Source organism: Ziziphus jujuba, chromosome 6 (genome assembly GCF_031755915.1).
Source record: "Ziziphus jujuba cultivar Dongzao chromosome 6, ASM3175591v1".
Taxonomy (NCBI): Eukaryota; Viridiplantae; Streptophyta; class Magnoliopsida; order Rosales; family Rhamnaceae; genus Ziziphus; species Ziziphus jujuba.
The window spans coordinates 452,217-524,305 of NC_083384.1; the positions used below are offsets into that span (position 1 = coordinate 452,217).

At 34.0% G+C, this 72,089-nt stretch overlaps 6 pseudogenes; 1 reads left to right on the forward strand and 5 right to left on the reverse strand.

The window, feature by feature from the left end:
* Positions 1-24,942: 24,942 nt before the first annotated feature.
* Positions 24,943-26,295, reverse strand: LOC132804308 (ATP synthase subunit alpha, chloroplastic-like; annotated as a pseudogene).
* Positions 26,296-30,163: 3,868 nt separating this feature from the next.
* Positions 30,164-30,873, reverse strand: LOC132804355 (small ribosomal subunit protein uS2c-like; annotated as a pseudogene).
* Positions 30,874-38,177: 7,304 nt separating this feature from the next.
* On the reverse strand, positions 38,178-41,469 carry LOC125419331 (photosystem I P700 chlorophyll a apoprotein A2-like; annotated as a pseudogene).
* Positions 41,470-41,494: 25 nt separating this feature from the next.
* LOC132804184 (photosystem I P700 chlorophyll a apoprotein A1-like) lies at positions 41,495-44,376 on the reverse strand (annotated as a pseudogene).
* Positions 44,377-66,866: 22,490 nt separating this feature from the next.
* LOC132804185 (photosystem II CP47 reaction center protein-like) lies at positions 66,867-68,274 on the reverse strand (annotated as a pseudogene).
* A 1-nt stretch (position 68,275) lies between these two features.
* LOC132804186 (protein Ycf2-like) lies at positions 68,276-70,965 on the forward strand (annotated as a pseudogene).
* The last annotated feature ends 1,124 nt before the right edge of the window (positions 70,966-72,089 follow it).

Genomic DNA, 72,089 nt, shown 5'->3' on the forward strand with positions numbered 1-72,089 from the left:
CTCATAGCAACAATGATAACAAAATTAAACATAATCACAACAAAATGAATAAAAATATTAGTAATTAGACATATATATTAATGCTAGATATAAATTTCAAATTTTTTTTTTTAATAATACCTCTAAAGATGTCATAATTGATGGATAAATAGGAGGAGCATCAAGCCTAACAGTAGACGAGGGTCCTAGATCGGCAACATCTTTGTCATGTACTGCACGATCTCCATGTGGTAACCAAGTATGTGTACAAGAATGCAGTGCCTCTCCATGCGAAGATTGTTGTCCAATTGTATGAGGTTAAGACTGTAGGTTAATGCCATATGCAGATACTAACTCAGTAATCTTTTCAATGTTGCCTTTCTTTTGAATGATCCCCAAAAGACCGCTAACAACAAGTTTTAGCTTGGTAATTCCCTCACTCTCCTCGGACTTAGTCTTTTTTTGTGAACTTTGCTTAGGTGTGTGAAAAAAATTAGTCACTGTATAGTCTTTGCCTCTATCTCTAAGCTAATGTTCATACTAATCGATCCCCAAAGCCTGTATAAGTATATCATCTAAAGTGAAGATTCAACTTCTTCTTCCTTTGCCTTCTTCCTTAAGACATTCTACAATATATATTAAATGATTAAATAATTAGAAAATTACAATATTTAACTAAATATTAATATATTGTGCATGGCAACAATAATAACAAATTTAAGCATAATTAAGTGAATGAATAAAAATATAAAATTGAAAACTAAACAAAAATATCTATATTTCAATCATAACAATGTATAGTGGTAAAAAATAATTAATTATGCTTAGATTGCATGAATATTTAATTACAATATTTAACTAAAAATTAATATATTTTTCATGGCAACAATAATAATAAAATAAATCATAATTATGTAAATGAATAAAAATATCAATTTAAAAACTAAACAAAAATATCCATAGTTCAAAATATATAAACTATAAAATTAATCATATTTGATAAAAGGTAATAGTTAAACATTACAATTATACATTTTTATGTAAATAAAAATACTCACAATTTTTTTTCCCACCAAAAATTATGTTTCTTCATTTGCATATTTTCCATATTTCCCCATTCATGTCCAAGTCCATAGATCCTTACATTCTATGTATTCTCGGGTGCCTACTTCAATTTGCTGCAAAAGTTATATGTAAATATTAATAATACCATGTGATTAAAATAAAAAAAATGCATATATAGTTAAATGGAAGTAAAAATATAGTTAAATCAACCAACAAACTAGGAAACAAAAATACGATAAAACTAGGAAATCCTAATTCAACTAGGAATGAATATATATTTTTTTTAACAGATGCAAAACGTGTATGAGATAGATGCAACCTTAACCTAATGCTAAAATTGTAGAATAACACAAAAACAAATAAAGCAAATAAAGATATATCAAACCTGAACAAAATTTAGCTCTGATACCAAATGATACGAACCTAGGACGACCTGCTCCTAAACCTATATTATATTAGCCCGGATCTCAATTAAGTTCAAGTTCTAATGGAATGGACCTCAACCCCTAACCAACTTGTGGTTAGGAACCTTGGTATAATGTAGACGCCACAATAGGGGATTGAAAACCTATTGATAAGTCAAGCTAAAACAACCAATTCTCTAATGGTGTTTTACGTGTTCTCAAAGAACAAAGAGATAATTAATCTCACAAGTATTTTCTTAATCAAATCAAAGTTGCATTCTTATTGAAAAATAAGCCTTTAAATAGGCTTTGAATGAAACAAAATAAACCCTAAAAACCCTAGGAAAAACCGGCCACACAATGAAGAGTTCTATGGTGGCCGAAATTCTCACTCCTTTCCTAATCTAATTTGGAGATTTTATCTCACCTCTAAGTGCCTGGGCAGATTCGGTCTTGACCTCCCTTCTTGGCCGGTTGGTAGTTTCTTCTCCTAATTTCGGCTTCAACTTGTTTTCATAAGTGGAATTGTTTTTCCAGCCACTTGAACTTGTCCTTCCACTGCTAGAAACTCCTCCAAACCATGTACTAACACCCCTCCTCTTGAATTGGTTCTCAAGCTTAATTGCTACATGCGACATCTCTTCCAATTCCAAGTATTGTTGTAATTCAAGTTGGTTGGCAATGTCACGGTTTAACCCTCCAAGAAATCTTGCCATTGTTGCCTCCCTATCCTCATTCATATTTAGCCTCATCATTAACATCTCCATCTCTTTGTAATAATCCTCCACAGACCTACTTCCTTGAGACAAAGATTGAAGCCTTTGATGCAACAACCTATGGTAATGGGATGGCACAAACCGTTTCCTCATGGCTCCTTTTCTTTGATGCCATGTCGAGATTAAATCATCGCCAACTCTTCTTCTGGTATTTTGCTCATTGGTCCACCATTAAAGTGCATAATGTCCAAACTCCATTGCTGCCAACTTCACCTTCTTACCTTCCGAATGGTTGTGGCAATCAAAAATCATCTCCATTTTTTCTTCCCACTCCAAATAAGCTTTGGGATCACTTTTACCCATAAAAGGTGGGATGTTAACCTTGATATTTCCCAAATCATCATCTGTATCTTCCTTCCTATATCTCCCACGGCCAGCTCTATCTTGGACAGCAAAAGTTTCGTCCATACCTTCCTCAAAGTCTCCATCGAATGGCTCCTCATCAAATTCCTCTCTCGGTCTCTCGTGACCTCTTCGTCCTCGGCCTCTCCCTCCATGGAATTCTTGCCTATTTCTTGAATTCGGCATTCCTTGTGAGGCTTCTAGTCTTCCCACTCTTTGATTCACATGATCAACTTGAGCACTAACCCGCTGTATTGATTCCAAAACGGCTCTCATGTCCACTTGGTCTCCACTCCCGGTAGCTCGGGCATCGCCATGGAATGCTACGGACTCTTCCTCATTGATCCTCAAGGTTGGATCTCCTCTTCTTATTCTAGAATCTGCCATGTTAGTAAAATACTGTAAAAATAAAATAAATCCTCACAATATTCACTCCCTCATCATGTGTTTCACTCAAACAAGGTCTCGACACTCGTGCTTGCACACTAGTTTCGGCTTTTACCCTCTTTTAAGCTCACACACTCTTGCCTTTTTCCACTCAATGAATTATCTCAAAGTTCTAATTAAAACACCCACAAAATAGCAATTAGATCACTAGTATGTTTTAATTAAACTTATCAACAAAACAGTAAGCAAAAATAAACAAATACCGAACGGAATGAAAAAAAAACTATTTTCGATTTTTCTAGACAAAATAAAGCAAATTGATGAGAAAACTTTGGAATTTTGAAGAACTGGACCAGATGGTAATAGATTATGAGTTCAAGAATAAAATTCTAGAAAAAGAAATTCAAATACGAACAAGAATCAAATTGAACAAAAATACAGAATAGTGTTGGTTGTTGTTCTTGTAATTCAAGTTTTGTATCAATTCCTTTATCTAATTTTAATCAAAATAAGTTGCACACCCAAAATCCAAATATCCAGCAGCAAAACAATAATTTCCCAGCAACTCAAATATTGAATAAATAATCAAAAAACCAGCAGCTCCAACAAATTTCCAGCAAACAAATCAAACTCCAACAAACCGAAATATTTTTCTTTTTTTTTTTTTTCGGCTTTACCTCTTCTTTTTTTTTTCTTTTTTTTTTTTCACTCACAGAACATAAACAACTGCAGTAGCAAGAAAATTACCAAAATTACAATTCCAACTCCAAAACAAACACCAAACCCGTGACCTCCAAATAAACACAAATGTGCAGTTTTATTTGTTTTTTAAATGTTGCCGTAAACTCTTTTTTTTTTTTTAATATATGAATGCAAATATTTAAGACTAAAACAGCAAAGAAATATCAACAAAAACCAAAATCAACAAGAACAATGATGAAAAACAACCAACAAACTAGGAAACAAAAATACGATAAAACTAGGAAATCCTAATTCAACTAGGAATGAATTTTTTATTTTATTTTTTTGAATGCTGAACGTTTATAGGATGGATGCAACCTTAACCTAATGCTAAAATTGCAGAATAACACAAAAAAAAAAAAAATAAAGCAAATAAAGATAGATCAAACCTGAACAAAATTTAGCTCTGATACCAAATGATACGAACCTAGGACGACCTGCTCCTAAACCCGTATTATATTAGCCCGGATCTCAATTAAGTTCAAGTTCTAATGGAATGGACCTCAACCCCTAACCAACCTGTGGTTAGAAACCTTGGTATAATGTAGACGCCACAATAGGGGATGGAAAACCTATTGATAAGTCAAGCTAAAACAACCAATTCTCTAATGGTGTTTTAGGTGTTCTCAAATAACAAAGAGATAATTAATCTCACAAGTATTTTTTTAATCAAATCAAAGTTAGTTCTTATTGATAACTAAGCCTTTAAATAGGCTTTGAAAGAAACAAAATAAACCCTAAAAACCCTAGGTAAAACCGGCCACTCACATAAAGAATCCTAGTTGGCCGAAACTATACTTCCTTTCCTAATATAAATTTGATTAATTGATTCCTTTATATTAAATTAGGAATTAATTAATTTACAATGGAAAGAATAAAATAAAAACCTTCCTAAAGTTATTTGTCCAGAAAATAAATAAATAAAAACCTAAAAGTAATGGTAGTTTCCTAAAACAAAAAGTAAGAACAAATTAGGAAACTAAAAATGGTAAATTTCGGCTATGTTGGTAATGACCCTTCTTTGATCCAATTGGACTCCAAATCAGCTTGACAAAAAGTAACACGTAACCTGCTGTGTTAATTTTTGGTATTTTAATTAATTTTTTGTTTTAATAGTATGTATATAAATATTAAGTATATTAAATAACAACATGAAGCAAAATAATTAATTTATTCATTTAATTTATTTGTATTTTGATTTTAAATGAATTTTTTTAAAATTAATAAAAATTCCCACAAAATTAATTATTTTATAATTTAAAAGGATTAGCCGACGTTTTTAACATTAAAACGCCACCTATTATCTTAATTTTTGGAATTCTATTTAATTTTTTGTTTTATTTGTACGTATATAAATATTAAATATATAATAATTAGTAATATGAAGCGAAAAAATTAATCTATTCGTCTAATTGGTTTGTGCTTCATGTTTAAATTAATTATTTTTTTAAATTAGTAAGAGTTTGACAAAATTAAATATTTTATAATTTAAAATCATTAAGCCACACTTCTAACACTAAAAGCATTGCCAATTTTCTTAATTCTTGGAATTTTATTTAATTTTAAGTTTTATCCATATGCATATAAATATTAAATATATTAATCAGCAATATGATGAAAAATAAAGAATCTATGCATTTAATTTATTTGTATTCAATTTTAAATTAATGATTTTTTAAATTAATAAAATGTTTAATAAATTTAACTATTTTAAAATTGAAAACAACCATAAATGTTGCCTATTGTCTTAATTTTTGGAATTCTATTTAATTTTTTGTTTTATTCATATGTATAAAACTATTCAATATATTAATTAGTAATATGAAGCAAAATAATTAATCTATATGTGTAATTTATCCATACTTCAAGTTTAAATTAATTATTTTTAAATTAATAAGAGTTTGACAAAATTAAATATATAATTTAAAAACATTAGAGATCGCTGTTAGCAAAAATAATATTGCCTATTGTCTTAATTTTTGGAATTGTATTTAATTTTATGTTATATTCATATGAATTTAAATATTAAATATATTAATTTATTTGTGTTTCAATTTTAAATTAATGATTTTTTAAATTAATAAAATATTTGAGAAATTTAATTATTTTAAAATTGAAAACAATCAGGCATAAAAAATGTCAGTGTTAAGTTAATTTTTTGTATTTTAATTATTTTTATTTTTATTTTATATATATAAATATTAAATATATTAATTAGCAAATTGCAGTAAAATAATTAATATATCTTTTTTACTTTTTTGTGCTTCATTTTTTAATTAATTATTTTTTAAACTAATAAAATTTTGGCAAAATTAATTATTCTATAATTTAATAGCGCTAGGTGATGCTTTTAACTTCAAACGCATTGCCTATTATCTTTATTTTTTAAAAATTATTTAATTTTATATTTTATTCATATGCATATATATTAAATATATTAATTAACAATATGAAGCAAAATAAATAATCTATACTTTCAATTAATTCGTGTTTCAATTTTTAATTAATGATTTTTTAAATTAATTAAAAGTTTAATAAATTTAATTATTTTAAAATTGAAAAGCATCATGCAATAAAATTAATCTATTCGTCTAATTTGTTTGTGCTGCAATTTTAAATTAATAAGAGTTTGATAAAATTAAATATTTTATAATTTAAAATCATTAGACGACGCTTTTAATATCAAAAGCATTTCCTATTGTCTTAATTCTTGACATTTTATGATGCAACATAATTAATCTATGCATTTAATTTATTTGTGTGTCATTTTTAAATTAATGATTTTTTAATTTAACAAAATGTTTGATAAATTTAGTTATTTTAAAATTGAAAACAATCAAGCATCGCTTTCAACATCAAAATGTCGATGTTAAGTTATTATTTTGTGTTTTAATTAATTTTATTTTTTATTTTATGTATATAAATACTAAATATATTAATTAGCAATATGAAGCAAAATAATTAATATATTTATTTAATTTTTTTGTGTTTCACTTTTTAATTAGTTATTTTTTGAACTAATAAAAGTTTGGCAAAATTAATTATTTTTTAATTTAAAAGAGCTAGACGATGCTTTTAACATCAAAAGCATCGCCTATTCTCTTAATTTTTGAAATTTTATTTAATTTTATGTTTTATTTATATGTATATATATATTTATTAAATATATTAATTAGCAATATGAAATAAAATAAGGAGAGTTGAATGGTTGGGTTAGTTGCGTTTCTGGGTTTCTACTTTCTTTCACCTTTGTCACCCTCAACGAGCACATATCATTGATATTTCTTCCGTTTTTTATCATCAGCCGTACTGGGTTCACTAATGATGAGAACCCGTTTGTACCTATACAATCAACTACTCGCTGGGGTACTGATCCTATGCAATTGAAGACCGAGCCAATTAATAGGGCTCAAGCTAAAAGCTTTAAGGGAAATCTTGTTAGCTTCATACAAAATGTAATTAAATCTTAAGAGGGCGTATTAATATCATAAGATTCTAAACCCGTGTTAAGCATCCAAGTTATGAATGCAGAAATGGACCCAGGAAGCTGTTTGGTGCATTTGAGGACTTCTGACAGTAAGGGGTGAGTTTGTTTGCCTATGAATGTGTTTGACCTCATCAAGAAGCCATGAAATCATGCCAGGGTAGAAGCAAGGGTACCCAATTATGTCATTAGCATCCAAGCTTCTACATTGGCTGGATTTAGCTAGTTTGGCGCTGACAAGGAGCTTACTTGCATTCCAAGCAAGTTTTGATAATTTCAATCAATGGCAACGTGTGGGAACTAGTTCTAATCCTACTAGGCATCCTACATTGCATGTTGAATCAGATTTGGAGCCTAAGTTAGCTAGAGACTAGACAAGTACAGCTTATTTGGAAAATTAGTCAATTACTTTCCAAATATGAAATTTAACTTTTATTTTAGGAAATAGTTTTAAATTTTAAATTTTTATTTAATTATTTACTGGACAAATTAATTTAGGAAGGTTGAATTTTAATATTTGTGATTGTAAATTAATTAATTCTTCTTTAAAAGTTAAGGAATCAATTAATACAAATTAGATTAGGAAAGACATATAACATTTGGCCACACCTTTTGTTTAGTTTTATTGGTCGGTTTTTGCCTATTGTGTTAGGGTTTTGATTTTGTCACTTTAGCCTATTTAAAGGCTTATTTCTCAATAAATGACATTAAATTATTCATTCAGAAAAATTACTATGAAAAAGATTTCTCTTTGTTTTCTTAGAACACCTAAAACATTGAATAGAGAGCGAGTGTTTTAGTTTGACTTATCAATAGGACAATCCATAACCTATTGTGACGTCTTCGACATATACCAAAGTTTCTAATCAGAGGATGATTAGGAATCAAAGTGGCCATTAGAATCTGAACTTAATTTTGATTCGAACTAATATAATACGGATTTAGGAGTGGGTCGACCCAGGTTCGTATCATTTGGTATCAGAGTTGAATTCTGTTTAGGTTTGATTTATCATATTGCTTTGTTTTAATTTTGTGTTATTTTACAATTTTAACATTAGGTTAAGATTGTTTCTACCCATACATGTGCTACATATTTAAAAAAAAAAGAAAAAAAATCTTCATAGCCTAATTAGGGTTTCTTTTTGTTTAGTCAAATTTTTGTTTGCTTCCTAGTTTTTTTTTTTTTTTTTTTGGTTTCGCATGATAGTTCTTAGTAATTTGGTATATTGTTGATTTTCCTTCACTGTTTTTAATTGTAATTAGTTGCACTTATATGTTAAAGAAAAAAAGGAATTTCAGAAAACATATTGCAAAACCCTAAAGTTTTTCAATTTGTTTTGTTTGGAAGGTGAATTCGAATTTGAGAAATTGTTAGGCATTGGAGTTACATTTTTATGGTGATTGTGCTGCTAGATGTTGTGTGATATTATTCGGTTTGTGATAAAAAAAAGCCGAAGTTAAAAAAAAAAAATTGCGCAAAAGGCCGATTTTGAGAATTGCAAATTTTAGTTTGTTCGAATTTGGGAAAAATTCAGTTGTGATAGTTGGAGTTCCTGTTTATTCAATATTGGTTGCTGGATATTCGAATATTGGTGCTAATTGATTGGATTAAAATTGGTTTAAGGATTTGAAACAAAAACCTAAATTATGAGAACTACAACCAACATCTATCTCATATTTTGTTCGAATTGTGTTCTTGTTAATTTTTTGAACCCTTTTCTAAATTTTATGCTTGAATTATGGTCTTTTAATATTCTGGTTTATTCCTTATTGAATATGAAAATTACTTTAATATTTTTTCTTGTTTTTGGATAGTAAAGCTGAAAATTAGGTTTTCTAATTTACTCGGAATTTGCTCGCTTCTTGCTTTTTTTTTATTGATAGGTTTCATTAGGACATACTTGTGATTTAGTTGCTGGTTTTAAGTGTGTTTTATTAGAACTTTGAGATAATCTTTGGAGTGAAAAAAGGCAAGAGAGTGTGAGCTTATAACAGGGTTAAAAGCCAAAACTAGTGTGAAACACGAGTGAACGAGACCATATTTGAGTGATACACTTGAACGAATGAACTTGGTGAGATTTCTTACATTATTTCACTAACATGACATATTCATGATTACAAAGAGGAGGTGATTCTTTAAGAGAACTTGGAGAGGATTCTATGGGGTTCAAGGGAGAGTCTAGAGCATCAGGGAGTTACGCAGAACCTACTGACATACAGGCAGTGTTGGAGCAATTGCAAAGGATGAATGCTCTGTTTGATCAATTTGATCAAAGGATGTACAGGTTTGAGAACCAATAGGGAAGGCCGAACCCTAGGATGGAACCACAAGGAGGACATGGTCGAGGAAGAGGAGACCGTGGACGTTATCGGGAGGAAATTGAAGAAGGAGACTTTAGAGACAATTTTGAGGAGGATTTCAAAGACATATTTGCATTCCAAGGAAGGCAAATGTGTGGTAGGCACAACAAGGAGGAAGATGATGATTTAGGTAATATCAAGGTCAGCATACCACCAGTTTTGGGAAAAAGTGATCCGGAGACTTACTTGGAATGGAAAGAATGCAAGGAGATAATTTTTTATTGCCATAACTATTCAGAGGCAAAAAAGGTTAGGTTGACAGCCTTAGAATTGGGACATTATGCTTTACAGTGGTGGAACAATGAGCAAAATATGCCAAAAGAGAGTTGGTGATGAGTTAGTAGCAACTTAGAAACAAATGAAAGGAGCAATAAGGAAAAGATTCATACCAAGCCATTATAATAGGATGTTGCATTAGAGATTACAATCTTTATCTGAAGGAAGCAAGTCGATAGAGGATTATTACAAGGAGATGGAAATGCTCATGATGAGGTTGGGTTTGAATAAAAACCGAGAGGCAACAATGGCTAGGTTTCTTGGAAGGCTTAATCGAGAGATTGCAAACTAAGTGAATCTACAATAATATGTGGCATTGGAAGAGATGCTGCAAGTAGTGATCAAAATTAAGCACCAACTCAAGAGGAGGGGTAGTAACACACGGCATGGAGGAGCTTCAAGTAGTTAGAGGACTGGTCTAACTAGTTGAAGAAGCAATCCCGCATTCGAGGTAAGACCAAAGCCGAAGCAAGAGGAAAGAAGTGCCATTTGGCCAAGGAGACACAACCAGGTTGAACCTGTACAAGCACCAAAACCAAAGGGTAAGGATGATCCTAAACCATCTAGAGCTCATGATATTGTGTGTTTTAAATGTCAGGGCGATGGACATATTGCCAACTAATGTCCAAATAGAAGAATTGTGGTGTTGACGGATAATGGAGAGCTGAAATCAGACAGTGAGGAGTCAGAAGTTGAGATTGAGCATGATGAGGAAAAATCTAAAGAAGAAGAGCATGACGAACCCATGACTCAGAAGGCTTCAAGGGTTAAGTTAAGGTTTTTGGCATGTAGAGTCTTGACCGTGTATAAGGATGAGGAGCAAGTGCAAAGGGAAAATATTTTCTACACGCTGTTGTGGTGGAGAAATTAGGGTTAACAACAATCAAACATCCAGAACTATATAAACTTCAATGGCTTAATGATAGTGGAGAGATGGTAAATAAACAAGCCAAGATTAAGTTTAGTAGTGATAACTATGTGGATGTGGCTTTATGTGATGTTGTACCTATGCATGTAGGACATATTTTATTAGGAAGACAGTGGCAATTTGACAAGAATACCATACACTATAATCTGGAAAATTCCATTGTGTTCCTATTTAAAAGTAAGAAATTTAAGCTTAAGCCGTTGACACCAAGGGAGGTGTTTAGAAATCAAGTGCAAATGCAAAAAAGAAGGGAGGCCGAATAGCAAAGGGAGAAAACCATCATGCCACCCACGACTTCAATACGCAAATAAGAGGGAAAGGCTGAGCTGCATCACTTAGGTAAGCTCTCTAAACTCGAGAGTGAGGAGCAAAAGGAAGAGAAGAAAAAGATCAACTTTTATCTTTATCAAGGTGAGGTTAAAAAGGAATTTTTAAATAAGAAACCTATGCTGGTCATGATATATAAAGATGCATTTTTAAATCATCTAGCTAACCCTGAAGAGCCTGCATTGCCAAGCTCTATTTCTTTTCTTTTGCAGGAGTTTGATGACATTTTCTTAGAGGAGATTCCTAGTGGTTTACTACCTATTCAAGGAATTGAACACCAAATAGATTTCATCCCTGAAGCCACAATTCCTAATAAGCCTGCATACAAAAGTAATCCTGATGAGACAAAGGAGCTTCAATGCTAGGTAAGTGAATTGCTAAACAAAGGTTACATTAGAGAAAGCATGAGTCAATCTACTATATCTTGATTGTTAATGCCTAAGAAAGATTGATCTTGAAGAATGTGTGTAGATTGTAGGGCCATTAATAACGTAACTATAAAGTATAGGCATCCTATTCCTAGATTAGATGATATGCTTGATGAATTATATGGTGCATGCATGTTTTCGAAGATTGACCTTAGGAATGGGTATCATTAAATAAGAATGAACGTGGGAGATGAATGGAAGATTGAATTTAAGATAAAACATGGTTTGTATAAGTGGTTAGTAATACCTTTTGGATTAACTAATGCACCTAATACCTTCATGAGATTAATGAACCATGTTATGCACCAATTCATTAGAAGATTTATGGTTGTTTATTTTTAATGATATTCTTGTATATAGTAGGAATTTAGATAACATGTAGAACACCTTAGATTAGTTTTAGAAGTACTTAGGAAAGAGGGATTTTTTGCTAATCTCAAAAGTGTGATTTTTCTCAAGATGAGCTTGTGTTTCTAAGATTTGTTATGAGTGCTGCAGGAATTAAGGTTGGCCAATCCAAGATCAAAGCAATCCAAGATTGGTCGAAACCTATTACTATTACCCAATAAGAAGTTTTCATGGTTTGGCTAGTTTTTACAAGAGATTTGTCAAGGACTTTAGTATTATTGTAGCACCATTGATCGAAATAATCAAGAATAGTGTGGGATTCCAATGGGGAGAAAAAAAATGAGAAAATAATTTATAGTTTAATCTTTTTTTTTATTGTATCAACAAATCCCTTTTTTTTTTTAAGAACGATAAGTGACCTTATCTTATAATGAAAATGTCTTTTATTTATATATAACTTTAAATTGAGATTGAACTTATTAGAATCAGTAGTAGGTTCATTCACATAATCTCTCGAATGAAAAGAAAAAAAGTCATGTATGATTAGATCACTCAAAATGGGGTTTTACATTTTTTCTTTCCATATTACACAGACCCATCCTTGTAATTAGATCAAGAACGACCCCTTTATTTGGTCTAATACAACACCAATGCGTATATCGTGAGTATTTGTTTTTATTTTTTCTTTGTTCTTTCATTGAATACCATCTACTATTGTTACTTATTACTGGACAACTAACGAATTCCTTAAAATGAAAAAAAAAATTCCAACAAAAAACATTTTCTTCAACCAAAAAGGTACTTTTTAAAATGGAGCATCTAATTGAATCTTGAGAATATGATAATCTCCTTCATAAATTATTAAAAACCAAGAAACCGTCAGATTCACATTTTACCTGATCCTCAGTTTCGAGCCCAAAGCCAATAATAGAGAAAACCCTTATATTACAAGTACTACTATGGTACTACAGGAATTTGAGGTATTTTATATTGAATAGTACATAATTCTACATGGATAAGCAACAATAAAAGAAGAAATAAATTATCTAACACCTCATTTCGATACAGATTGTGAAATTTCGTTGCTGTGTCGGAAGAAGGATAGCTATACTGATTCGGTATACTCTAAAGACACCCTTGGTACAATATTGATGATCTCACAAAGAATAGATTCGATTTTAGTAAATGGAAATTTATTGATTTTAACTTTTAAGGAATCGATCCTCTTTTGACTATACAAGAATATGCAGAGCTTAACATGTCTGGGTGTAGGAGAGCGTTCTTTTGCTGATATTATTACCAGTATTCGATACTGGGTCATTCATAGCATTAATACACCTTCCCTAGTCATTGCAGGTTGGCAATTCGTTAGCACCAGTTTAGCTTATGATGTATTTGGAAGCCCTCATCCAAACGAGTATTTTACAGAGGGCCGACAAGCAATTCCATTAATAACTGGCCACTTTGATCCTTTAGAACAACTTGATGAATTTAGTAAATCTTTGACTATAGATAGAACCTATCCAATTTTTACAGTGCGATGGTTAGCTGTTCACGGACTAGCTGTACCTACCATTTATTTTTTGGGGTCAATATCAGCAATGCAGTTCAGCTAACGATAAATATAATCTGAATCATAGAGCTACGACACAATAAAACCCAAACAAACAAACTGTAGAATTGAATCGTACACGTCTGATGCGAATCCGCTCAAGACCGTTCAACCGACAACCCGCTGGGGTGCTGATCCAATACAGATGAAGGTGGGGCCGATCACTAGAGCCCAAGCCAAGACGTTCAAGGATAATCATGCTGTGCTTATTCAAAGTATAAATCATAATCAAGAAGGAATAATCATGACCAAAGAACCAATACCTATTTTGCTGATACAAGTGCTGGAGACTGGTATGGACCCGGGTGACGGTTTTGGTACATTTTTGGAGTCCAGGAAGCAGGAAATGGTTCCAATGCTTTATGGGTTCAATACATATGCCTAAGAGGTCATGGAATCAAGTTAAATCAGCCTCAAATGCAATCAAAAAGGGCTTGTACGGACAGCATCAACAATTTGGCCGAATTTGCTGTATTGCTTGCTGGCTTTACTGTATTTTACTGTATTAGCCTTTTCTTATTTTTCCAAGCAAGGGCAATGTGTGGAACTTCAAAATAATCTTATTTGGCATCCCAAAAAGACTATTGAAGCTGATTTGGGGTCTAATTGGATCAAAGAAGGGTCATTACCAACATAGCCAAAAATTACCATTTTTAGTTTCCTAATTTGTTTTTACTTTTTGTTTTTTGAAACTACCATTACTTTTAGATTTTTATTTATTTATTTTCTGGAAAAATAACTTTAGAAAGGTTTTTATTTTATTCTTTCCATTGTAAATTAATTAATTCCTAATTTAATATAAAGGAATTAATTAATCAAACTTAGATTAGAAAATGAAGTATAGTTTCGGCCAACTAGGATTCTTTATGTGTGTGGCCGGTTTTTTTCCTAGGATTTTTAGGGTTTATTTTGTTTCTTTCAAAGCCTATTTAAAGGCTTATTTTTCAATAAGAATAAAATTTTGATTTGATTAAGAAAATACTTGTGAGATTAAATATCTCTTTGTTCTTTGAGAACACCTAAAACACCATTAGAGAATTGGTTGTTTTAGCTTGACTTATCAATAGGTTTTCCATCCTCTATTGTGGCATCTACTAACCGCAGGTTGGTTAGGGGTTCAGGTCCATTCCATTAGAACTTGAACTTAATTGAGATCCGGGCTAATATAATACGGGTTTAGGAGCAGGTTGTCCTAGGTTCGTATCATTTGGTATCAGAGCTCAATTTTGTTCAGGTTTTATCTTTATTTGCTTTATTTGTTTTTGTGTTATTCTGCAATTTTAGCATTAGGTTAAGGTTGCATCCATCCCATACACGTTCTGCATCTCAAAAAAAAAAATTTTTAAAAAAAATTCATTCCTAGTGAATTAGGATTTCCTAGTTTTATCGTATTTTTGTTTCCTAGTTTGTTGGTTGTTTTTTTTTTCATCATTGTTCTTGTTAATTTTGGTTTTTGTTTATTTTTCTTTGCTGTTCTAGTCTTAAATATTTGCATTCATTTATTCACAAAAAAAAAAGAGTTTGCGGCAAAATTAAAAAAAAAAAAAAATAACTGCACATTTGTGTTTATTGGGAGGTTACAGGTTTGGTGCCTGTTTTGGAATTAGAATTGCAATTTTGGTAATTATTCTTGCTACTGCAGTTGTTTATGTTCTGTGAGTAAAAAAAAAAAAGAAGAGGTAAAGCTGAATATAAAAAAGAAAAAAAAAATGTTTCGGTTTGTTGGAGTTTGATTTGTTTGCTGGAAATTTGTTGGAGCTGCTGTGTTGATTATTTATTCCATATTTGGAGTTTCTGGAGAGTTATTTTTGCTGCTGGATATTTGAGTTTGAGTGCTAAATTATTTGGATTAAAATTAGTTAAAGGATTTGATACAAAACTTGAATTACAAGAACAACAACCAACACTTTTCTATATTTTTGTTCTCTTTGATTCTTGTTCGTATTTGAATTTCTTTTTCTAGAATTTTATTCTTGAACTCATAATCTATTACCATCTGGTCCAGTTCTTCAAAATTCCAAAGTTTTCTCATTAATTTGCTTTATTTTGTCTAGAAAAACCAAAAATAAGTATTTCATTCCATTCGGTATTTGTTTATTTTTGCTTACTGTTTTGTTGATAAGTTTAATTAAAACATACTAGTGATCTAATTGCTGTTTTGTGGGTGTTTTAATTAGAACTTTGAGATAACTCATTGAGTGGAAAAAGGCAAGAATGTGTGAGCTTAAAAGAGGGTAAAAGCTGAAACAAGTGTGCAAACACGAGTGTCGAGTCCTCATTTGAGTGAAACACGTAAGGGAGTGATATTGTAAGGTCCTATTTTATTTCTATTGCATTATTATACTAACATGATAGAATCAAGAATGAGGACAGGAGAGCCACCCTTGAGGATCAATGAGGAAGAGTCCATAGCATTCCATGGCGATGCCCGAGCTACCGGGAGTGGAGACCAAGTGGACATGAGAGCTATTTTGGAGTCAATACAGCGGGTTAGTGCTCAAGTTAAGCATGTGAATCAAAGAATGGGAAGGCTAGAAGCTTCACAAGGAATGCCGAATACAAGAAGTAGGCAAGAATTCCATGGAGGGCGAGGCTGAGGACAAGGAGGTCGCGAGAGACCGAGAGAGGAATTTGAGGAGGAGAATTTCGGTGGAGACTTTGAGGAAGGTATGGACGAAACTTTTGCTGTCCACGATAGAGTTGGCCATGGAAGATATAGGAGGGAAGATACAGATGATGATTTGGGAAATATCAAGGTTAACATCCCACCTTTTATGGGTAAAAGTGATCCCGAAGCTTATTTGGAGTGGGAAGAAAAAATGGAGATGATTTTTGACTGCCATAACTATTCGAAAGGTAAGAAGGTGAAGTTGGCAGCAATGGAGTTTGGCCATTATGCACTCCAAGGGTGGACAAATGAGCAAAGCACCCGAAGGAGAGTTGGTGATGACTTGATTACAACATGGCGACAAATGAAAGGAGCTATGAGAAAGCGGTTTGTGCCATCCCATTACCATAGGTTGCTGCATCAAAGGCTTCAATCTTTGTCTCAAGGAAGTAGGTCCGTGGAGGATTATTACAAAGAGATGGAGATGTTAATGATGAGGCTGAATATGAATGAGGATAGGGAGGAAACAATGGCAAGATTTCTTGGAGGGTTAAACCGTGACATTGCCAACCAACTTGAGTTACAACAATACTTGGAATTGGAGGAGATGTTGCATGTAGCAATTAAGCTTGAGAACCAATTCAAGAGGAGGGGTGTTAGTACACAGTTTGGAGGAGTTTCTAGCATTGGAAGGACAAGTTCAAGTGGCTGGAAAAACAATTCCACTTATGAAAACAAGTTGAAGGCGAAACTGGGTGAAGAAACTACTAACCAGCCAAAAAAAGAATTAAATCCGAATCTGCCCAAGCCATTAAAGGTGAGGTAAAATCTGAACCTAAACCTCAAAAGTCAAGAGAAATTATTTGTTTCAAGTGTGAAGGAAGAGGAGATATAGCCAGCCAATGCCCGAATAGAAGAATAATGGTAATTAAGGGTAATGGAGAGGTGGAATCCGAGAGTGAGGCTAGTGGGGCTGAAACCGAGCAAGAGGAGGATTGCAATGAAGACGAAGCCGAACCTGTAGATACATCTAATGCCAAGTTGAGCTTGGTTTCAAGGAGAGTACTTTCTGTCTACAAAGATGAAGAGCAGATACAAAGAGAAAACATCTTCCATACTATTTGTGAAATACAAGGTAAAATTTGTAGCATGATTGTAGATAGTGGGAGTTGTACTAATGTAATAAGTAACCTTGTTGTTGATAAATTGGGCTTAAAAACAATAAAACATCCTGAACCATATAGATTACAATGGCTTACTGATAGTGGTGAGATGTAAGTAAACAAACAAGCCAAACTAAAATTTAATATAGGTAGATATGAGGATGTAGTTTTATGTGATGTTGTACCCATGATTGCTGGACATATACAATTAGGTAGACCATGGCAATTTGATAAAGATGCTACTCATTTTGGTTGAGAAAATAGTATTGTTTTCAGGTTTAAAGGGAAGAAGATCAAGCTGGAACCATTATCTCCTAAAGAGGTTTACAAAGACCAATTACAAATGCAACAAAGAAGAGAAGACGAAAAGCTCAAGGAAAAAGCAAGTATGGCACCAACAGCTTCACCATCCTTTGAAGAAGGTAAGAATGAGGTTGCTGATCAAGGTAAGGTTTCTAAGACTCATATTGAGTGGAAGGATCAAGGAAAAACCAAAAGAGAGGGGAAAGAAAGTGGCAAACCCGAGAGCTTGGAGAAGGAAGGGAAATCCGAAGGTTTGCGCCAATCCAAGGGGGAAAAAGAAAAAGAGAGAAAAGAAAGGTCAAGTAGCAACTTTTATTTGAGTTTAGGGGATATTAGTAAGGTTATTGAGTGTAAGAAACCTTTTCTGGTCATGATTTATAAAGAAAATTATTTTAATGATCAAACTAACTTTGAAGAACTTGAATTGCCAAGTTCAATGATTTCTCTTTTGAAGGAATTTGGAGATGTCTTCCCAAATGAAATTGGACTACCACCTATTCGAGGGATAGAACATCAAATTGACTTTGTTCCTGGGGCTGCCATACCAAATAGACCAGCTTATAGGAGCAATCCTGAAGAAACAAAGCAGCTGCAAAAACAGGTAAGTGATTTACTTGACAAAGGTTATATTCGTGAGAGTTTAAGTCCATGTGCTGTGCCTGTTTTGTTAGTGCAAAAACAAGATGGTACATGGAGAATGTGTGTTGATTGTAGGGCTATAAATAACATTACCATCAAATATAGACATCCCATTCCTAGATTAGATGATATGCTTGATGAGTTGCATGCTGCTTGCATGTGTACAAAAATTTGGGAGATATTATTTGCTAATATTAAGAAGTTTGATGAACTTGTATTTCAATTATTTGTTGTGATAGTATTTGACCCAGGAGGTTGGTTTTGGTTTCAACCAAGGAAGGAGAGGATTCCCGAACAAAGGAAACCAAAACTCATGCCGAGGGGTGATGGACCTTTTCAAGTTTTGGAGAGAATAAACGACAATGCCTACAAACTTGATCTACCGGGTGAGTATAATGTTAGTGCTACCTTCAATGTTGCTGATTTGTCTCCTTTTTCTGCAGGTGATGACTTTGATTTGAGGGCAAATCCTTTTCAAGAGGAGGGGAATGATGCAAATCCGCCCGAGACCTTTCAACCTACAACCCGCTAGGGTGCTGATCCAATACAGATGAAGGTGGGGCCGATCACTAGAGCCCAAGCTAAGATGATCAAGGATAATATTGCTGTGCTTATTCAAAGTATAAATTATAATCAAGAAGGAATGATCATGACCAAAGAACCAAGACCTGTGTTGCTGATACAAGCGCTGGAGATTGGTACGGACCCGGGTGACGGTTTTGGTACATTTTTTGAGTCCGAGAAGCATGAAATGGTTCCAATGCTTTATGGGTTCAATACATATGCCTAAGAGGTCATGGAATCAAGTTAAATCAGCCTCAAATGCAATCAAAAAGGGCTTGTACGGTCAGCATCAACAATTTGGCCAAATTTGCTGTATTGCTCGATGGCTTTACTGTATTTTACTGTATGAGCCCTTTCTTATTTTTCCAAGCAAGGGCAACGTGAGGAACTTCACAATAATCTTATTTGGCATCCCACAAGGACTAATTTGATGGTCATTACCAACATAGCCAAAAATTACCATTTTTAGTTTCCTAATTTGTTTTTACTTTTTGTTTTAGGAAAATACCATTATTTTTAGGTTTTTATTTATTTATTTTCTGGAAAAATAACTTTAGGAAGGTTTTTATTTTATTCTTTGCATTGTAAATTAATTAATTCCTAATTTAATATAAAGGAATTATTTAATCAAACTTAGATTAGGAAAGGAAGTATAGTTTCGGCCAACTAGGATTCTTTATGTGTGTGGCTGGTTTTTTCCTAGGGTTTTTAGGGTTTATTTTGTTTCTTTCAAAGCCTATTTAAAGGCTTATTTTTCAGTAAGAATAAAACTTTGATTTGATTAAGAAAATACTTGTGAGATTAATTATCTCTTTGTTCTTTGAGAACACCTAATACACCATTAGAGAATTGGTTGTTTTAGCTTGACTTCTCAATAGGTTTTCCATCCCCTATTGTGGCGTCTACATTATACTAAGGTTTCTAACCACAGGTTGGTTAGGGGTTGAGGTCCATTCCATTAGAACTTGAACTTAATTGAGATCCGGGCTAATATAATACGGGTTTAGGAGCAGGTGATCCTAGGTTCGTATCAACGTCTCTACTGGGGGTTATTACTCATTTTTGTACTTGCTATTTTATTTTCCAATTAAGGCTTCAATTAAAAGAAAAAATAGAATAGTAAAAATATAGTAGGAATTCTCATACCTCATTCAGAAGGATATAATCTTATAATTATCTATGGCTGTTTATGTCTCTAGCATACCCCATGATGAAATGTGGAGGAAAGTAGGAAAAATGGCCAATACTGCCGGAAGGATTCCTCTTTGGCTAATAGGTATTGTAACAGGTATTCTTGTGATCGGTTTAATCGGTATTTTCTTTTATGGTTCATATTCTGGATTAGGTTCATCCCTTTAGTAATTGGATGAACCGAGTTGTAGACATGACGTAAAAGTGTAAGAACTCAACGGTGCCCCCTCAAATCAGACAAAGAAAGAGGGGGTAGGCCTGTTGAGTTCTGAATAATCATAATAGTTTATTCGTGTAAATGGTAAAAAAAAAAATGGATCACTTTTTCCGATGTTTCAAAAAACTTTGTTTCAATTTTTTTTTGATGTTTTTGGAAAACTCACTTCATTACTTGTTCAAAACATCCGTTCCACGATAGTATCCAATGATACTTTCAAAAATCACAAAGGAATCACTCTATTTCCCCTTTTTAGACGACACAACCACAATTATATCTATTTTTTTTTAATAAGTTTTGTAAGTTCATTGAAGAAGTTCTATTTGCTCACTAACGTTTCCTATATTTTTTGTTTGTCCACTATCACTACTTATGTTCCTCTCATTTCTTTTATACTTTGGTTTCTATTCTATGCTTATTTATCTCTTAACTTTTAGTATCCAATCGAATAGAATACTATTGTTTCATTCTATGACATTGAAATCTGACAATATTGACATAATCATACCGTTTCAATTTGGATTAAAAAACAAAGAAATAAAATACAAAGAAATAAAGAAGAGGGGAGTAAACTTAAATAGTCTTCTTCACAGTATACATACTAGGAGTGCGGTCCAAGTAATTCAATTCCTGAACTCGGGTAGAAGAAATATAAAAAAACAAGAAACTTTTCAAAAGATGCCAAGAAGAGCAAAAGTCCTTGGACATGTAATGGATCTTGAAGTACTATTTCCCCATCCCCCTGACCAAATCCACCCACATTAGGATTGCTCGTTACTGGTTGATCAAGTTTGATGGATTTTCCCTCTGAAGCAAGAATTTCTGGTCCTGGAGGGATAATATCAACCACTTGACATCCATTCGATGTATCCACTATGGTGATTTCGTATCCCCCTTTTTCTTTTCATATTATTTTACTTACTATACCCGACACTGTAGCATTATAAACATTATTATTACTCTTTCTTCCATTGGGATAAATCTGACCCCATCCCCTGTTGCCGCCTACATATATGGGATATTTTAAGAAGTGCACATCTTTCTTAGTATCGGGGTCAAGAGAAATAATAGGAAAGGTGATTTCATTATATTTCTTACCAGGAACAAGACCTATCACAATAATTTTTTTTTTTAGTGGAACAATAGCTCTGAAAAGACAGATTGCCTATCTTTTCTTTAATCTCGGGTGAAATACAATCGGGAGGGGCTAATTCAAACCCCTCAGGTAAAAATAAGAACAGTCCTTATGTTCAAAGCTCCTTTTTTACCATTAGCAAGAACTTTTTTCAGTTGCAGATCATAAGGAATTCGAACAACTACTTCAAATACAGTATCAGGAAGTACCGTTTGTGGAACCTCGATATCCACGGGCTTATTGGCTAAATGGCAATTAGCACATACAATATGGCCGGTCGCTTCTTGTGGATTTTCATAAACCTACTGTATAAAAATGGGATATGCATTTGAAATGGGTACCTAAGTTATTATATATATAATGAGCAAGACAGAAATAGATCGAGTCATCTCTTCCTTTATCAAAGAAAAGGTATTTCTAGTTTGCATGGTCCAATCATTGATCCTGAAAATTTCTACAATAAAATTAGATAAGTCGCTAGTATAGTTCCCTATCTATGATTCTGCTATTTACTGAAATAATTTTACTAAAACATTAAAGGAAGCCCCCATATGGGTAGAAAGAATAAGTACAATTTTGAATGGGTTGCTTATGTACAACGTAACAAGCATTATAATTGAATCGATCTATCATTTTTCGGTCATTCATTGAATGAAAAACGACTACAAGTGACGGAGATACACGATTTAAATAACGAAAGATCTAATATTTAAAAATGGCATCTAAAATGACTGGAAAAGTAGAAACAAAACCTGATATAATTTGATGATTATGAGCAAATCCAAAATCTTTGTAGATAGAGCCAATCATTAGTTCCTAACCGTTTGGTGAATGGAATCCTATACATAAATCAATTAATAAAAGAATAGAAAACCCATTTATTGTGTAGCTTAAGTTATATGGGAATTCTTGAACCCAAGAGTTAAGAATAACAAGTTCATTATTACCTAGAATGGAATAACCGCTTAGAATAATGAAAGAGATTATATTTTTCGAGAAATTAAAAAACATATCCGTATGATTCTCATTGTCCATTTTGATCAATTGGATCGTTTCTTTGTAGTTCCCGCGGTGAGGCTTTGGTAAATGTGTTTCCGGGTATTCCTTTATCATTTCATCCAAGAGGGAGAGTTCTTTTAATTCTATGAATTTTTTAGAATACTTTTTTCTTGAATATCATTCAAACAAATTTCGGAGTGTCTAGTATGCCACCAACTAGTAACCCAAGATTCCATACTTTTATTAAATGAGAGAAAGATCCACCAAGGCAAAAATACTATAAATGAAAGATATATAAGGGAAATGAATGCTTTCTTTTTTGCCCTTTTTTCATCTTGGAATTTTTAAATGAACTCACCTCATTTGTCGACTCAATACTACTATTTCTATTTCCATCAAGCATCAGCTCTATTACATTAGAAGTTTAGAGCCCATGAATCTATTTCCTATCTTTTATTTGTGATTCAGTAAAGTGGTTAGTCCTTGAATTTAGAAAGAATACAGAAAAACAATACGAAAATACAATAAGAAAGAGTGCACTTCAAATTCAAAAAAAAAAAGCAATTTCATTTTATGACTGTTCCTTGTTCGTTTGCATTTAGCTCGAATGAGCATTATGAAGAAACTTCAGTTAAGTTGTGCTATATTAAAAAGAGGATTCTTGAGTTTTCATTTTTTCCCTCTTGCCAAGAAAGTTGTCATTTTTCAGTTCTTGTTTCAAAATACTTCAATTGATACACACAAGAAATAGGCCAATTTGGCAGCTTTTTGCTCAATTTCTCGTAGAGTCAAATTCTCATTAGTACGACTTAAGGGAATGGACCCTTGGCCTCCGATTTCCATATAAAGGGCATGAAGAGCATAAATACCCTCTTTAACTTCTATTATAATGGACTGAATGTCTTTCATAAGGAATCAGAGGAAGATGCTATAATTTTTTCAAAGAAATCCCTAACGAAAAAAACAAACTATTCCTTCTTTTATATTGAATCGATCATAACCACTACCTACATTCCACGAAATTGAGCACCACAAATAGGAACTAATAAAAAGACTTGCAACTCCATATAAAGACATCACCATCCCTTTCAGAAAAAAATTATTTGCTGAGAGGGATATAAAGATATAAAATTCCTACCAAAATAACTAGAAGTTCCAACCAATAAAAATCCTAATGAACCTAAAAAAAGGATAAAGGCCCAGTAGAAATTACTCATTTTTGGAGACCCAGTTATAAGTTCTATTCATATACGGTCTGATCGCTAACTCATACTATACTAGATCTAGTTGCATTTTATTGGAATTGGGGAATAACCGAAAAAAAAAATTTACTTTCATTTTTTTGTTTTTGAAGTAACTTTCATCCACTAGCATTGTTATGATGTGAACTTTTAGGAGTAATTCATCGAATTGCCTAGATCTAAACTAAAATACAAACATCCCTTTCATATGATATCTTATAGATATCCACATACATATATCGAATTTACATTTCAGAAATTCATCCCGATATCAATCCATTTGAAAATAGCTCTAATTCAATTACTCATATATCATGTTTACACATTCATATGAGCTTATGCTCAGAAGAAGCCACACGTTATACTATATTATAATAAATAGATAACCATGCTATGATTCACATAAGTCTTGAAAAAAAAAATTGATAAGATTTTGCCCCATCATATTTAAAAATTTTTGTTTTTTTGAACATGAAGGAATAAAGAAACCATTGCAATTGCTGGAAAAGCTAAGCCCACTAAAAGCACAAAAATAGAGGGTAAGGTGGTAAGAATTGTCATAGAATGGGTACCTCGATTTAATATTTGATTTGTACCTGTTATTTATTGTTATGTTAATCTTTTAACCTGTTATAAAGATATCTTATAATTCATGTAATAATTATATTATTATACTGAGTATACCTAAGTGAGTATATGCACTAATTAATATTATTATTAATAAATGGTATATAATGTATATATACTAAGATATAATAAAATAAGATAATAAAATAAAGATATAATAAGGAGTCTATAGACTGATATATATATTTTTAATATATTTAATCTATATTAAAAAAAAATATTTAATATATATTAAATAAAAAAGTATATTATAAGTCTGTAAAGTATATAATAGACTAGAATATACTAAGTGCGTGTATAATATAATTAATGTAAATCAAAAGTGCAAATAAATAAATAAAATAAGTAAATAAATGGGGTTATTCATCTTTCTACATGCAATATACGTATGATAATTCGCTTTTTTATTATGGTCATTATTTATTTTTATTATTCTTCATTTTTGTTTTTCCCTTCGCAAAAAAAATCGTTATAATACGATCAAATGAAAGAGATCCTTAGTAAAATTGGGGATTCTTGAGGGATACAGAAAGATGCACCCTTGCCTAATTTTATGGATGAAAGAGATAGAATTCGCTCTTTATTTTGTCTGATAGAGATTTCCTGACGGGCTATCGATAAAAAAAAGTATCTGCATGATTCTTTTTCCAATTTAATCTTATGTTACCAAAGAAAAATCCATTCTTGGAATTTTGACTTTGCTTCCTATAAACTAAATAACTACTTGGTTACCACAAAACAAGTGATAAATTTAAAACAAGTAATAAATTTTTGAATTTATTAAATCTAATAATTTATTAAAGGGCTTTTGCTTCCTCAGTAAATGTCTCGGTAGAAGCTATGATTTGTTGGAATTGAGTTTTATTCATTTTTAAGTAAGTATGTAACTCAACGAGAAATTTCCTTACCTGGCCAATTTCTAAGGAATCAACATAACCATTGGTTCCAGTATAAATAGTCATTATCTATTCTTCCACCGCAAGAGGCGCTGATTGAGATTGTTTGAGCAACTCACGTAATCGTTGACCTCTTGCCAATTGATTCTGAGTAGCTTTATCGAGATCATAAACAAATTGTGCAAAGGCTTCTAATTCTGCGAATTGCACCAATTCCAATTTTGATTTTCCAAATACTTGTTTCATGGCTTTAATTTGAGCTGCAGACCCTACTTTGTATACAAATATACCCACATTAATAGTACGTTTGATTCTGACATTGAATAGATCGGCGCTATTGGTAAAGCAGTCATTCTTCCTTCACCTAAATGAGAACTTGATTTAGTAGCTCTTTCCAAAAGGCATGAATGCAAATAAAAAACATCTCCCAAATAAGCTTCTTGGCTCGGTGGTCTCCGTAATAAAAGATACATTTGGCGAAAAGCCTGTGCTTGTTTTGAGATCATCATAATTAATTGAAGTGTGTTATTCACGATACATAAAAATATTTCGCCAGAGCAGCTCCTATATCAGGAGCAAGGTATTGTAATGTAGCCAGAGAATCGGCCTTTCTTGTAAAGTAGTCACCACCTGAGTCACAGAAGATGCTTTTTGACCAATAGATACATAAACGCAAATTACATTTTGCCCTTGTTGATTGAGAATTGTATCTGTGGCTACTGCTATTTTATCGGTTTTCCTATCCCCAATAATTAATTCTCGCTGACCACGTCCTATAGGAATCATCGAATCAATAGCAATAAGTCCTGTTTGAAGAGGCTCACAAACCGAACATCCCAAAATAATACCCGGGGTGGGAGATTCAATTAACCGGGATTCAGAAGCTGAAATTTCAACTTTACCATCAATAGGTTTAGCCAGAGCATTTATAACACAGCCCAAAAAAGCCCCACTTACCGGGATCTGAGCAGTTTTTGTTGTTGCTTTTACGGAACTTCCCTCTTGTGTCATCAAACCATCACCCATTAACACAACACCGACATTATTTGATTCCAAATTTAGAGCAATGCCTATCGTACCTTCTTCAAATTCTACTAATTCCCCCACCATTACTTTATCAAGATCATAAATATGAGCAATGTCGTCGCGTACTTGGAGTATAATACTAGTATTTAAAATCTTTACTTCTCCATTATATTGTTCAATACGTTCATGAATAATGTTACTAATTTCATCTGCTCAAATAGTTACCATGAGTATATCTTAATTCTTTATTTTTGTTTGAAAGAAAAGTAATGACTGCAGTAGAAAGACTAACCCTTTATTTATTTCATCGTTCCAATCATGCCAGTATTAGTATTGATGGTACGTAAATGTAACTCTGTGTTCAAATAACTATTCAGAGTTCCTAGAGCTCTTTGTAAGGCTTGTTGGAAAACCCATTGTCGAACTTGATTAATAGATTTTTGTTGTTCAAAATGAATGGTTTCATTTTTGTAATTTTCTAATTGTTCCTAGGTTTTCTAAGTTGAATTCATCAAATTCAATTTTTCTCATTCTATTTTAGAGTGTCCATTCGCTCGAAACTACTCCACTTCCATTTCTACTTTCACCAAGCGGGATTGGGCTTTTTCCAGCCGTTCCATGGCCCCTTCTGTGTAGTTCTTTTCAATTTTGAATAGTCTTCAGGATCTACAGCTTTTGATTATCTAATAAAGCACTTAATGAAGTAGATTACCTTTCCATTCATTTCAAAACTTCCATGATACCTTCCCGAACCAAACATGAATCTTTCGATTCATTTGGCTCTCATGCCCAATTACTTATGTATGGGGGAAGCTCCCTAGGTTTTTTTAATGTAATGAGCCTATCCTTTTATCTCTATTCATATTTGTGAATGTATAAAAATTGATCACTAATCCAAGAACACAGTATTCAGAGGACTCTTCTGACCAAAGAAATAATTGTCAGCAAAGTAGTTTTTTTTTTTTTTTTTTCAAATCCAAAGAATTCTTTTTACTGTATACACAGGTCATCAATTCAACATTGGATAAAAAAGATAAAAAAAAAGGGGTGACATATCTATTTTTCTAATATTTATAAATCAAATACAAATAACTGGCTCAAATCATTCTTTTATCGACATGAGTGTTTTATATCAAAAAAAAAAATTCCAACTCTTTGAAATCATTTATGGATTAACAAATTCTATATTAACATAGTAGTAGAAAGAGTACCACGCTGCATCTGGACTTCAAATGGTTTAGCTTTAACCTTGTTAACAATCCCACATTATTGGTTATTTACCAATGAATCACGAAATGCTATGGTTCTTAAATATGATTTCTTAATTTATTCAGAAGTAACTCGCAAAATCGTGCACCTTTTCAAGTTATAACGAAAAAAAGTGCAATTGGTTGGATCTAGCCTATTTTTTAAATAAATAACTCGTACACACTACCTTTCCAAAAAAAACCAATACACTAAAGAGTACACTTAGATTTATTGGATTTGTTGCTAAAATATCGGTGTTAAACTTGAAACTCCCAGCGAATGGCTAATAACCCAAGGAAAGGAAAGAATCGGTTACATTTTTCATATGATCTCCTCTTCCTTTTTCCTATAGATAGACTAATTATCTATATTTTTTTATTATATTATTTTTCTAAATTAAATAGGAATAATGTAAAAGTCTAAACAAAGGGATTCGCAAATAAAAGCGCTAATGCCATAACCAGTCCATAAATTGTCAAAGCTTCCATAAAAGCCAGACTAAGCAATAAAGTATCGTGGCAGTACCTTGCCCAACCCGAGGTCCAATAGAAGCAAGCCCAACAGCCAATCCAGCAGCAATAACAAAACTGTAGAAATCAGTGGATTCATGATAAATTCCTCATAAAAAACAAAGAAAATAAAGAAATAGTTAATGATACAATCAACCAATGAATTATGGCTTACTTATTCTATCGCTAAGATTTAACCATTCAAAGTCACTAAAAACCCTGAATTGAAATAATAATATTCTTTAAGCAATAGAACTGCTTCAATATTTTCCTATCTATGTAATTTTTGTTAATTCGTATGACTTTTGTTTGGCGAGTTCTTTCTTTTTTTTTTTTTTTTTGGGAACCATTCTTTGAATTCTTTGTTCTTTTTTGTAATTTAAATTCATTCAATATTCAAAAAAAATTACAGTCAAAATGGAAGGACTTATATTGGAATCCCTATCTAAATATTGGAATGCCTATCGAAATTCATAACACAATAGTAAGGCAAATTAAATATATCTTTAATTCATATATACCAAGTTAATATCGAATATCACATATACATGTCTTTGTTGAAAAGATGGTAATCTTGCCACCTTGTGCAAACCAAAATCCACCAAGGTTTGCACCCTTTTTCTTTCTTTAAAAGAAATATTTTGTTGAATGACCTAATGCAATATTTATGCCTATGTTTTTTGTTCCTTTTAATGTCTTTTTGAATGCTTAAGTTTTATTGTATTTATCTTAGGAATTGTCTCTTTGTTGGGTATTGATTTTATTTTGTAAAATGACTATGTGCTGGAAACAGTGTTTCCAGCAACATAGGTCCATTGTTGGGGCTGGCGTTCTCTGTGCTTTTAGAATTAGTGTGCTGTCTAGTTTTGTGCGGCCTACTCTAACATCTTCTCTTCATCTTCTTCTTCTTCCTTAAAAACAAAAACCCTAACAATCCTAAATATCACCATACCAAAAACAAACACAAAAATCACCTAAACATCAAATGAAAAATCGGATTAAAGGTTATGCACAAGACTAACACCTTGTGTACAACACTCTTGGTCAAGTGAACCCCAAACCACACCAACCTCCAACAGTCTTTCCCCCATAACGTAAACTAACTATTCGTATCTTAGATTCAGTTGGATTCTATAATCATTCTTCGAAACATACATAAGAATTGTCTTATAACGATTAGATTACATACATCTAGTTCGACCCCCCCTCCTCCTCTAATCAACCCCTTTTTTTAATAAATATCCTTTTTGTAAACCCTTATCTTCTATTTTTACTTATCATTATCCCCCATGAGTACAATCAATCTAACTGACAAATTCGTTACATAATCATTGCATAGAAATATCGGGATTGAGTTGATCGAAGTTCATATAATTTATTATTTATTAATTTTTTTGGGTCAATTGGTGAATTGAATGAACAAAACAATATCAATAGAAAGGGAGTATTCATTGGAGGGTGGTATAAATCGACCAAACAGGAATTTGAGGAAAAAGATCTTTTAGATCTCTTTCCTTCTTTTTTTTCCTTTTTTTTACAACTCCTTAACTTAATATCGTAATATTCTTTTTACTATTACTATAGATTGTATATACTTTATTCTTATTTCCATCTTATTTGTATACTTTTCTTCCTTAAGTCCAAATGGATTACTTTGAGACACGTAGACATGCCGTCAGGCTAAGCTAAAAAAAAGACTATGTCAAAAACTAATCAATGATGACCTTCCATGGATTCGCCTGTATATGCCGTAGCTAAGGTTGCAAAAATAAGAGCTTGAATGCCACTTGTAAATAATCCAAGGAACATGATAGGTATAGGAACCACTAAAGGTACTAAAGAAACAAGAACAACAACTACTAATTCATCGACTAATATATTGTATTGGTTGAATGTATTTACCAAAATAACCCAGTCCCTTTTTTGAAAGGCCCGCATAGAAATATGCTACTGACGTGAGTAAAGCTAAAGCAACAGTAGTATTTATATCATTTGTGGACATGGCTAACTCCCCATGAGGTAACTATATGATTTTCTAAGGTAAAATAGCCCTTGACCAATTCGAATAAAAATTAAATAAAAACATATTCCAACAAATGGAACCCAGGGACCTCATTCTTCTCCAATCCATGTTTTGTTCACGTCTCGAATGAATTCAAGGACATTCTGAATACCATCTCATTTTTTATTTGCATACTTGCATTGGATATTTTGAATACCTACTAATCGTATAATATCCTCAGTTATTTTAATCTCTCTTATGCGAGTTAGAAATAGTAACCGATTCAATAAATCTATTATATGGAGTTCCAAAAATAATTTACTTATCTTATTATTAATCAAGAATTTTGTATATAGCTAGAATGGCCCTAACAAATAGAAAATACTAATTTGTTAAGAATTAATCGAATTGAATCCATAGCGTCATCATTTGTTGGAACCGAAATATCTGCTAGATTTGGATCACAATTTGTATTGTTGGAATGCCCAAAGTCATACATTCATGAAGAGCTGTAGATTCTTGTTGCTGATCAATAATTCTTACAATATTAGGCAATCCTGTTATATATTTAATCCCGCCGAGACATGTTTGCAAGTGAGATAATTGTCTCTTCAACAGCACCGCATCCCTTTTCGGAAGACGATTGAGTCTCCCCATCTTTTGTTCCATTCTCAAGTCCCTGAATTTATGAAGTCTCATTTCTATAGTATACCAATTAATTAACATACCATCTAGCCTTTTTTTATTAACATAATGACACCGAGCCTTTATTGCAGCCCGTGCTACCGAATCTACTACTTTATTTTTAGTACCAACAATTAAGAATTGTTTTCCCCTACTTGTAGCATCAAAAACTAAATCACAAGCTTCTGCCAAAAATCGAGAAGTTCTAGCATGATTTATATTATGAATACCTTTACGCCTCGCAAAGATATAAGGTGCCATTCGAGGATTCCATTTCCTAGTACCATGACCAAAATGAACTCCTGCTCCCATCATCTCTTCCAAATTGATGGTCCAATATCTCCTTGTCATTTCTCCCCATACTTCTTCTGTTTTTTATTTTTTCATTGAAAAAAAAAAAAGAGAGAAGCTAAAATAGAAATAAATAATTGATCCAACGGAACCTTCTCTTCTACCGAAGATTGGCCATTGATACACGATCCAGACCATTCATTTTTTTTCTATTCGTTATTATTGTTATTTCTATTACCAAATTAAATGACCACAATGCAAATAGAAAAAAGGATGAATTTGCTTTTAAGAATCATTAAATCCTAGAAACGATTTTTTTGATATATCATATAAATTATTTGAAATGCAAAAATCAAATAATTCTCTGTGGTCCAACAAAATGTCTTTCATTTCCCACTCAAATAAATTCTTCTTTTTCATTTCCAAAGGAATGTTATGATGCTGCCTTGAACGGTGCACTAATCTTTTGAATTCAGTCCCAACGGTTATCATCCCCCCTAGAACAATGTTCTCTTTCAGACCATTTAACCAATCGATATGGCCACATAGAGTAGCTTTGCTAAAACGGGAGCAGTTTCTTGAAAACTCACTTCGGATATGAAAGTTTGAGTATTTAAAGATGCTTTCGCTATTCCCAATAATATGGCTCTATAACAAATCACTTCTTCCAAAGCATTCCCCATTCATTCCGCTCGCAACAATCTAATTTGTTCTCCCGGTGAAAAAACATTAGACATTCCATATTCTAAAATCAGCACTTTTGATGTTATTTGACAATAATTTCTATATGTCTATTATGGATCTGCACCCCTGAGATCGATAAACCTTTTGTATCTTATTAACCAATGAGATATGACTTTACACTATAGTTAGCTCAGCACCAATCAAGAATCCCCAACGAATTCTAAGAACCCTTGTTATATGTTCGTTCCAGCTCTCAACCCTTTTTTCTAGGTTCATCGATATTGAATCAATCAAATGCAATTCTAACACTTGTTCCACTTTTGGAAGACCCTCTGTTATATCACCAGATCTCGATTTTTAGTATATAAATGTAACTAATGTATCTCCTTTGGAAAGTATTTCTCTATAATGGCCATGAACAGTTGCTCCTGGAGTGGCGAAATAAGTCTTTGCCGATCTTATTACTACAGAGTCAATTTGAACAATTATAACTTGGCTCGATTTTAGGTACAACCCTTTTTTACCTATACATACATTTTCACAAATAAACTACCCCAGGCTAATTATTTTAGTTGTTTCTAAACAATAGTTATGATCATAATTATGATGGAGAAATGCCAATTTAAGTTGAATGGATTCAAAAGGATGTTGTTGCATGGAGTGGAATTATAAATTTTCCCGTTTTCATCCCTTAAACAATATTCATAAAATTCCAACAGCAGTATTCATATTTATAGAGATATTGTTGCATTTGTAAAAAAAAAGTAACAAACCATAAAATGTAATTGTATTATAATTAATTTTTACATTGAAATTCTATTAAATACTAATGAAGTGTAGTAATTTCTAGTAATTATAGTTATAAAGTTGAACATTTGTTATTATGTTTATTATATTGTTATAAATATTATAATGATAAGTTTATAATGAATAATGCTAAGTTGTCTACTTGAATCTCCAAATATTCCTATTACTTTATTCTATTATTCTAATCAAATCAATTAGAAATCAACAAAAGAAAATGTAAATGGACCTAACCCATTGAATCATAACTATATCCACTATTCTGATATTAAAATTCGATTAGAGATAAAATTGGAATAGTGGATCTTTTTTTTTCATTTTCATATTTCTTTGGACTAGGCGAGAATCTTTCAATATTTCGGATTAAATCTTCTTGTTTCTAGATGTTGTATAGGAATTTCATTCCCTTCCCTTACTTTACAGTGAAAGATTTATTCCAAGCACAATATACATAAGAGGCGTTTAAAACACCTTTCATTGATTCCAACACACAAGACAAGATCACTTTCTATTTTATTATATATATTTCATAATTTATAAGTATCTATTTTAGATATGTAGATAGATATCTATCAGATCGTGGTTTCATGTAACAAATATTTCCATTCATATGGATACATACAATTTTTTTTTTCCGATAATCGGATGGAAAATGGATGCAAGAAAGAGACTTTTGTTTATAGTCTCCTATTATTAAATTCAATACCCTATTAATTTAATTAAATATAAATAATAGAGTAAAATAAATAGAATAGGAAGTTTATTAAAAGAAAATGAATGAGTAAAATAGAAAGTAATAAAATATATGATACTATAGTAGTTTAAGACACATACAAATTCTTATTTTTATTAATTTTCATAATGGGATTCAAGAATAAGATTAGTTGATGGAACGAGAGGGATATATCTAAGGATCTATCGGTAGGGAGAAAAGGGATCACTTCTTTCTTGAATAGTTATTTTCAAATCAAATAAAAAATGCATCTATCTGGTTGATGAGTCATAAGACAATTCATGGTTCAGGTGGTTATTAAGAATAGGAAAGGATAACCGAATTGAGTTCAGGGATTTTACTTTACTAGGTCGAGTTAGAGACCAATAAATTTTTTTATATTCGAAACCTATTCGAAAGAAGGGGCAGTGGACGAGAAATCAGATCATACATAAATGATAGAAGCCCCAACGTTCTGAAAATGCTACGAGGTGCTCGAAAATGGTTGAAGTAGTTGAATAAGAGGATAACTACGACTATAGCCCTTGGAAAATTTACAAAGAAGAAAATGATTTTTTTGATAATATGGATGACTGGTTACAGAGGGACCATTTCATTTTTGTAGGTTGGTCCGGTCTATTACTCTTTCCTTGTGCCTATTTTTCCTTAGAGGATTAGTTTACAAGTACAACCTTTGTAACTTCATGGTATACCTTTGGATTAGCAAGTTCCTATTTGGAAGGCTGCAACTTTTTAACCACCGCAGTTTCTACTCCTGCTAATAGTTTAGCACACTCTTTGTTGTTATTATGGGCCCTAAAGCACAAGGAGATTTTACTCGTTGGTGTTAATTAGGTGGTCTGTGGACTTTTGTTGCTCTCCATGGTGCTTTCGGACTAATAGGTTTTATGTTACGTCAACTTCAACTCGCTTGATCTGTTCAATTACGACTTTATAATGCAATCACATTCTCCATTCCAATTGCGGCTTTTGTTTCTGCAATCTTGATTTATTCGCTAGGTTAGTCTGGTTGGTTCTTTGCACCAAGTTTTGGTGTACCGTCTATATTTCAATTCATCCTCTCTTTCCAAGGGTTTCATAATTGGACATTGAACCCATTTCATATGATAGGAGTTACTGGGGTATTGGGCGCTACTCTGCTATGTGCTATTCATGGTGCTACCGTAGAAAATACTTTATTTGAACATGGTGATGGTGCAAATACATTCTTGGCTTTTAACCCAACTCAAGCTGAAGAAGCTTATTCAATGGTCACCGCTAACCGCTTTTGGTCCTAAATCTTTGTTGCTTTTTCCAATAATCGTTGGTTACATTTCTTTATGTTATTTATACTAGTAACCGGTTTATGGATGAGTGCTCTTGGAGTAGTCGGTCTAGCCCTAAATCTACGTGCCTATGACTTCATTTTTTAGGAAATCCGTGCAGTGGAAGATCCAGAATTTGAGACTTTGTACATAAAAATATTCTCTTAAACGAAGGTATTCGTGCTTGGATGGTGACTCAAGATCAACCTCATGAAAACCTTATATTCCCTGAGGAGGTTCTACCCTATGGAAACGCTCTTTAATGGAACTTTACCTTTAGCTGGTCGTGACCAAGAAACCACCGGTTTCACTTGGTGGGCCGTAAATACTCGACTTATCAACTTATCCGGTAAACTATTGGGGGCTCATGTAGCTCATGCTGGATTAATCGTATTCTGGACCGGAGTAATAAACCTATTTGAAGTGGCTCATTTCGTACCAGAGAAGCCGATGTATGAACAAGGATTAATTTTACTTCCCCACCTACCTACTCTAGGTTGGGGGGTAAGTCTCGGGGAGGAAGTTCTAGACACCTTTCCATACTTTGTATCTAGAGTAATCCACTTAATTTCCTCTACAGTATTGGGCTTTGGTGGTATTTATCATGCACTTCTAGGACCTGAAACTCTTGAAGAATCTTTTCCATTGTTTGGTTACGTATGGAAAGATATAAATAAAATGACTACAATTTTGGGGATTCACTTAATCTTGTTAGGTATAGATGCTTTTCTTCTAGTGTTCAAGGCTCTTTATTTTGGGGTTGTAGATGATACTTAGGCTCCCGGGGGGGGGGGGGGGGGGGGGGGGAGATGTAACAAAAATTACCAACTTGACACTTAGCGCAAGTATTGTATTTGGTTATTTACTAAAATCCTCTTTTGGGGGAGAGGGGCGGATTGTTAGTGTGGACGATTTGGAAGATATAATTGGAGGGCATGTATGGTTAGGTTCCATTTGTATACTTGGTGGAATATGACATATCTTAACCAAACCCTTTGCATGGGCTCGCCGTGCACTTCTATGACATGTATGGTTAGGTTCCTATTTTGTCTTCTAGTTTAGATGCGGTATTTGTTTTTGGTTTTATTGGTTGTTGCTTTGTCTAGTTCAATAATAGCGCTTATGCTAGTGAGTTTTACGGTTCTACTAGAATGGAAGCTTCTTAAGATCACGCATTTACTTTTCTAGTTAGAGACCAACATCTTAGGGTGAACATGGGATCCGCTCAAGGACCTACCAGTTTAGGTAAATATAATGCACTCCTCGACTGGGGAAGTTATTTTTGGAGGAGAAACTATGTGTTTTTGGGATCTACGTGCTCCCTCGTTAGAACCTCTAAAGGGCCCCAATGGTTTGGACTTAAGTAGGCTAAAAAAAGACATCCAGCCTTGGCAACAATGGCATTCTGTGGAATATATGACTCATGCTCCTTTAGGTTCTTTAAATTCTTGTGGGGGGCTTAGCGACCAAGATCAATGCAGTCAATTATGTCTCTCCTAGAAGTTGGTTAGCTACCTCTCATTTTGTTCTAGGATTTTTCCTATTCGTAGGTCATTTATGGCATGCGGGAAGGGCTCGTGCAGCTACCGTAGGATTTGAAAAAGGAATTGATCATGATTTAAACCTACTCTTTCCATGACCCATCTTAATTGAGACAAGAAGCCTGATGCTTGAAGTAGGAATCAATTTGATTCCACCATACATATTAGGTTAGGCAGATAAAGTCAGATTAAAAACGTATTCCTTTTTCCTTTCTTTTCAACCCATTTATATCTAATCTTTTTTTCTTTTTTTTTTTCTGGCTCGGCTATCTTACTTAGCTGAGCCATTTCCCTTTATGATACTGAAAGGGCAAAACCAATAAAATAAAGAAAAGCAACAAATCTATTCACCAAACCAAGAAAGGAGAGAGAGGGATTCGAACCCTCGATAGTTCTTCATTTCGAACTATACTGGTTTTCAAGACCAGAGCTATGAACCACTTGGCCATCTCTTTGAGAGCTAATTTCTATTTTGTTTTTCTACTGAATAGAACACGGACATATGAGTTGATACCATTACTATCTACAGAAAATATCGGGTATGAATCTATAGGCCTATCTGTCTGTATATATATAGATACATGATCCAGCATGCCCCTTTATAAAGTAAAAAAAACCACCCTCGATTCTATGCCTTAATAAAAAAAATGGCTAAAATCGGTAATAAGTCATATAGAATCAATGATGGAGTCATGGTAAAATACTTCTATGATGGATTTTGTTTTTTTACAATTTTTTGGCTGATAAAGAGATCAAATGGTAAAATTCTTTTGTTAGTAGATTGGATGATTAGAAACGTGACTATTGCTTTCTAATTGGCTGTTTTTGCATTAATTGATTCTTCATCAATCTTATTGATTAGTGTAGCCGTTGTATTTGTTTCTCCTAATGGTTTGGCAGATAACAAAAATGTTGTATATTCCGGTACATCATTATGGATTGGATTAGTCTTTCTGGTGAGTATCATTAATTCTCTCATCTCTTGAACCTATTCACTTTAGATCTACAACTGACCCTTCCCCGAATTCTTTTAGGTTGCGAGACACATTAAAATTCCATATAAGCCTTAAAAATAAAATACAAATAAGGAAAAAAATTCTAAAAGTTAGAGAGAGGGTTCAAAATTATTGTATTTGTGTATTTGTTTTGTAAATTTTGTTTATATAAATATGAAATAAATATGTATCATAAATTATATATAAACTATATAAAAAAATATTATATTGAAATAAAATATAATATATAAATATATATTAAGATATATAAACGAAAAAAAGGTTATTTATTTTTTTATTCACAATATATCATAATATAATAAATTTCAAAATTATATAAAATTATATTATATACACTATAAATAACATAAAATATAAAAATGAAAGAGAGTATTTGGCCCAGCTTTGCTCCAATATAATCTATACATTTCGTATCAGGAATGAAAAAAAAGATGCAGATATAGTCGAATGGTAAAATTTCTCTTTGCCAAGGAGAAGATGCGGGTTCGATTCCTGCCATCCACCTGGAATAATAACTTAATGTATTTAAGTTAATAGAATAAAGGATTAAGTAAAGTTGATCACAATAGTATATTGGTTCTATCCCCCTTTCCTTTTCTCCCGTTCCCAAAGAAAAACTGTAATTAATTACTAGTTAACAAATTAACAAAACCAAACCTAAAATTTTTTGTCAAAAAAATGTTGTAGAGACGGGATTTGAACCCCTGACCTCAAGGTTATGAGCCTTATGAGCTACCAAGCAGCTCTACCCGTGATGAAAAGACGAGTGGGAAACTAATAGGCAAACAAGGATTGAATGTGCCCCTCGACCATATATACAGAATGGTAAAAGGGCCCTCTATGATCATCGATCATAGAAATGAATAGAAAAATGAAGAGATTGTTTAATCTTTACCAACTCGATCTTGTTGGTCTGGGCAACAAACATGCATAAACCATTTCACGAAGTATGTGTCCAGATAGACCGAAGTCTCGATAGTTAGCTCTCGGTCTTCCAGCAGGAAAACAACATCGATGAAGGGGTGTAGGTGCACTATTACAGGGTGGGGATTGTAACTTTTCATGAATTTCCCATTTTTCACTCAACGATGGAACTTTGCTTATTTCTTGTTTTGACGATCGATGAATCAAATGATATTTTTGTTCCAATTTTTGTCTCTTCTTCTCCCTCTGAATCAAACTTTTTCTTGCCATAATGGTTCAATTCTTATTAATTTAGTTTCAATGATACAAGTCGGATCCTAAATGTAGAAATATAAGGAGGTAGTCCCCCTTCTCCATTGAAAGAAATGTATTATCGAGGATAATACAACACAATAAAAAGAGCCACTGGTTTATCTTTCCATCGAATCAAATTAGCCAAAGGTGTTCGTTCATGAGCCAATGCTAAAGTTTCAATCAATTCCTGCCAATATCCATGCCAGGAAATTAAGAACATAAACTCAATAGCCCAAACAATATGCCCAAATAAAAATATCCATGCCCAAGCCGATAAACTATTCATACCAAAAGGGTCGTATCCATTGATAAGTTGTGAAGAGTTTAACCATAAATAATCTTTTAACCATCCCATCAAATAAGTGGAAGACTCATTAAATTGTGAAACACTACCCTGCCATAATGTGATGTGCTTCCAATGCCAATAAAAATTCACCCATCCAATGGTATTTAACATCCAGAAAAATAGCCAAATAAAATGCATCCCAAGCTGAAATATCATAAGTACCACCTTATCTCGGATCGTCGCAAGGAAAACTATAACCAAAATCATTTTTATCTGGCATTAACTTGGAACCACATGCATCTAAATCCCCTTTTACTAAGACCAATATAGTTGTATGTAAACCTAAAGAAATAGCATGATGAACCAAGAAGTCTCCGGGTCTTATTGTTAAGAATAGTGAATTACTATTCTCATTAACAGCATTTAACCAACCAAGCAACCATATGCTTTGACCTGCATTGAACGCGAGACCATTCGTTGAAGACAAAAGTACATCAAACCCATATCAAGTTTTACCATGGGCCGATTGTATCCATTGGGAAAATACAGGTTCGATCAAGATTTGTTTCTTTAGAGTACCAAAAGCAAGCATGACATCATTATGAACATAAAGTCCTAAAGTATGGAACCATAGAAAGAGGTTGGCCCAACGTAAATGGGATATAATGGCTTCTTTATGGTCTAACATTCTTGCCAATACATTATCCTCATTCTAATCCAGTTTGTAATCTCTAATAAAAAATATAGCTCCATGAGCAAAAGCCCCTGTCATGATGAATCCTGCGAAGTATTGGTGATGAGTATATAAAGCAGCTTGAGTAGTAAAGTCTTGTGCTATGAACGCATAAGCGGACAAAGAGTACATGTGTTGAGCGACCAAGGAAGTAATAACCCCTAAAGAGGCTAGAGCAAGGTCTGATTAAAAATGAATTGAATTATTTATTGTGTCATAAAGACCCTTATGTCCATGCCCCAGTTGCCCCCCCCCCCCCCCCAGAGGAATATGTGCTTCTAAATGATTTTTTATACTATACCCAATCCCGAAATTAGTTCTATACGTATGACCAGCAATAGGAAAAATAAATGCAATAGCTAAATGATGATGAGCAATATCAGTTAGCGATAAACTTTGCATTTATGGATGGAATCCTCCAAGAAAGGTTAGAATGGCAGTTCCGACTCCTTGGGAGGTACAAAATAAATGACTACTTGAATTGGGGTTTTGAGCATAAAGATTCCACTGACCTGTAAAAAGTGGGTCTAATCCTTGGGGGTACAGCAGTACATCTAAGAAATTATTCCAACGAATGTATTCCCCTCTGGCTCCCGAAATAGCAACATGAACTAAATGTCCTGTCCAAACCAATGAACTTACTTCGAATAGTCCTGATAAATGATGATTGAGGTGCGATTCGGCATTTTTAAACTAAAAAAATGCATGGTTTCCATTTCGGTTGTAGGTGTAACTGATGTGATTCCACCCGAGCCCGCTCCACCGATAACCCGCTGGGGTGCTGACTCGACACGGATGAAGACTAGGCCAATCACAAGAGCTCAAATTAAGAGATTTAAGGGCAACCTGGGAGTATTTATACAGAGGGTAATCAATCTAAACAAAGCTTTTCCATACTTGAAGATACAAAGCCTATTCTAAGCATCCAAGTGGTGGAAGCCGATACGGACCCAGGTGATGGTTTTGGTACATTTTTGGAGTCCGGGAAGCATGAAATGGTTCCAATGCTTTATGGGTTCAATACATACGCCTAATAGGTCATGGAATCAAGTTAAATCGGCCTCAAATGCAACAAAAAAGGGCTTGTACGGACAGCATCAACAATTTGGCCGAATTTGCTGTATTTGCTTGCTGGCTTTACTGTATTTTACTGTATTAGCCTTTTCTTATTTTTCCAAGCATGGGCAACGTGTGGGACTTCATATTCAGCTTATTTGGCATCCTAAAAAGAATCTAGAAGCTGATTTGAAGCTCAAAGAGGTCAAAGATTGATCAAAGTCAACTTGATCAAAAGGCTAGCATTTTTAGTTTCCTAATTTGTTTTTACTTTTTGTTTTAGGAAACTACCATTACTTTTTGGCTTTTATTTATTTATTCTCTGGACTTATAACTTTATGAAGGTTTTTATTTTATTCTTTCCATTGTAAATTAATTAATTCCTAATTTAATATAAAGGAATTAATTAATCAAACTTAGATTAGGAAAGGAAGTATAGTTTCGGCCAACTAGGTTTCTTTATGTGTGGTGGCTGGTTTTCTTTATTTTTAGGGTTTTATTTCGTGGCTTTGTAGCCTATTTAAAGGCTTATTTCTCAATATGAAAAAACTTTGATTTGATTAAGAAAATACTTGTGAGATTAATTATCTCTTTGTTCTTTGAGAACACCTAAAACACCATTAGAGAATTGGTTGTTTTAGCTTGACTTATCAATAGGTTTTCCATCCCCTATTGTGGCATCTACGTTATACCAAGGTTTCTAACCATAGATTGGTTAGGGGTTGAGGTCCATTCCATTAGAACTTGAACTTAATTGAGATCCGGGCTAATATAATACGGGTTTAGGAGCAGGTCGTCCTAGGTTCGTATCAGTAACCAACTGGCTATTAAAGATATGGCAGAAAGAAATAATAGAAAAAAAGCTCCATTAGTATGTAAACCAATTGAATACCACCACTGATAAACACCAGAATAAGTGATATTCACCAGGCCAAGAGCACCCCCTATCACCAGAATAAGTGATATTCACTAGGCCAAGAGCAACCCAATCCTCCTGATTGACCAAAATGGGATTCCCAAATTGCATGAGCAATAGATCTTGCCCATAAAGGGTCCTGTACCCATGCCTCGAAGTTTCCTTGCCAAGCTACAAGAAATAGATTTCTAAAAGTCCACAGAAAAATTATTGCTAATTACTTAAAATAGGAAGCAAAAATATTATAATAAAGACGTTCCTTAGTAATATTATCATGACTTTCGAAGTCATGATGTGGTAGCAATACCAAACCAAATATGATGAGTACTGGGGTCCTGAGATAAGCCTTGGCTAAACCTTGGAAATCTTAATGCCATAATGCCTTTCAAATCCTCCTAGCCATTACCCTACTGCAATAATTCTTGCTAAGAAGAATGCCCATGTGATCGCGATTCCACCCAGAAGGTAATGGGTTACTCCTATAGCACGTCTTCGGACAATGCTCAAGGCTCTAGGCTGAGTAGCAGGACCAACTTTTAATTTATTATGAGCCCAAACGATGGATTCAGTAAGTTCTAGCCAATAACCATGCCAACTGAATAGAAACGTTATACTAAAAGCCCATACAAAATGAGCACCCAGGAAAAAAAGGCATTATGCAGATAATGAAGAACGATATGACTGAATTACCTGGGATGCCTGTGCCCATAAGAAATTGTTGAGACACCCATTAATCGTAATGGAACTTTGTGCAAAGTTGCCTCTCGTGATATAAGTTACCACTATCATTTATACTACCCTAAACATCTAACTGCATTTTCCAATTGAAATGGAATATTACTACCGAAATTGAATTATACAACCATAATAGCCTTAAGAAGACATGATCCCAAACGGATACTTGACATGTCCCCCCCCCCCCTTCGAGGCCCATCACAAAGGAAGAAAAAAACCAAGATTTGCTTTATCTGGTATTAAATGTGAACTACGAGCAAATAGATCATTGTATCGAGTAGTTGGATCATAGTCTCTTACCACAAAAATGGCTGGATGTGCAGCAGCACCAACTATGAGAAATCAACCAATCCACATGTGATATATGAGCAATGAAAGTTGTGTACCATAGTCAGTAGCTAGATATGGATAAGGGGGCATCAAATGCATATGGTGAGCTACAACAATGGTTAAAGAGCCTAACATATCTAGGTTAATAGATAATTGAGTGTGCCATGACGTTGTTAGGATCTCATATAGACCTTTATGACCTTGGCCGGTAAATGGGCCTTTATGAGCCTCTAAAATATCTTTTATGCCATGACCAATTCCCCAGTTGGTCCTATACATGTGACCTGCTATTAGGAAAGAATCGCAATAGCTAAATGATGGTGTGCTATACTGGACAGCCATAGACCCTCGGTTACTGAATCTAATCGTCCATGAAAGGTAAGAAATTTTGCATTTTTTGGCCAATTCAAAAAAAGGGTTGCTCCTTCAGCAAAACTGGGATAAAGTTGAGCCAAATGACCCCGATTTAAGACAAATTCATGATGAAGTGGAATCCCTTTAGGATCTACTCCAGCATTTAGAAATTGATTAATCAGTAAAGAGACATGTACTTGATGCCCTACCCAAGAAAGAGACCCAAGTCCTAGTAGTCCTGCCAAATGATGACTAATAATGAATTTGACATAGCTAATAAATTAATAGCATATATTCATATGATCATGTGTCCAAATTCTAAATGCTAAATGCATGCATGCATGATTATATATATAGAGACAGACACAAAAGTAAACCAATACAATATTAACTTAAATATAATATATACTAGCTAGCCAGCTTAATTATATAGTTACCCAATTTTTTGGGACATTGGCTGTATTGTCCCATGCCACAATCCATTGAATCTGTCTTCCATTATCATTCACGCCATCTGCTATGAACTTAGCTCGACTTGCTTCTAAACCCGTATTATATTAGCCCGGGTCAAAAAATTAAGTTCAAGTTCTTATGGTCACCTCAACCCCTAATCAACCTATGATTAGAAACATTGGTATATGATGAAGATACCATAATAGGTGATAGATGTTGTATTGATAAGTCAAAACTAAAACACTCACTCTCTAATGGTGTTTTAGGTGTTCAAAGAGAACAAAGAGAATTCTTTCTCACAAATATTTTATGTTAAATATTAAAGGTGCATTCTCATTGAAAAAATAGCCCTTAAATAGGCTAAAGTAACAAAATAATAAACCCTAACTTGCTAGGTAAAATTCGGCCCTAAAGAAATTAGGAAACAATGGTGGCCGAATTTTTAATGCTTTCCTAAACTAATTTGGATTAATTAATTCCCTTATTTTGAATTAGAAATTAATTAATTTACAATTGAAATAATAAAATAATAAATTTCCTAAGTTAATTTTCCAGAAAAATAATTAAATAAAACCAAAATAAAACTAGTTTCCTAAAACAAAAAGTCAAACTCAAATTAGGAAACTAGTTGACTAGTTGACTAGTTTGACAACTAAGCTATCTTTGACCAATTTTCAGCTTGTAAAGGCATCAAATCACCTCCCATATGCCATTTAGGATGCCAAATAGGATTAATAATGATTCCCATATGTTGCCCTTGATTGGAACAAAGAGAAAATGCCAAATAAACAAAATATAGCAAAGCCAACAGCAAATACAGCAAAACATGCCAACAATTCCATCCATGTGCAAATGGCCTTCTTGGATGCTTTTTCTTCTGCCTTGACTTGATTCCATGACCTCTTAGTCATATCACATGAATTCAAGAAGTGTTGAACCTATTCTATGGTGCCCGAAGTCCATAAATGCAGTAAAAAAGCTACCCGGGTCCAACTCGGCCTCCACCATTTGGATGCATAAATAGGTCTTGTATATTCAGATATGGATAAACCCTTATGTGAATTGATAACTCCCTATATGAATTCAGCCAGGTTGTTTTTAAATTTCTTAGCTTGTGCTCTAGTGATTGGTCCGGTCTTCATCTGTATTGGATTGGTACCCTAGCAGGTAGTCGGTTGTACAGACACGGATGGATTCCCATCACCATCACAGACAAAGCCCCCTAATGAGTGAGCAAGTGATTCATCAGTGCTAAGATGAAGAAATGAATGCCGGTCTCCAATGCCAACATTTGGTGGGTATGGAACATTTCCAGTGCCACCGGACCAATCATAGTGCTGGCCCTTATACTTTATAATCTGTTTAGTGCCATATAAAATTTGGCCAGACGTGGACAAACCACCAGTAGCCATGCCTTGGATCTGCTAGCTTAGTTACTATATTCTTAAGTACGTACCAAAGAAAATAGCTCAATTGTTCATTGCCTGTCAAAACTGCATATCTGTATATACATATCTACATATATATGCATATATAGGAAATTTGTGCTAGTGTCGCGCATCACGCATGAGTTAGGCACTTAACATATAGCTATAAATAAGCGGAAGCACAAGTAATTGGGCATTAATTACTATATCAATATCTTACACACACACACACACATATATTTTTGTATATGCTTACAAATAAAAAACTCTGGATCCACCCTGTAGCTAGGTTGGGTAATTAATTCATTCAGTCAAAATTTCCAAACTTTCCATACATCATAGTTTAAATTTACAATACAAAAAATTTTCCATTATTTTGAATAGGTTATTATGTTTATTACATGGATTTTTAAATCATGGTCTGCAAGGCTCCACTCCTGGTTACATACATAAGAAGAAATGGCTCTTCAAATATTTGTAGACCAAAGGATAATACAATTTAACAATATTTCTTTTGAAAGACCATAGTATATCATAAAAATAACATAAACTTGCCATATCATAAACTATAATGGTACCAACCATACATACTTACATACATATTCATTATTACTGCATAAGCTAGGCATCCTCAACATATGATTAAGTTGACATAAAAGGCCATGATAATATGCATATCATGGTATTTTATATTATTTTTAAAGAAAGATTATACATACTGTGAATTAAAAATATACTAAAATAATACATTTTTTACTAAAATATCAATTATATACATATATACGTTGTTTCAGCAACTACAAATTATACATCTTTGTTATTAAAAAAAAAAAATCTATATGTCTTTTTTAACAAAGAACCAACTATAAAAAACGTACAAAAGATGTATTTCATTTTGGGATCTTTTTTGTTTTTCATATCTAAAATTAGATACAATACTTTTTGAGGTGACGGTTTCATGGTAAAATAATTTAATTACTTTGTATAAGTTTTTTAGATGGTCGTATCAACAAATTGGCTAATAAAATATGATGCTAAGATTAATTAAATTGAAAAATTATGTTAAAATTAGTGCCAGAGAAGCAGTGCAGTGCATGCATGTGAGTTATCATGCCTAGTGCCCAAGAAAATATGTTAAAATTATGATGTGCCAGAAGAGTAGTGGAGTGCATGCATGTGAGGTGTGGTGATTACTGTCCAAGAAAATATATCAGAATTTTTCTTCCATCTCACACTGTGTCCCTTTTAATTTTTATAATAATTTTTCCTTCATGCTCATTTTTCAAATTTATAATTTTTAAATTATAAACATAAATAATTTATCAATTGAATCAATTTTATTTAACAATTTATACTATTTTAAACAATATATATTTATTATAAATAAAAATATATTAAAATAATATCCTTTTTAATGAAATATCAATTTCATACATATATATTCGCAGTTCAGGAACTAAAAATTATGCACTTCTATTATTAAAAAAAAGATAATGATCTATACATCTTTGTTAACAAAGAAAAACATGTGCAGAAGATATATTTTATTTTTTGATAATTTTTTTTTTTGTCTTCATATCTAAAATTAGATACAATACTTTTTCAATTGACAATTGCATGATTAAATAAATTTAATTACTTTGTATAAGTTTTCTAGATAATTACTTCTCAATGTCTCATACAAAATTGCCAAGGAGGAGTGTTGAAGTGTGGCAATTTTGCCACTTGATGGTGCATGTCACCGGCTAGTATGTACACCTTGGTATCAAATCATTTCCTTTTATGAGTTTATATTTTTTTGTATTTTTTAATTTATTCAAGGTATATTTTGATAATGTTTTGTGCCTATGTTATGTATGCAAAAGTATAGGCAAAATTATGCACAAAAGAGTAGGAATGTTATGCTTGAAATGCCTATGGTGCTGGATTCATAATTTCCAGCAACATAGTTCCACTATTTATCTTATATCTCAGGTTGCAAATGGAGTTTTGGGCTGAAATTTTGAGGGATGTCTACAGACATGTATAGAAGACTATGGTTCAAATTTCAGGTCCAAATGACATGGGAAAGTCCATTTTCTATTCCAAACAGAGTGCTGTATCTGATGGGCCCAGTATGCAGAGTATGGGTCAGTTTTGGAGCTGTTTGGCCCATGATCCGGTTCCAGAACTTTCCTAGCTCTTGGAACAATATTTATTGATGACCAAGGATGCTTCAAACCAAGTTTCATAAGCAGATACAAAGGTAAACTAAGTAGGTGAAGCTAGTTTGGTTGTTTACCCAAACTAGTTAAACAATAGGAACTTAGTTCAAACCATGTGCCACTTTTTACTATATTTGGAATAGACATGTTGCAGCTGGTTTTTGACTCTTTTGTGTATGAAAAGTTAGGTGTTGGCTTTTTTATTTTTTAAATTTCAAATACTTTACTCATTTTGTAAGCTCACATGCTTGGCATGTGTGAACTAATTGTAATTTCAAGCTTATATTGTAAAATGAATGAAATGGCTAAACATCTAAGCCTCATTTTTCAAATGCAACGTGGTCCCCTTCTTCTTATCTCTTCTTCAACACCTTAGAACACTCTAGGAACCCTAAAAACCAGAAAACACCATAACCAAAACCTAAAAACACAACTCACACACAACCATTCCCAAGAGCATCACCAAAAGCTTGCTCGTTGCTAACACTTCAAGCTAGCTTGCTCTTGGTCATAACCTTCTCACCCCAACAAAGTGGTATCAGAGCAAGGCACATTTTTGTGAGATTTATGAGGTTTTTGGGCTGGTTCGTTCCTTGAGAGTGAAGAGATACTTGAAAGCACAAATATATTTTCATATTCCTTCATACTAGAAAGCAACATTCACATGGCTTCTTCAAGCTTTTCAACTCCTTCTCCTCCTATCTTCAATGGGGAGAACTACAACATTTGGAGTATCAAGATGCAAGCCTACTTGAAGGCTTATGGTCTTTGGGAGGTCACCATAAATCCCCAAGAACCCGAGCCTTTGAGACAAGGGGCAACGGTCAACCAAATCAAGCACCATGAGGAGGAATTGGCTAAAGGTTTCAAGGCTCTCACCGCCATTCATTCTTGTATTAGTGATACCATTTTCTCAAGGATAATGGCATGTGAGAGTGCCAAAGAAGCTTGGGACAAACTTTAAGATGAGTTCCAAGGGAGTACAAGGACAAGGCAAATGCAAATCCTTAACCTAAGGAGGGAGTTTGAGACCATAAAGATGAAAGACAAAGAAACGGTTAAGGAGTTCACCACAAGGCTTCTTAATGTGGTGAATCAAATTAGGGTGCTAGGTGAAAGATTAAGTGACCAAAGGATTGTAGAGAAGGTGTTGGTCTCCTTGCCCGAGAGGTTTGAAGCTAAGATATCTTCATTGGAGGAGTCAAGGAACCTAAATGAAATTTCCTTGACCGAGTTGGTGAATGCCTTGCAAGCTACGGAGCAAAGGAGGAGGATTAGACATGAAGAATCAATGGAGGCTGCATTTGTGTCTAAACAACATCAAAAGACACAAAATCAAAAGAAGAACAAGCTTAAGGTCATAAAGGAGAAAGGTGAAACTAGCAAACCCGAGAGGAAGTCCTATGAACCTTGTCACCATTGCAAGAAGAAAGGTCATCATCCAAGAGGGTGTTGGTGGAGGCCGGATGCATTTTGCCATAAATGCCAACAAAAGGGTCATGTGGAGAGAGTATGCAAGGCAAACAAGAAAGATAAGCAACAAGCAAATGTTGCTAAAGATAATGCAAGTGATAGTGAATCCGAAGAGTTGTTTGTTGCTACTTGTTTTAGTAGCATCAAGAATGACTAGGCCATCGGTTGGATTAATGTGTGTTGGAATGAAGAACAAGAATTTTAGGTTGAATATGGATGAAAATGGTGCATCGGTTGCATTGAACACCAAAGTTGAGAACACCTCTCAACTTTGGCATAAAAGACTAGGCCATGCTAGCTTTAAGTCATTGGTAGGCACACATGAACTTGTTAGAGACATGCCATTGGTGGAGAAGCAAGAACATGTGTGTGAAGTGTGTCAAAAAGGAAAGCATACTAGGCTAGCATTTCAATCTTGTTCTTGGAGATCAAAGGAGAAGCTAGGACTTATACATTCGGATATTTGTGGTCCTATGAGTGTTCCATCCTTAAATGGCAGCAAGTATTTCATAACTTTCATTGATGATTACTCAAGAATGTGTTGGGTGTATTTCCTTGAAAGAAAATCACAAGCTTTGGAGAAGTTTGTAGAATTTATGAAGTTAGTGCAAAATCAATCCGGTTGCACTATAAAGGTGTTAAGGACGGACAATGGTGGGGAATACACAAGTGAGACTTTCAAACAACTTTGTAAGGATCATGGTATAGTTCATCAATTCACTACACCATACACACCACAACAAAATGGTGTATGTGAAAGGAAGAACCGTACCATCATGGAGATGGCTAGATGTTTGTTGTTTGAAAGTGGCTTGCCAAAGAAGTTTTGGGCCGAATGAGTTAATACATCCATCTACATCCAAAATAGGCTTTACTCAAAGTCTTTGAGGAGTAAAACCCCATTTGAGCTTTGGTTTGGATATAAGCCTTCTCTTGATCATCTAAGGGTATTTGGAAGCATTTGTTACATCCTAGTACCACAAGAGAAGAGAGGAAAGCTTGATGAAAGGTCACAAGTTGGTGTTTTGGTTGGCTATAGTGATGTGACCAAGGGATATAGAGTGTATAACTTGGAAACCAAGAAACTTGTGATAAGTAGAGATGTGAAAGTTGATGAGGAAGCTAAATGGGTTTGTAGTAAGGAGGAGTTGGCTAGTATGGATGAAGACAATCGACTTGAAGCTCATGATAATGATGAGGAACAAGGAAATGATGAAGGTGCTGCCCATGATGATGAATATGATGAGAATGAGCTAGAAATCTCCATAGGGGCTGATTTGGAGATTGGTGATGGTGTGAGAGGCACAAGACCTCTTAATGAGATTTATGAAAGGTGTAATGTGGCATTGAGTGATCCAATCAATGTCCATGAGGCTATGGCAAGAAAAGAATGGAGACAAGCCATGCAAGATGAAATTGATGTGATAAACAAGAATGACACTTGGAGCTTGGTAACAAAACCGAAGGGAAAGAATGCTATTGGGGTGAAGTGGATCTTTAGGACCAAGTACAATCCAGATGGGTCCATAAATAAGCACAAGGCAAGGCTTGTTGTCAAAGGATATGCACAACAAGCCCGTGTGGATTATGGAGAGACTTTTACACCGGTTGCAAGGATGGAAACCGTAAGACTTCTCCTTGCAATTTTGGCACAAAAGTCTTGGAAAGTATATCACCTTGATGTGAAGTCAGCCTTCTTGAATGGAATATTGAAGGAAGAGGTCTATGTTATGCAACCCGAAGGTTTTGTGAAGAAAGGAAGTGAAGATAAGGTATACAAGCTACACAAGGCCTTGTATGGCCTTAAACAAGCTCCTAGGGCATGGTATGCCAAGATAGATGGTTTTTTGACAAAGCATGGATTTAGGAGGAGTCCTAATGAGCCTACATTGTATATTAGGACTCATGGTTGCATGGTGTTGGTGTCTCTTTATGTTGATGACCTCCTAGTGACCGGTGGTAATGAGAAAGAAGTGAGCAATTTCAAAAGTGAGCTAGAATTGAACTTTGAGATGTCTAGCCTTGGAGAGATGAAATAATTTCTTGGAATTGAAGTTGTCCAATCATCCAAGGGCATCTTCATATCTCAAGAAAGCTATGTGAAGGAGTTGCTCAAGAAGTTTGACATGGAGGATTGTAATAGCGTTGCCACACCTATGAATGAAGGCACCAAGTTGGTGAAGGATGATGATTCTCCAAAGGTAAATCCTTCCATCTATAGAAGTTTAATTGGTAGCCTTTTATATGTATGCTCTACTAGACCGGATATCATGTTTAGTGTGGCTGTTTTGTCAAGATTTATGCATAGTCCATCACAAAATCATCTTAGTTGTGCAAAAAGAATCCTAAGGTATTTGAAAGGTACTAGTGATTTTGGTATATGGTACAAGGATGGCATGAATGAAGCTTTGCTTGGTTATAGTGATAGTGATTGGGCTGGTTCTTTGGATGATAGCAAGAGCACATCGGGCTACATTTACACTCTTGGAAATGGTCCTTTCTCATGGAATTCCAAGAAGCAACAAACCGTTGCACAAAGCACCGCGGAAGCCGAGTATATTGCTTGCTCAAGTTGTGCTAATCAAGGTGTTTGGCTTAGGAAATTATTGGAGGACTTGAGCTTGAAGCAAGAGGAAGCCACGGTAATATTGTGTGACAATACTTCAGCAATAGCAATTGCACAAAATCCAGTCCAACATGGGAGGACCAAACATATACCGGTCAAGTATCATTCCTTAAGGGAATTTGAAGCAAGTGGTGAAGTGAAGTTGGAGTATGTGACGTCCGAGGAGAACTTGGCGGATATCTTCACCAAGCCATTGGGAAAGAAGAGATTTGAGATATTGAGAGGACTTCTCAATGTCTCATACAAAATTGCCAAGGAGGAGTGTTGAAGTGTGGCAATTTTGCCACTTGATGGTGCATGTCACCGGCTAGTATGTACACCTTGGTATCAAATCATTTCCTTTTATGAGTTTATATTTTTTTGTATGTTTTAATTTATTCAAGGTATATTTTGATAATGTTTTGTGCCTAAGTTATGTATGCAAAAGTATAGGCAAAAGTATGCACAAAAGAGTAGGAATGTTATGCTTGAAATGCCTATGGTGCTGGATTCATAATTTCCAGCAACATAGTTCCACTATTTATCTTATATCTCAGGTTGCAAATGGAGTGTTGGGCTGACATTTTGAGGGATGTCTACAGACATATATAGAAGACTATTGTTCAAATTTCAGGTCCAAATGACATGGAAAAGTCCATTTTCTATTCCAAACAAATTGCTGTATCTGATGGGCCCAGTATGCAGAGTATGGGTCAGTTTTGGAGCTGTTTGGCCCATGATCCGGTTCCAGAACTTTCCTAGCTCTTGGAACAATATTTATTGATGACCAAGGATACTTCAAACCAAGTTTCATAAGCAGATACAAAGGGAAACTAAGTAGGTGAAGCTAGTTTGGTTGTTTACCCAAACTAGTTAAACAATAGGAACTTAGTTCAAACCATGTGCCACTTTTTACTATATTTGGAATAGACATGTTGCAGCTGGTTTTTGACTCTTTTGTGTATGAAAAGTTAGGTGTTGACTTTTTTATTTTTTAAATTTCAAATACTTTACTCATTTTGTAAGCTCACATGCTTGGCATGTGTGAACTAGTTGTAATTTCAAGCTTATATTGTAAAATGAATGAAATGGCTAAACATCTAAGCCTCATTTTTCAAAAGCAACGTGGTCCCCTTCTTCTTATCTCTTCTTCAACACCTTAGAACACTCTAGGAACCCTAAAAACCAGAAAACACCATAACCAAAACCTAAAAACACAACTCACACACAACCATTCCCAAGAGCATCACCAAAAGCTTGCTTGTTGCTAACACTTCAAGCTAGCTTGCTCTTGGTCATAACCTTCTCACCCCAACAGAGCATGCATGTGAGATGCCCAAGAAAATAGGTTAGAATTTTATTCCGTCTTACACTATGCTTCTTTTAATTATTTAAAATAATTTTCTTTTTAGTTCACTATTCTAAATTTATAACTTTTAAGTTATAGACATAAGTAGTTTATCTCATATAACCTTTTATACTATTTTTAAACAAACAAAATACATATTGTAAATAAAAATATACTAAAATAATATATTTCTTACTAAAATATCAATTATATACGTATGTATCTCGGTTCAGCAACCATAAATTATACATCTTTGTTATTCAACAAAAAAAAAACATTTGATCTATAAAAACATCAAATCATAAGTTGTTTATAAAATTTAAAAGAAAAATTGGAAAATTATTTTAAATAAGCTATTATATTTATTACATGTATTTTTATATGGCTTTGTTAAATTTAAACTATATAGTTTTTATTTTTATTTTTCCTTACGATCAAATGTTGTATATTACAATTTTTTATTGTAACTTCTTTTTGAAAAAAAAAAAAAAATCATTGCCCTCAAGGCCTCACCCTTGGTTACATACATAAGAAAAATTGACTCTCTAAATATTTGCAAACCTAGGATAACACAATTTAATAATATTTAATTTGAAAGACCATAGTATATCATAAACTATAATGGCACCATACATACATATATCCATTGTAATTATGGCTGCGTGGAAGTGTGTTGAATGATGAGTAGATAGTAAGTGTCTTTATTATGGACGCTTTATTCTGGCTCCACTTATGAAAGGCCAAGCCAATACAATAGGCATTGCAATGAGAAGTGCTTTACTTGGAGAAATAGAAGGAACATGTATCACACACGTAAAATTTAATAAAATACCACATGAATATTCTACCATAGTGGGTATTCAATGAGATTTATGAAAGGTGTAATGTGGCATTGAGATTTACGAAAGGTGTAATGTGGCATTGAGTGATCCAATCAATGTCCATGAGGCTATGGCAAGAAAAGAATGGAGACAAGCCATGCAAGATGAAATTGATGTGATAAACAAGAATGACACTTGGAGCTTGGTAACAAAACCGAAGGGAAAGAATGCTATTGGCTTGAAGTGGATCTTTAGGACCAAGTACAATCCGGATGGGTCCATAAATAAGCACAAGGCAAGGCTTGTTGTCAAAGGATATGCACAACAAGCCGGTGTGGATTATGGAGAGACTTTTGCACCGGTTGCAAGGATGGAAACCTTAAGTCTTCTCCTTGCAATTTTGGCACAAAAGTCTTGGAAAGTATATCACCTTGATGTGAAGTCAGCCTTCTTGAATGGAATATTGAAGGAAGAGGTCTATGTTATGCAACCCGAAGGTTTTGTGAAGAAAGGAAGTGAAGAGAAGGTATACAAGCTACACAAGGCCTTGTATGGCCTTAAACAAGCTCCTAGGGCATGGTATGCCAAGATAGATGGTTTTTTGACAAAGCATGGATTTAGGAGGAGTCCTAATGAGCCTACATTGTATATTAGGACTCATGGTTGCATGGTGTTGGTGTCTCTTTATGTTGATGACCTCCTAGTGACCGGTGGTAATGAGAAAGAAGTGAGCAATTTCAAAAGTGAGCTAGAATTGAACTTTGAGATGTCTAGCCTTGGAGAGATGAAATACTTTCTTGGAATTGAAGTTGTCCAATCATCCAAGGGCATCTTCATATCTCAAGAAAGCTATGTGAAGGAGTTGCTCAAGAAGTTTGACATGGAGGATTGTAATAGCGTTGCCACACCTATGAATGAAGGCACCAAGTTGGTGAAGGATGATGATTCTCCAAAGGTAAATCCTTCCATCTATAGAAGTTTAATTGGTAGCCTTTTATATGTATGCTCTACTAGACCGGATATCATGTTTAGTGTGGCTGTTTTGTCAAGATTTATGCATAGTCCATCACAAAATCATATTAGTTGTGCAAAAAGAATCCTAAGGTATTTGAAAGGTACTAATGATTTTGGTATATGGTACAAGGATGGCATGAATGAAGCTTTGCTTGGTTATAGTGATAGTGATTGGGATGGTTCTTTGGATGATAGCAAGAGCACATCGGGCTACATTTACACTCTTGGAAATGGTCCTTTCTCATGGAATTCCAAGAAGCAACAAACCGTTGCACATAGCACCGCGGAAGCCGAGTATATTGCTTGCTCAAGTTGTGCTAATCAAGGTGTTTGGCTTAGGAAATTATTGGAGGACTTGAGCTTGAAGCAAGAGGAAGCCACGGTAATATTGTGTGACAATACTTCAGCAATAGCAATTGCACAAAATCCAGTCCAACATGGGAGGACCAAACATATACCGGTCAAGTATCATTCCTTAAGGGAATTTGAAGCAAGTGGTGAAGTGAAGTTGGAGTATGTGACGTCCGAGGAGAACTTGGCTGATATCTTCACCAAGCCATTGGGAAAGAAGAGATTTGAGATATTGAGAGGACTTCTCAATGTCTCATACAAAATTGCCAAGGAGGAGTGTTGAAGTGTGGCAATTTTGCCACTTGATGGTGCATGTCACCGGCTAGTATGTACACCTTGGTATCAAATCATTTCCTTTTATGAGTTTATATTTTTTTGTATGTTTTAATTTATTCAAGGTATATTTTGATAATGTTTTGTGCCTATGTTATGTATGCAAAAGTATAGGCAAAATTATGCACAAAAGAGTAGGAATGTTATGCTTGAAATGCCTATGGTGCTGGATTCATAATTTCCAGCAACATAGTTCCACTATTTATCTTATATCTCAGGTTGCAAATGGAATTTTGGGCTGCAATTTTGAGGGATGTCTACAGACATGTATAGAAGACTATGGTTCAAATTTCAGGTCCAAATGACATGGGAAAGTCCATTTTCTATTCCAAACAGATTGCTGTATCTGATGGGCACAGTATGCAGAGTATGGGTCAGTTTTGGAGCTGTTTGGCCCATGATCCGGTTCCAGAACTTTCCTAGCTCTTGGAACAATATTTATTGATGACCAAGGATACTTCAAACCAAGTTTCATAAGCAGATACAAAGGGAAACTAAGTAGGTGAAGCTAGTTTGGTTGTTTACCCAAACTAGTTAAACAATAGGAACTTAGTTCAAACCATGTGCCACTTTTTACTATATTTGGAATAGACATGTTGCAGCTGGTTTTTGACTCTTTTGTGTATGAAAAGTTAGGTGTTGGCTTTTTTTTTTTTAAAATTTCAAATACTTTACTCATTTTGTAAGCTCACATGCTTGGCATGTGTGAACTAGTTGTAATTTCAAGCTTATATTGTAAAATGAATGAAATGGCTAAACATCTAAGCCTCATTTTTCAAAAGCAACGTGGTCCCCTTCTTCTTATCTCTTCTTCAACACCTTAGAACACTCTAGGAACCCTAAAAACCAGAAAACACCATAACCAAAACCTAAAAACACAACTCGCACACAACCATTCCCAAGAGCATCACCAAAAGCTTGCTTGTTGCTAACACTTCAAGCTAGCTTGCTCTTGGTCATAACCTTCTCACCCCAACAGAGCATGCATGTGAGATGCCCAAGAAAATAGGTTAGAATTTTATTCCGTCTTACACTATGCTTCTTTTAATTATTTAAAATAATTTTCTTTTTAGTTCACTATTCTAAATTTATAACTTTTAAGTTATAGACATAAGTAGTTTATCTCATATAACCTTTTATACTATTTTTAAACAAACAAAATACATATTGTAAATAAAAATATACTAAAATAATATATTTCTTACTAAAATATCAATTATATACGTATGTATCTCGGTTCAGCAACCATAAATTATACATCTTTGTTATTCAACAAAAAAACAAAATTTGATCTATAAAAACATCAAATCATAAGTTGTTTATAAAATTTAAAAGAAAAATTGGAAAATTATTTTAAATAAGCTTTGTTTTTATATGGCTTTGTTAAATTATTTTTATATGGCTTTGTTAAATTTAAACTATATCGTTTTTATTTTTATTTTTCCTTACGATCAAATGTTGTATATTACAATTTTTTATTGTAACTTCTTTTTGAAAAAAAAATAAAAATCATTGCCCTCAAGGCCTCACCCTTGGTTACATACATAAGAAAAATTGACTCTCTAAATATTTGCAAACCTAGGATAACACAATTTAATAATATTTAATTTGAAAGACCATAGTATATCATAAACTATAATGGCACCATACATACATACATCCATTGTAATTATGGCTGCGTGGAAGTGTGTTGAATGATGAGTAGATAGTAAGTGTCTTTATTATGGACGCTTTATTCTGGCTCCACTTATGAAAGGCCAAGCCAATACAATAGGCATTGCAATGAGAAGTGCTTTGCTTGGAGAAATAGAAGGAACATGTATCACACACGTAAAATTTAATAAAATACCACATGAATATTCTACCGTAGTGGGTATTCAAGAATCTGTACATGAAATTTTAATGAATTTAAAAGAAATTATATTGACAAGTAATCTTTATGGAGCTCATGATGCGAATCCGCCGGAACCTGTACAACCAACAACCCGCTGGGGTGCCGATTCGTTACGGATGAAGGTGGGACCAATCATTAGAGCACAAGCCAATAAGGTCAAGGATAACCTTGCTGTGCTTATTCAAAGGATAAATCATAATCAAGAAGGAATGATCATGACCAAAGAACCAAGACCTATTTTGCTTATACAAGCGCAGGAGACTGGTATGGACCCGGGTGACGGTTTTGGTACATGTTTGGAGTCCGGGAAGTATGAAATGGTTCCAATGCTTTATGGGTTCAATACATATGCCTAAGAGGTCATGGAATCAAATTAAAGCAGCCTCAAATGCAATCAAAAAGTTCTTGTACGGACAGCATCAACAATTTGGCCGAATTGACTGTATTGCTTGCTTGCTTTATTGTATTTTACTGTATTAGCCTTTTCTTATTTTTCCAAGCATGGGCAATGTGTGGGACTTCATATTCAGCTTATTTTTCATCCTAAAAAGCATCTAGAAGCTGATTTGGAGCTCAAAGAGGCCAAAGATTGATCAAAGTCAACTTGATCAAAAGGGTAGCATTTTTAGTTTCCTAATTTGTTTTTACTTTTTGTTTTAGGAAACTACCATTACTTTTTGGGTTTTATTTATTTATTTTCTGGAAAAATAACTTTAGGAAGGTTTTTATTTTATTCTTTTCATTGTAAATTAATTAATTCCTAATTTAATATAAAGGAATTAATTAATCAAACTTAGATTAGGAAAGGAAGTATAGTTTCGGCCAACTAGGTTTCTTTATGTGTGGTGGCCGGTTTTCTTTATGTTCTATGGTTTTTAAGTTGTCCTTTCAAAGTCTATTTAAAGGCTTAGTTATCAATTAGAATTAACTTTGATTTGATTAAGAAAATACTTGTGAGATTATCTATCTCTTTGTTCTTTGAGAACACCTAAAACACCATTAGAGAATTGGTTGTTTTAGCTTGACTTATCAATAAGTTTTCCATCCCCTATTGTGGCGTCTACATTATACTAAGATTTCTAACCACAGGTTGGTTAGGGATTGAGTTCAATGCCATTAGAACTTGAACTTAATTGAGATCCGGGCTAATGTAATACAGATTTAGGAGCAGGTCGTCCTAGGTTCGTATCATTTGGTATCAGAGCTAAATTTTGTTCAAGTTTGATCTATCTTTATTTTCTTTATTTGTTTTTGTGTTATTCTGCAATTTTAGCATTAGGTTAAGGTTTCTTCTATCATCATACATGTTGAATTAGGTTTCCTAGTTTGTTGGTTATTTTTTTTTCATCATTGTTCTTGTTAATTTTGGTTTTTGTTGATTTTTCTTTGCTGTTTTAGTCTTAAATATTTTCATTCATATATTCAAAAATAAAAATAAAAAAATTGAAGAGTGGGGTTTGCGGAATAAAAAAATAAAATAAAATAAAATCACACAATTTGAATTTTTGATTGGGAGGTCATGAGTTTGGTGTTTGTGTTGGAATTGGAATTGCAAATTTGTTGTTTATTCTTGCTACTGTAGTTGTGTCTGATATTCATTGAGTGAAAAAAAAAAAAAAAAAGAAAGCCGAATATTAAAAATATATATATATCGGTTTGTTAAAAATTGGTGTTGAAGTTTGTTGCTGGAAATTTCTTGTAACTGCTGCTGTGTTGATTATTTATTCCATATTTGGACTTTCTAGAGAGTTATTTTTGCTGCTTGATATTTGAGTTTGAGTGCTAAATTATTTGGATTAAAATTAGTTAAAGGATTTGATACAAAACTTGAATTACAAGAACAACAACCAACACTTTTCTATATTTTTGTTCTCTTTGATTCTTGTTTGTATTTGAACTTCTTTTTCTAGAATTTTATTCTTGAACTCATAATATATTACCATCTGGTCCAGTTCTTCAAAATTCCAAACTTTTCTCATTAATTTGCTTTATTTAGTCTAGAAAAACCGAAAATAGGTATTTTCATTCCGTTCAGTATTTGTTTATTTTTGCTTACTATTTTGTTGATAAGTTTAATTAAAACATACTAGTGATCTAAATGCTATTTTGTGGGTGTTTTTAATTAGAACTTTGAGATAATTGATTGAGTAGAAAAAGGCAAGAGTGTGTGAGCTTAAAAGAGCGTAAAAGCTGAAACTAGTGTGCAAACACGAGGGTCAAGACCTTGTTTGAGTGAAACACATGAGGGAGTGAATATTGTGAGGATTTATTTTATTTTTGCAGTATTTTACTAACATGGCAGATTCTAGAATAAGAAGAGGAGATCCACCCTTGAGGATCAATGAGGAAGAGTCCGTAGCATTCCATGGCGATGCCCGAGCTACCGGGAGTGGAGACCAAGTGGACATGAGAGCTGTTTTGGAGTCAATACAGAGGGTTAGTGCTCAAGTTGAGAATATGAATCAAATAATGGGAAGGCTAGAAGCCTCACAAGGAATGCCGAACACAAGAAATAGGCAAGAATTCCATGGAGGACGAGGCCTAGGACGAGGAGGTCGCGAGAGACCGAGAGAGGATTTTGATGAGTAGCCATTCAGTGGAGACTTTGAGGAAGATATGGATAAAACTTTTGCTGTCCAAGATAGAGCTGGCTGTGGAAGATATAGGAGGGAAGATACAGATGATGATTTGGGAAATATCAAGGTTAACATCCCACCTTTTATGGGTAAAAGTGATCCCGAAGCTTATTTGGAGTGGGAAGAAAAAATGGAGATGATTTTTTACTGCCATAACTATTCGGAAGGTAAGAAGGTGAAGTTGGCAGCGATGGAGTTTGGACATTATGCACTCCAATGGTGGACCAATGAGCAAAATACCCGAAGGAGAGTTGGTGATGATTTAATCTCGACATGGCGTCAAATGAAAGGAGCCATGAGGAAACGGTTTGTGCCATCCCATTACCATAGGTTGCTGCATCAAAGGATTCAATCTTTATCTCAAGGAACTAGGTCTGTGGAGGATTATTACAAAGAGATGGAGATACTCATGATGAGGTTAAGCATGAGGGAGGATAGGGAGGCAACAATGGCAAGATTTCTTGAAGGGTTAAACCGTGACATTGACAACGAGCTTGAATTACAACAATACTTGGAATTGGAGGAGATGTTGCATGTAGCAATTAAGCTTGAGAACCAATTCAAGAGGAGGGGTGTTAGCACACGGTTTGGAGGAGTTTCTAGCAGTGGAAGGACAAGTTCAAGTGGCTGGAAAAACAATTCCACTTATGAAAGCAAGCTGAAGCCGAAACTTGGTGAATAAGCTACCAACCGGCCAGGAAGAGAATTTAAAACCGAATCTGCCCAAGCCATTAAAGGTGAGCTAAAATCTGAACCTAAACCTCAACAGTCAAGAGAAATTATTTGTTTCAAGTGCCAAGGAAGAGGACATATAGCTAGCCAATGCCCGAATAGAAGGATAACGATAATTAGGGGTAATCGAGAGGTGGAATCCGAAAGTGATGCTAGTGAGGCTGAAATCGAACAAGAAGATGAAGGACTTGATGATGAGGCCGAACCATTAAACACATCAAATGTTGAGCTAAATTTGGTCTTAAGGAGGGTATTTTCTATTTACAAGGATGAAGAACAAATTCAACGAGAGAAAATCTTCCACACTCGTTGTGAAATACAAAGTAAAATTTGCAGCATGATTATAGATAGTGGGAGTTGTACTAATGTAATAAGTAACCTTGTAGTTGAAAAATTGGGCTTAAGAACAATAAAACATCCTGAACCATATAGATTACAATGGCTTAATGATAGTAGTGAGATGAAAGTAAACAATCAAGCCAAAGTAAAATTTAATATAGGTAGATATGAGGATGTAGTTTTATGTGATATTGTACCCATGATTGCTGGACATATACTATTAGGTAGGCCATGGCAATTTGATAAAGATGCTACTCATTTCAGTCGAGAAAATAGTATTGTTTTCAGGTTTAAATGGAAGAAGGTCAAGCTGGAACCATTGTCTCTTAAAGAGGTTTACAAAGACCAATTACAAATGCAACAAAGGAGAGAAGCCGAAAAGCTCAAGGAAAAAGCAAGTATGGCACCAACGGCTTCACCATCCTTTTAAGAAGGCAAGAATGAGGTTGGTGATCAAGGTAAGGTTTCTAAGACTCATATTGAGTGGAAAGATCAAGGAAAAACTGAAAGAGAGGGGAAAGAAAGTGGCAAACCCGAGGGCTTGGAGAAGGAAGGGAAATCCGAAGGTTTGCGCCAATCCAAGGGGGAAAAAGAAAAAGAAAGAAAAGAAAGGTCAAATAGCAATTTTTATTTAAGTTTTGGGGATGTTAATAAGGCTATCTTGGGTAAGAAACCATTGCTGTTTATGAATTACAAAGATGCTAAATTAAAAATTCTTTTTTTGTATAAAACTTTATCTGCATTATTAAAAGGTTTACTTAGAGGAAATTTGAAAATTTGGGAGATATTATTTGCTAATATTAAAAAGTGTGATGAACATGTATCTCTAGTATTTTTTTACGATAGTATTTGACCCAGGAGATTTGGTTTGGCTGCACTCAAGAAAGAAGGGGTTCCCCGAACAAAAAAAATCCAAGCCTATGCCGCATGTGGACGGATCTTTTCAAGTTTTGGAGCCGAATAACAAGAATGCCTACAAGCTTGATTTACCGGGTGAGTATAACATGAATGCTGCATTTAATGTTGCTGATTTAACTCCTTTTTCTGCAGCTGATGATCTGATTTGAGGACAAATCCTTTTCTAGAGGAGGGAATGATGCGAATCCGCCCGAACTCGTACAATCGACAACCTGCTGGGGTGCCGATCCGTTACGGATGAAGGTGGGACCAATCACTAGAGCACAAGCCAAGAAGTTCAAGGATAACCTTGCTGTACTTATTCAAAGGATAAATCATAATCAAGAAGGAATGATCATGACCAAAGAACCAAGACCTGTTTTGCTGATACAAGCTCTGGAGACTGGTACTGACCTGGGTGACGGTTTTGGTACATTTTTTGAGTCCGAGAAGCATGAAATGGTTCCAATGCTTTATGGGTTCAATATATATGCCTAATAGGTCATGGAATCAAGTTAAAGCAGCCTCAAATGCAATCAAAAAGGGCTTGTATGGACAGCATCAACAATTTGGCCGAATTTGTTGTATTGCTTGCTGGCTTTACTGTATTAGCCTTTTCTTATTTTCCCAAGCATGGCCAATGTGTGGGACTTCATATTCAGCTTATTTGGCATCCTAAAAAGCATCTAGAAGCTGATTTGGAGCTCAAAGAGGTCAAAGATTGATCAAAGTCAACTTGATCAAAAGGCTAGCATTTTTAGTTTCCTAATTTGTTTTTACTTTTTGTTTTAGGAAACTACCATTACTTTTTGGGTTTTATTTATTTATTTTCTGGACAAATAACTTTAGAAAGGTTTTTATTTTATTCTTTCCATTGTAAATTAATTAATTCCTAATTTAATATAAAGGAATTAATTAATCAAACTTAGATTAGGAAAGGAAGTATAGTTTCGGCCAACTAGGTTTCTTTATGTGTGGTGGCCGGTTTTCTTTATGTTCTAGGGTTTTTAAGTTGCCTTTCCAAAGCCTATTTAAAGGCTTAGTTATAAATAAGAATTAACTTTGATTTGATTAAGAAAATACTTGTGAGATTAACTATCTCTTTGTTCTTTAAGAACACCTAAGACACCATTAGAGAATTGGTTGTTTTAGCTTAACTTATCAATAGGTTTTCCATCCCCTATTGTGGCGTCTACATTATACCAATGTTTCTAACCACAGGTTGGTTAGGGGTTGAGGTCAATTCCATTAGAACTTGAACTTAATTGAAATCCGGGCTAATATAATACGGGTTTAAGAGCAGGTGGTCCTAGGTTCGTATCAGCTCATGATGCGTCTATTTGTGTCTAAGGTCCTCGATATGTAACTGCCCAAGACATCATCTTACCACCCCGATAGTATTCAATCTTATGTGAATGGGAATGAAAAACAAGAGATATTGTTTCTTGAAATATGGACAAATGGAAGTTTAACTCCTAAAGAAGCACTTCATGAGGCTTCCCAGAATTTGAGTGATTTATTTATTCCCTTTTTAAATGCAGAAGAAAAAAATTTCCATTTAGAAAAAAAAGCCAACACAATGTTACTTTACCCCCTTTTACTTTTCATGACAGATTGGCTAAACCACGTAAAAATCAAAACGAAATAACATTGAAATCTATTTTTATTAACCAATTAGAATTGCACCCTAGGTTCTATAATTGCCTGAAAAGGTCCAATATACATACATTATTAGACTTTTTGAATAACAGTGAAGAAGACCTTATGAAAATGAAACATTTTCGCATAGAAGATATAAAACATATATTGGACATTCTAGAAATAGAAAAGCATTTTGCATAAATTTTAATGGATTATTTCTTTTTTTTTTCTAAAAAAAAAGATAAAAATGAGTTTTGAATCTTTAGTACATTCCATATACTCGGAATAGATCCAAAATTGAATTGAATAAATAAATGTATCCAGGGAGAATTCACTTTGAAGTGACAATTCCCTACATACACACATCGTGTTGTTTTTTTTTTTTTTTTCTCACAATTGAATCAATTTAAAAAAGACCTAAAGTTAGGGATTTATCAATAGGTAAGGATGCTCCAATACCCAACCAAAGGACTACTAGGGTACCAATCAAAAAGACAATTGTCGCTACTGGACGACGAAATGGGTTTTGAAATTTATTAACATTCTCCAAAAAGGGTACTGGTAATAACCCTGCGGGAATGGAAACCATTAAAAGAATGCCTAATAATTTATTGGGCACTGTATGAAGAATTTGAAATATGGGAAAGAAATACCATTCAGGCAATATCTCCAAAGGAGTGGCAAATGGATCCGCGGGTTCGCCAATCATTGATGGTTCTTGAACCGCTAAACCTATGTTAGACGCAATGGTACCTAAAATTACTACTGGAAAAATATATAAAAGATCATTGGGCCATGGGGGCTCTCCATAATAATTATGCCCCATCCCTTTAGCCAACCTAGCTTTTAATACAGGATCGTTCAAGTTAGGTTTTTTTGTTATTAGGATAGGTGAATTATTCTAGATCCATCCCCCAAAAGAACCAGACATGGAATTTTTCATCATCTGCTCGAGCACGATCAAACAAACCAAATAGATCCATATAAAAAATAAAAAATTGATATGGTATCCACACCTATATGAATGATTCTATGTAAGAGTAAGAAAAAATATACAAATTTCCTTCTTTTGGAGTTTTAACAACCATCCATTGTAAGGAATTCAGTTCTTACAGATAAATGCTTAATGCCCGAGTAGGCTTACAAATTATGATCAAGTGCTTTCTGGGCCGTCTCAGACCTTGCAATTGGACTTTATCCCCAAGAATATCAAAACTTTGTACATACAAAGGATTTACTTGTTACTAATCTAGTTTAGCTCCAATTCTTCTTATTCTTCTTTAGATCCCTTGATTCATTCCGATAGTATAATAAATCGAGTCAACGCAAAGGAAATGAATACATTTCCATACTATTAAGTAAGTCAGATATACAGAACATACTCTGGGATTATGTCACATCACCTCACTTTTTCTTTCTACTGGATCTCAGGGAGCCCATTCATATACGACATGATTGAGTTTGATCATAGAAAAGATTATCTTCAAATGGACCAGCCTAAACCTCTATATGGGGCTTACATGGTGGTTGGAACAAAGACACAATTTTTTTATTTTAGTTGTGAATTTAAATGTGGCAGATAAGGGTATATATTCTGCATGGCCCAATCAATAGTTCAAGTCACACACTCCCATAATCCATTTTATCTTCGAAAAATTCACTTCAACTATGAGTGTCAAAAAAATAAAAATAATACATCATTACATTTTTGCATTGTTGAAGGGAAATATCCAAATACATGTCTTATTCAATTCAATAAGACATATTTGTAGCAATGAAATACTATTGGTCCTACCCCAATTGATAAATGATTGGTTATAAATAGCTAGGATATAATATATTTTTTATATTATTTACATTATAAATTACATTACATTATATTATAAAGGGCCAGAAATCCCTTGCTTACGTATCATTAGAAAGTGCATTAACATGGATACGGCAGTGAGAAGAGGTAATAGAAAAATGTGTAAATTATAAAACGGAGTCAAAGTGGATTGTCCCACACTAGCAATTCCGCATAATAACTCTACCAAGGGCAATCCTATTACAGGAATAGCTTCTGGCACACCTGTTACAATGTTTACTGCCTAATAACCAATTTGGTCCCGAGGTAAGGAATAACCAGTTACACCAAAAGATGTGGTCAATACACCCAAAACCACACCTGTAACCCAAGTCAATTCGTGAGAGTTTTTAAAGCCGATGATGAGATACACACGAAATATGTGCAAGATCATCATTAGGACCATCATATTGACCGACCATTGATGAACTGATCGGATTAACCAAACAAAATGTTGACATGAGGAGGAACATATTTATTAGTTATGTCATCTGCAATTGCCTGAATCTCAAGATGTTCATCGAACCAATCATAGATTTTATTGGGATAGGTAAACAGAGTGGACCCGCCTTCCCCCCCGGCAGAGAGCCGTATATGAGAATTTCATCTCATATGGCTCAAAACATAACACTAAAATACTAATTCAATTGGATATGTGTAATAGAAAGTTAAGTTCAAAACTTCTTAATCCTCTGATTCAATCGTTTATGAAGATACAAAAGAATAAAAATCCAAAAGTTCTTTCTTGTGGTTATAATGCCAAAATATCAAGTCGGCTCATTTGTCTCTATGGTGATGATTATAGGCCTCTTGAATCTTCTTTTTACCTATTTTATATATTTTTTTAATGTGTGTAATGCGCCTTTAACTACTGTTTTCTTTATTATTGATATTGATAGAAATTATCTTGTTAAGTCCCTATGAATCGGTTAAAACCCTAAATTCATACTAGAACCATGATGATTCGATAACCTTTTCTTTATAAACTAATTCCAAAAATTCCTTGAGTAAGAACTGTTGGATTATCACTTATTCAATGAATAATTGGAATGAATAAAAATCCAAAGACACCCTTGTCTTTTGATCAAAATAAGCGTAAATAAGAGTTTGAAAAAATAAAAATATTTCGATTTATAACTTCTAAATCTAACTCCTTGACAAAAAAAAAAAATGGAAGTCCAGACACGTGGTTTTAATATTAAGGATGAATCATAGTGCTAATAATACTTTGGAATCTACTTCCTATATTCCATGCTTCAGATACTAGAATGAATATCCGATGAAGTAAAACCATCTCTATCAAGATGACAGATGCATTCTCTGTACTATCCATAGGATCAATTATAACAAGTCACCCAATCATATTCTGGAACTGCAGAAACAAAGAAATTTCATGATCGAACTACCAAAATAGAATGGGATAAAAATCAGAGACCTAAATGCTTCACTTTGTATTGAAATGCTAGTTACTAGTTCTTGTGAATCTAAGTCATTCCAATTCCATCCAACGAAATGGAAGAATTATAAATCTCGAAAATAATAGATAGGAATACCACAAAAAGGGCCATTGCGATACCCATCAACGGAGTAGTTCCCCACCCAGGAGATACTTTACCATATTCTAAATTCAATGGTTTCAATAAACTCCTTACAGCAGTTCATCTTGGACCAGATCTAGAACTCCTCTCAACGGTTTGTGTAGCCATAAATCGTATTTTATATTCATTGAGATTTGTTGACTTTGTATACCATTTTGTTGTAAATAAATGATCTTATCATAGACCCATTGTGGTCTTGAAACTATATAATAATGGAAATAGCAACCTTAGTAGCCATCTTTATATTGAGTTTACTTGTAAGTTTTACTGGGTATGCCTTATATACTGCTTTTGGGCAACCTTCTCAACAACTAAGAGATCCATTTGAGGAACACGGAGACTAGTTGAAGTAATGAGCCTCTCAAAATTGGGAGGCTCATTACTTTCAATTGAGATAATAAAAAATCATTTCATCTTTTTAGTTGGAACTTTAGGTGGTTCTCGGAAAAAGATAGCGAAAAAAATTATTTCTAAAATTGAGACTAAAAGGAATGTATAAACCAATGCTTCCATGGATTCGATCGTGGTTTATATACAATTATAGCTTCCATACCTTTTTATTTGGGATCATCCCCCGGATAAAGAAAGAGCAAGAGTCAAAGAAAAGGTAGTGATTCAAATCAAGATTTATCTGGTACCCTACTCACAAAACTAAAAACGAAAAATAACAAAACAATATTCTATCAAATTACTTGTCTTCTTGTAGTTGGATCTCCAAATTTTTGGAATGCTCCAAATTCTACTTAAGCATCCAAATTGGGGTCAATACCAGCAAAAATATCTCTCAACAAGGTTCTTGCACCATGCCAAATGTGTCGGAAGAAAAAGAACAAAGCAAATGAAGCATGTCCAAAAGTAAACCAACCCGTTGGACTGCTACGAAAAACATCGTCGAATTTCAAAGTAGCACAATCTAATTCACAAATTTCACCCAATTAAGAACATCTAGGATATTTTTTCATAGTAGCGAGATCACTATAACTGATTCCGTTGAGTTCGCTGCCATAGATCTCAACAGTTACACCTACTTGTTCGACATTGTATTTTGATTCTACCCTTCTAAAAAGAACATCGGCTCTAACAATTCTGTCTCCATCTACCAAAACAACCGGAAATGTTTTAAAAAGAGTAGGTATAGGACCCCGTTATCTCTAAAATAGGGTTTCCTAACAACCTAACAGCAATTCCATCCCCATTGTCCATTGAGGCTGCCCAGAATAATCCTCCTTTTGCTGAATTATTGCCGATGTAATCATAAAAAGCTAATTTTTCAGGAATTTTCGACCAAGCTTCGGATAAACTTTGATTTTGGGCTAGCCTAGCACCAACTCGTCTATATATTTCTTGTTGAAAGTATCCTTGATCCCATTGATAATGAGTGGGACCAAATAATTCAATTGAGGTAGTTGCTGAACCATACCACATAGTTCCAGCAACCACAAAAGCTGTAAAAAAGACAGTAGCAATACTACTGGAAAGGACAGTTTCAATATTTCCCATATGTCCTTTGCATAGATGTTGGGGTGGACGGACGCTAAGATGGAATAGATCCACCAATATGCCCAATGTCCTTGCAGCAATATGATGAGAGGCTATTCCTCCCGGAACAAAAGGATCAAAACCTTCCACACCCCACGCCGGATTTACAGATTGTACCCTTCTGATTAGTCCATAAGGATCGGATACCCATATTCTCAGACCATAGAATCCTGCTACATGAAATGCGCTAAAACCAAAATAAGCTAGCCCTGAAAGAAATAAATGAATTTCAAAGATTTTGGGTAAATCCAAAGATGGTTTTCCTGTACGTTCCTCACAAAATATTTCTAGATCCCAATACACCCAGTGCCACATAGCTGCTAAAAAGCATAAGCCAAAAAACACAATATGTGCACCGGCCACGCCTTCGTAACTCTAAATAACCAGATTTGTTATAGTCACTCATGTGATACTCCAATCGGCCCATGAATTGGTTATTCCTAAACAAGTGATGAAAGGTATAACAAACATCCCTTGTCTCCACATTGGATGAAGAACAGGGTCAGAAGGATAAAAAAACCCTAATTCGTATACAGCCATTAAACTGACCTAACCAGCAACCAGAGCTGTATGCATTATATGGACAGCAAGCCAACGACTGGGATCATTCAATATGACGGTATGAATAGGACACCAAGGCAAACCCATGGAAATACCCCTCTATCAATGAAAAGTAGACATGAGTGGATTATCTCAGGGAAAGGATTAATATTTGTTCTATTCTTTTAGTAATAATGGAACAATTTTTTTTTTGTAGGAACAAAAGGAAGTAGATCTATTCTACACCCGATAAGTACCAATACGTAATGGCAAAAGGTTGATACCTTTTATATGAGTGACTGCATTTATATTTTTTTTAATCATTCAAAGGATCTACATGAAAGAATTTTCTTTTAGTATTTCTGTCTTCCTTTTTTATAAACTTATTCGATCTATGGATAAAATAGGATAAGGAAGAATATTATTAAGACAATAAATACATTGTTACGCTTTCACATCAAAGTGAGCTATAGTAATTAATTTTTATTTCATTTAATGCCTATTGGTGTTCCAAAAGTTCCTTTTCGAAACCCTGGAAAGGAAGATGCATAGTGCGACTTGTCAGATATATTTGGTCATATGGTATTTCCCCTTTCTCTTACCCGATCGAGATATCCTCTCTTTCGCCCAAGAAAGGTTGATTGAATCATCAAAAAATTAGAGCGTGAAATACAATGAAGTGGAATTCAATCTATTTTTTAGGGGTGTATATATATTAATATTCTTAATTATAATAATTTATAAGTTATAGATGGCTTGGTTAGACCGAAAAAATGAACTATAATATTAATATACAGGCTCCATTTAGAAAAAAAACCAATTGGTAATATATCTATGATTACCACTTATATCATATTCTATTTATAAAGATTTTCCACTCATCATATATAATAATGATATATAATAACGATCTCAAATTGTTAATCAATCGAGTAATGTGATGAATGCATTGAATATTTACTATTTGGTGGGAGACATGGAATAAAAAAAAAGGGAAGTCGTAGCAATTATTTATTTGAAGAGTTATTTATTTTTAGTTCTCAGACCAGCAGTTCGAGTGGTTGACTCGCTTCTTTCAAATTGTTTCTCATTATTAAGAAAAGGTAACGAAGATAAAATACGAGCTTGTTTTATAGCAAAGGTAATTAATCGATGTTGTTTTAAAGTCAGTTTATACACCCATCTAGATAATATTTTTCGTTGGTCACTAATAAATAAACTCATTAAACCCATGTTTCGATAATCAATTCGATCCCCTGATTGGATCAGGGGCAAACACCTACGAAAAGATCGCTTGGATTTATCCATGGTTTGTTTATTTTTTATCCCGAAAATCCTACTCCTATTTCGATCGGATCAAAACAAAAAATGATAAAAAATGATTTAGAATTAATTAATAAATAGGATTTGTTTATATTTAATATATGTTATAGAAATGGTTATGTTATATATAATATGTCATTTTTCACCTTCCTTGGATTGGAAGGCGGACACGGAGGCGATCGGTTCGATCTATTTCTTTGTTTCATTGTGAATCATATGTTTGTAACAAAAGGTACAAAATTTTCTCAATTCCAATCGACCGGGCATATTATGTCTATTCAGGAAATGCACATTGATTTTTTATTAACACGGTTTCGAACACAAGCGGTACATTCCAAAATAACCGTTACTCATACATCTTTTTCCTTGGCCATGAACCTCCTCTGGGTTTTGTACAAATGGTACTTTGAACTTGGAACGAGCATGAAGAAATTAACAATACTTCTTTATCTTTTGAGTTTTCTGCCGGATCAGTTGCTCAAGACATTTCGTCTCTACCTGAACTCGATGAAAAGAATGGGATCACTTCTTATGGACTCATTGAGAATGATTCTGATCTAGTTCATGGCCTATTAGAAGTAGAAGGCACTCTAGTGATATCCTCACAGACAGAAATAGATTGCAGCCAGTTTGATAATGATCGAGTGACATTGCTCCTTCGGCCCAAACTAAGGAATCCCTTAGATATGATGCAAAATGGATCTTGTTCTATCATTGATCAAAGATTTCTCTATGAACAATATGAATCAGAATTTGAAGAAGGGGAAGGAGAAGGAGTCCTCGACCCACAACGGATAGAGGAGGATTTATTCAATCACATAGTTTGGCTCCTAGAATATGGCACCCTTGGGGCTTTCTATTTGTTTATATCGAAAGGCCTAATGAATTGGGATTCCCCTATTGGGCCAGGTCATTTCGGGACAAGCAGATCATTTATGATGAAGAGGATGGGGTTCAAGAGAATGATTCAGAGTTCTTACAGAGTGGGACCATGCAGTACCAGACACAAGATAGATCATCCGAAGAACAAGACTTTTTTTGAATAAGCCAATTCATTTGGGACCCTACAGATCCACTTTTTTCCTATTCAAAGATCAGCCTGTTGTCTCTGTGTTTTCACATTGGGAATTATTTACAGATGGAGAGATGTCAAAGGGGCTTCTTACTTCCCAAAGAGATATTCCTGCATCTATATATAAACGCTGGTTTATCAAGAATACACAAGAAAAGTACTTCAAATTGTTTATTCATCACCAGAGATGGCTTAGAACCAATAGTTCATTATCTAATTGATTTTTCCATTCTAATACTCCATCTGAGATTTACTAATATTTATCAAAGCTGTTCCTATCTAATGGAACGCTATTGGATCAAATGACAAAGATATTGTTGAGAAAAAGATGGCTTTTCCCATATGAAATGAAAATTGGATTCATGTAACAAGAGAAAGAGAAAGGTCTCCCATTCCTTAGTTGGAAAGATATGTGGCCATGAAACAGGTATTAAATGGAACAGAATTGACCAAGTGGTAGAGTCATGGAAACACCCGTTTCTTCCATATTTTGGACCTCAGCTCCATGGAACAATATACTACTACTGAAACATGGAAGAATTGAAATCTTAGATCCAAACATTAGGGATGGAGGGTATGAACTGCCTAAACAAGAATTCTTGAACAGCGACCAACCAAAACTATTACTCACTACATCAAAAAAATTTCCATAAATGAGAGATGTAAATCCATTGGAAAATAAAAAATACACATGTCAGATGAAATGGTTGTCGCTATCTACTACAATAATGAATCATTGGCTTAACTGAATAACTAAATAAAATAGATAGACATTTCTCTTCGTCTTAGGTCGACGGATCTTCTCAATTGACCCCTATATGGATAATACACATTCCAGTTGACTGACTAATTCTAATTGTTTCTAAGCAATCCACAGAGCAGTTCATCCTATTTAGATATTCACGACCAAGAAGTACTGGATTCTATTTATGATAGGCCCTGGAATGCCAATAGGTGTTTATTATTGAATTCACTGATGGGGTAGTACCCATTTTGGGAACGTCCAGCGCCAAAGTCACTAAATGGGTAAGTCGCCAATCCCTAAAACGGACTATATAATGTGCTTTATCTACTGGGTTACGGTGCGCGGGGGGGGGGGGGGGCATTTTATTAGAGTTTCTGTAGAAGCATATACTCGGGGGGTGGGGTGGGTGTAAGATAGACTTTTTCAAAGCAGACTCCCCATTCATTAGATAGAGTAGATCACCAAGATTTTGTGATCCACTGCCAAACTTATTCCAATTTACTGAGCATTCTCAATATTATGCCTCGAAGAGGACTCGAACCTCCATGCTCTTTAGCATGAGATCTTGAGTCTCGTGTGTCTACCATTTCACCACCAAGGCATCTTGAAAGTGAATCGTATTCCATGAATATGATATCTCTCCAGTGTGATGTATGGAATATATGACAAAGGTGGAGTGTTAGAGTGTTTCTATTGATCGGTCATGTCATATAGGCCCGAATCGGACATCCAATTGCTTTGATTTGA